At 43.4% G+C, this 71,769-nt stretch overlaps 2 protein-coding genes across 4 annotated transcripts; both read left to right on the top strand.

The window, feature by feature from the left end:
* The first annotated feature begins 2,415 nt into the window (after positions 1–2,415).
* On the top strand, positions 2,416–4,978 carry LOC118514650 (cytochrome P450 4C1-like). The gene is made up of 8 exons (XM_036061680.1): positions 2,416–2,831; positions 2,901–3,098; positions 3,167–3,358; positions 3,453–3,525; positions 3,601–3,727; positions 3,817–4,002; positions 4,171–4,475; positions 4,539–4,978. Exons 1-8 carry the CDS (start codon positions 2,651–2,653, stop codon positions 4,834–4,836), a joined length of 1,560 nt encoding a protein of 519 aa, XP_035917573.1. The 5' UTR covers positions 2,416–2,650; the 3' UTR covers positions 4,837–4,978.
* Positions 4,979–21,636: 16,658 nt separating this feature from the next.
* LOC118514649 (zwei Ig domain protein zig-8-like) lies at positions 21,637–44,812 on the top strand. Of its 3 annotated transcripts, none has more exons than XM_036061677.1 (9): positions 21,637–21,776; positions 23,165–23,511; positions 34,604–34,678; positions 35,324–35,556; positions 35,630–35,746; positions 37,673–37,766; positions 39,376–39,503; positions 41,347–41,515; positions 41,798–44,812. In XM_036061677.1, exons 3-9 carry the CDS (start codon positions 34,624–34,626, stop codon positions 41,908–41,910), a joined length of 909 nt encoding a protein of 302 aa, XP_035917570.1. In that variant the 5' UTR covers positions 21,637–21,776; positions 23,165–23,511; positions 34,604–34,623; the 3' UTR covers positions 41,911–44,812. The 3 variants fall into 3 exon arrangements, with proteins under 3 accessions (XP_035917570.1, XP_035917571.1, XP_035917572.1); XM_036061678.1 differs by having other exon boundaries at positions 21,645–21,940; XM_036061679.1 differs by having other exon boundaries at positions 21,660–21,727.
* Positions 44,813–71,769: the final 26,957 nt, after the last annotated feature.

Here is a 71,769-nt window from a genome sequence, read left to right as displayed (position 1 = left end):
TGTTTACGCTAACGGATAGTTCTAATTAGGTACCATCAGAATTTCATTCCCAGTAGATAAATCATTTCGCAACGAGGTGCTGCTTAATATTTGGGGCCAGCATCCGCCACTGGCTGGGCCGTTATTTACAGGCACCCTTCAGTGTTAATTCGTCATCACATAAACAACCTTGGCCCTCTTCATCAAGCTACTTAGAAGAAAGGCGGCCCGGTCCTTTTCGAGGACACACGAGGGCTTCGAAACATGGAATTAATCTTGATCTTTCGAACCGACAGCAGTAGCAGCAGCAGCAGTAGCTAGCAGCTGGTAAGCTTTCTTCCGGAAACATCTGTCACAATCAGACCATCCGTCTTGGCCGGTTCGGGAAGAAGCCTTTACCGTGAGATATACAATTTAACCCAAGCTCTCTCGTCTGCTTCCCGAGGTTGGAGCTGCCTGGGTGTCGGCGTTCTTGAGAGCCCCCTCCCGGTTAGTGAAAGTGGCGTAAACTTTGCCACTTCAAGCGTACCGGCACACGGTACGGTTCCGCAGGGGCTTTTACTGTGCCGACGCCTTCTTCAACGCGTTTGAAAGCGCGCTCGAGGATGGTCCTTGAAGATGTGTGTCGAATCCGGGCACAGCATATGGTACACTAAATTTCTTAATTATGGATCTGTACTGTGGTGCGCCCTTTATCCGGCGCACACCGGTCACCGGTTTTGCTAAATGAAGACAAACATGCTGTCGGAAACAGTAACATTTAAATTAGTGTCTGGGACAGGGAAAGCCGGCACCCAGCACGAACAGGAACGTTTTGTTTGTGGTGGTGGTTCTGAGAAAGCCTGGGTCCCCGACCGGGTGAATCATTTTGCTGCAGGGAAGTCTCGCGTTCACCAGGATAGCTCAGTGTTTATGGCGCGAACAGTTCGGGTTGGGAAGCTTACAAGCAACGGAACATGAAAAAGTTGTGCCGCTGACAACGGACTCGGGAGACGCATACAGAAAGGAAGCAGGAATTGAAAAGCGACACCACCGCAAGGGATAAATTGATAAAGATGCATCAATTAGAAATGGTTTCCTGGTAGTTTAATCCATTCTACATGTGTCACGGGCAGCCACTTTTATACCCTCTTCGTCAATGTAGGGCGAGAGCCGCAAACAAACAGCTAGCTAGCCAGACTGACGTGACAGAAAGTGATGCCAAAATTTGGCCAAAAACCATTGTTCGATGCAAAACACCGACCGTTTCTAGCTTTACTGTTCGCCCGTATCTACGTAGCACGTAGACGGCGTGGACGAGCTTTGAGTCAATCTGAAAGTGGATCCCTTTTTGGTGGTGGCGGTCCGTGGAGTTGGTACGGTACGTTGCAACAAAACTGACATGACTCCATCACTATGTCGTCGATGATGGAACACGGTTTTCCATTTAACCGTGAGCGTGTACGTACGTAAGGGTGGCGGGCTAGCCGTCGTGCTGTGGGATGTGATGCGATTACCGCAAAACAAGCTGCATCATTTCACCGGGACATGCTTTCGATTATTAACGAGCTGGTCAGGCATCGTTAGAGACGGTTCGTTTTTCGGTCGAAGAGTGGGCTGAGTTGGGTGAGCGATTGGAAGAAGCATTTTAATTTAAAGACTTGGTTCGGGTGACATGCAATAGATGTTGCCGATAGTGTCCAGCCGAAGGACTACGCTCGGTTTTCCCCTGAATGCATGCAATATGTAAAACAAAAATATTTTAACATCATTATTAATCGAATTTTTATTTGTGGCAGACATATTAGCTTATTAACGAAACTCGTAAAAGTCTTAATCTATTATTTACTGAAGGAAATTGTGGTTTAAAATGCAATAAAACTCACTTTTGCCCAAATGGGAGTCATAACGATTTTTACTATCCTACAAGCTTCTTTCAGATGTGCTTCTCGTCAGCAACAGCACTCAAACCGCAATTCTACTGGTGTAAAAGCTAAAAATAGGCCCAACTTGTTTATGTTTACAGCCCCAATAAAACAAAGATTGCTACAAATTGCGGCCCCTCCATTCCATGACGCTTCATAAATCAACGCACAAGGAAAACATTGAATTATGCGTAATCATCGTAGACGAACTGGTCGTAAGCTGGTTTCGGAGATGACCGCCAACACTGACCAGCTGACGGAACCTTTGAACCTTCAGAAGAAGATGTGTCGCGTGCGCCAATCATGAGGCATCCACCAACAGCACTTTGCTCTCCGTTACGTTGCGTTATCTGTGTCAATATTTGGGGTGTCCGTGGTATAACACGTGATCCGAGATGCAGATTGAAGGTCAAAACGGAAGAACACTGAACATGAGATAAGCACGAATGATGCTCGCTAGCGATGTGTGTAAGTTATCACCTTGAGCCGGGGGGGCTTGTGAATCTGAGACTGCTTCGGCTGCTGTCAGCGTGTAGGGTTCACCATAAGACAGACAGCTAGGATAATGTTGGTGCTCAGTTGTTTCGGACTCTTCGGTCGGTGAGCATGATTGCTTGAAGGGGCCAATTCTTCCTCCAAGAGAGTGTGTAGCGTGTATGCTACTTATCTTCCATTAGCTGTGCTGTACCGGTGATAGTGATAAGTAGATAATCAATTTTATTGTACACAAAATTGGACATTACGCGTGGATTATACAGTGAATCGCAATGTTGAACGGCGAAACGATTCTTCTCGTTCAGCTGGCATTGCTAGTGATAACGCTGGTACCGTTTTTGAGATGGCTCAAGAAAAGACTTCAACTTCAGCGTGTGATGGACAAAATCCCTGGCCCCAAGTCTTATCCGGTCGTCGGTACGATGCATTCCTTCATAGGGAAAAAGTCCGAAGGTACAGGAAAGCTTCAGCTTGAAAATCCTCTGCAAATGTGCTAAACTGACCCAAAAAATGTTACTGCAGAAATATTCTACATAATTGATCAACGCACCCGAGCCTACCCGGGCATTCATCGCATCTGGAACGGTTCCACGCCGGAGGTGCGCATTAACAAGGCCGAGTACGTGGAAAAGCTCATCTCCTCCAGCCGGCACATCGAGAAGTCAACGATGTATAAGTTTCTGGCGGCCTGGCTTGGTCAGGGTTTGCTAACCTCAAAAGGTACGCGCCAGCTTCACCACTTCAAGCAGCACTTCATTCATCGCCGAATTTTCGCTCCCTCTTCCCAGATGATCGATGGTTTCAGCACCGGCGGCTCATAACGCCCACCTTCCACTTCAACATATTGGACGGGTTCTGTGAGGTGTTTGCCGAGCATGGGCAGCTGCTGGTGGAGAAGCTGTCCGAGCGCGTTGGCAGTGGCAAGCAACCGATCAACGTGTACCCGTTCATCACGAAGGCCGCGCTGGATATCATTTGTGGTGAGCTGGCGGAGAAGCGAGAATTCTTCGTTCTGATGAAGCTACTTACACGTCATGTTTTATTATTATTTTTGCTGCGGCTGATTGTGGGCAGAGACGGCAATGGGTGTGAAGGTAAACGCACAGACTAGTGGCCTGGATAATCCGTACGTGGCGGCTGTGTATGAGTGAGTGTGCATGGTGAGGTTGGCTGTGAAGGAACTAAGATTAATGTACCTGATTTACCTCTTTTCCCCCGGTAGCCTGAGCGCACTGATACAGTACCGTGTGGTAAGGCCCTGGCTTCATCCGGACTTTATCTGGAATAGGTCGCGGGCCGGCCAGCAGTACCACCGGGCCCTGGCGGAAGTGCACGGATACTCGAGCAAGGTACGCCGATGAAGCAGATACAGCATGTAACTAAAAACTCATTAAATGATGCAAATATCACTGTTACGCTTATGTGCCCCTGGTGATAGGTGATACGGGAGCGTCGGGCCGAGTTGAAGCAACGGCCGGTGGATGAGGGAAGGAAGGCGGAAGAGCTCGAGGGTGGCCGGAAGCGACGACTCGCCTTTCTGGATATGCTGCTCGAAAGCACGGACCAGGGCAACCTGCTCAGTGACGACGATGTCCGGGAGGAGGTCGACACGTTTATGTTCGAGGTGAGTGACAAACACCGCAAAGAGCAGTGCAGTCGTCAGCTGAATGTGCGGCCATTCGGCCATCCGTTTGTATGCTCATGTTTCTTTATCTGTTTACCTTCCACCAACCAAACACCCCCCCCCCCACCCACACTCGGGCTCTCGCACGCAATAAAAATCCACCCGCAGGGACACGATACGACGACCGCTGGCATATGCTGGGCGTTGTTTCTGCTCGCACTTCATCCGGAAATTCAGCATCAAGTTCAGCAGGAAATTGATTCGATCTTTGGTGACTCGGACCGGGCCCCGTCGATGCGGGACCTCAACGAGATGAAGCTGCTCGAACGGTGCCTCAAGGAGACGTTGCGGCTGTACCCGTCCGTGTCCTTTTTCGGCCGTACGCTGAGCGAAGACATCCAGCTCGGCGGTTATCACGTCCCGGCCGGTACGATTGTCGGTGTCCATGCGTACCACGTGCACCGGGACGAACGGTAGGTGGCATGGTGACGGCCGGCAGCAAGTGCAAAACTTTCATGCAAAACCCGACTGCGTAGGTTCTTTCCCGATGCGGAAAAATTCGACCCGGACCGGTTCCTGCCGGAGCAGACGGAAAACCGACACCCGTACGCGTACATCCCGTTCAGTGCCGGACCGCGGAACTGTATCGGGCAGAAGTTTGCGCTGCTCGAGGAGAAGAGCGTCGTGTCGTCGATCTTGCGCCGGTTTACGGTCCGGTCGGCGAAGACACGCACGGAACAGTTGATACAGCACGAGCTCATCACACGGCCGAAGGATGGAATTTCGTTGTACTTTGAGCCGAGGCACGGTGCGAAGGACGGCTCGCGGGCTTAGCTGTGGTACGGTAGGTACGGTTTGGTCGCTGTGTGGCACAATGGAATGCTGCTTGGTTGTTAGTAATGGCGAAGCGAATGGTTTGTGGCCGGTCGGATCAAAACGTGATTTTGACGTAGAAATAAAGGCTTGCATAAGTTAATGTGGGGTGTGTTTGGGTCGGAGATCTTGCTGGAATGTTTGACAGAGTGAGTCCATTTTTGTGTTCGGTGTGTAGGTGTGTATTGCCGTTTGAATTCGCATTGAAAGATGAAGTTTATCCTCTAAACAGATTGTGTTTCACAAAATCAAGCATCGTTGAGCGTTGAAATGATTTTTGAAATTTGGAATTGCATACTTATAGGGATATCGTTTAGTACCCTTAATACTAAAGCGTGATAAAGGTGACTTGTTCTTCTTATATTTTAATTTCGATTTTTCATCTGTCGTTGCTAGAGATGTGAAATGTGGTTTTTCAATCTCTTATTAATCGACGGATTTCCAACCAAAAAACCTTGATCATTATTTATCAATATCATTCGAATGTATCTTGCAGTTCAGAGCACTAGAATTTATCTACTTACTTATCGGACCTTGCACCTTTTTCGCGGATTTGGGCTGCTTCAACAATTCTCGTTATAGCTCACGGTCTAGCACCGTCGCTTATCATTCCAGCTCTCCAGCTGTCCGTGAGGATGACGTAAAAGGACTTTATGACCTGGGTAGTCCAATGTCATTCTCACGACATGATGAGTCTACCGGAGGCTGGAGAGTCTAATTCGCTTCACCATCGCTTCTGAGCTTCTTGCTTTTGAATGCGTCTAACAGGGTTCCGTGGATTTTGGACAGACTCCATGTCTAAGAGGCGAATTTAAGTACTGAAACTATAAAGGTTATGTTAAGTCCCACCTTCTTCCTCTGAGACAGGTTCTTTGAATGAAGAGGTTTCCTGGGGCTGTAGAATGACCGGTTGACACTAAATCTAATATCGATAAAACATTAAATTGCCCAAAATTTGGAGTTTCTGTATTCTCTCTTCAACTGTCTTAAAATAAGGAACCCCATTTCATTTCTTTTTAACAAATTCGCCTTAATGCATGCAATATGCACAACATAAATCGCTATCGCAGAGTTCACATGGCTAGATGGCATGGAGGCTGTGATTATGTTGAACTCTGAGCTTAGCTAATATTTGTTTTCCAAATAATATTCTTCATTCATTCATTTTTCCTTAAATAGTTGATTCTAAACAATTCTTTTATAAAGCATGTGCAAACCACTCGCCGAGCCATGAAACGCAAAACTTGTGCACGTTATTGACATAATTGATCGGACCGTTAAGTTAAAAGCTGACACTGTTACCAACCGACTTCGCTATTCGCTGTCCCGAGACAACTTAGTAACCTCTCGGTGCGCTGTAAAAGAGCTGTTTTGCAACATTTGAAGTCCACCACCATCTCATCCCACCCTCCACAACGGAAAGTTTCCCGCTCCGTTGTGGCACAAGAAACGGTACGCACTGCCCGTAGCCGTATCGAATGGAAGAATAATACAAAATACATAAATATTGAACTACATTTTGATTTCCACTTCCTGTTTGCACGACTCTCCGCTCAGGAAGCTCTACCGCTGTCCCTGGTATCGTAGGTATCGTTTTCCACTCGGTTCGGGCAGGAAGCTGTGGAAAGTTTGTGGCTGTCGTTCTGCACGCTGATTACGATGACAGCATCGATGAAATTGGCCTGTCGTGGGTAGGTGGAAAAGTGCATTACTGTACAGTTGTGTTTGTGTGTGTTTGTGCATTAGATGCTAGGATGTCACAGGATGCAGTAAAGTGTGACCAAATGCCACTCGAAACTTGCGCATGATTTGTTGTCCCCTTTTTGCCGGGAGTTTATTTACTACTGAAATGGCACAAGGGAAGTGATGCAGAAATCATCACCAGTGGAAATGAAAGATGTTCGCTTTTTAGTTTCCGCAATCGAACAATACGACGAATGGTGGTAGTTGCCTGTGAGCTGAAAGTTCCGGTTTCCATTCCAACCCCAGTGAGAACGCACGGTAAGTAATCTGAATGTCTGCATTGAGTAATGGTCGCTTTGGTTGGACGTCACATTCCTCTCCTCACACCAAGCGGAATCAATCTCGGCTGATTGTGGGATGAACACTTGAAGTAAGTGATAAGTCTCCATTAATTTTATTGCTATTTCCTGTCTCGTGTTTCCCCCATCAAAGCTTCCCAGGGAAACTGAGGAATTCTGCATTTTTTTTTTCTTCTTCTGTTCCTCAACGATTTAGTCCATCAATCCGAGTTTCTGGGAGACGTGCGTAACATCTTTGAGATGTTCGATGGAGGAAGAAATTGTGAGCAGAAGAAAAAAAAAATGCCACGAAAGTACACCTAAAAGCTTTGATAGGCCTGGGTAGACTTAGGGAATCTAGATCACCTTTCCTGTCCAGTGCTGCATGGCCTCCACGCGTCTGCTCCATGCTCCACATAAGCGTGTGATTGTGTGATGCGTTAGTCATGACTACGATTAGGGAAGATAAACGATTGCTCGTTGGAATAATGTTTATTCTGATCGTCTTCCCCCACCATGCTGGGGTATCGAGGGATGAGCTGAGGCCGAGAAGAACCCGGGTGGGGAAGATGATTAAGGTTGGCCGGGTGGATGCAGTACCTCCCGGTTGTGACGAACCGAAATGGATTGGGATGGTTCACCGTAACCGGCTTCGAACAATCGGACCAGATAATGCTTTGCCCATCCTGCTTTGAGCCATTTTTGCACAAAATCCATCGAAATGGACGGTATCATTCGTCATTGGATAATTAATGATGCGTGACGCCATGTGCTTGAGCGATGAGGGTGCTACCCTTTTGTGTGTTGTTGTGTTCCAGTTGTGTGATGGTGGAGGTTGAAGCTCCGACGGCATTAATCGAGGCCCGAGCGTTCTATTATTTGCAAGTAATAAGAAACTTGATTTGTGGCAACCACTGGAAAAGGATGGATGGATTGGGGGGGCGTTGTTTGTCGATCCGGTGAGAAAGTACGTGCATGTTTGCCTGTGTTTTAAGAGGGCTATTGCGGAACTCAAACGTTAGAGAAATGTTCTTCCCAGTGTCCAAATGTTGATGCTGGGGCTCAATAGTTTAAAGCTCAAAGAGATTCAACTTTAAGGACAAACAGGCAAAATAGTTCCGCACGCTTTGCGAACTCAGCTTCAACTTCAAAAGACTCACGTCAGTGAGAAAGGGAGAGAAAAAGAGATAAAGAGAAAGAGAGAGAGATAGGGACAGAGGAAATTATCACTATGAAACTTTGCAATCACTATGAAGCTTTAACCGCACAAAGTAACTCTTCTCATTCTTCGAGATCTTCACCCTTACGAGGTAGCTCTTTGGCCTCATGACGTATCTTTTGACGCTCTTTAAGCTCTTTGCCCCCAGAGAACTCGGAGCTTAAGAGAAACTTCAAAACTCACATGTAAGTGAGCAAATGCTATCTGAACTTTAGATATTTGATGAAATTGTGATCAATTTTAGGAAATCTGAAAAAAAAAACAATCCATCATCTTGGGCAAGTCGCACCGGTCCCTGGATGATCTTTCGTTTGAATAGACAAAATCGGTTAGAAAATTTTTCGAACGAGTTAACCAATACCACTGACAATACAATGTATAGATGATCCCCAGATAGATGGGGAATTTAGTTTTTGTTCGGTTGGCTGAATGTTTCATGAGTTAAAGGCAGCACATACACACACACACACACACACACACACACACACACACACACACATACCAATTTGAATGAGTTGGCACAAATCTCTGCCAGCGTACGAACCGGCGCGCGCTGCACTCGGAACTCGTTTCTAGATTGCATTCCCCGTTTCAAAAGGTATAAGTAAGGAACGAAAAACAAAAGCTCATTCACCATTTACAACCTTCCCGAAAGAGAATGTCAGCATCACTTCCCTGTTTTTTTGTTGTTGTTTCGTGTGTACCGCTCCCCATCCTCCAGGTCCCGGGACGTTCGATAAAAGTTCATTTCGTTGTGGGAACAATGGAAATTAAAGTTTTTCCTCGCCTCGGTGTAGTGTGTGTGTGTGTGTGTGTGGGATGGAACGAGATCTGCTTCAAAAGTCGAGCACGAGTCGTTCCGATATCACCTCACCTGGCCTGGAAACCTTGCAGGGCGGGTCGTGAATGTCATCTGCAGAAGGATGGGAACGGTCGGGAGGGTTGTGTTGCTCAAGGGCGCATACAAGGTAGGAATTAAACGCTCTCGACACTACCTCGACACAGAAAACAGTGTACGGAAAACGAAGCTTAGCATGGGGAGCCCGTATATATTGGGGAAGGATGTTTTAGAGGACCTTTTTTTTTAGTTCTTCCTCGAGCAAGTTATTCTGCTTGGAGCGGTTGTTGTTTTATGGGAAAGTTTCATCATGCTTAGCTAAGGGTAGGTTTAACTTCTGGCCCAAAGGGGGGTGGCCCAGGTAAAACATAAATATTCTGTGGTTTTTGAGTGGTAGAAATATGTTTTGGGCAATAAACATACTCGCTTTCTCGGGAGAGTATGGGTTTGTCTGTTTTTGATGATTTTGTCACCGGATCCAGCTTGTTCGGCAGCTCACTGCAGCGCACAGTATTATCTGCTTCATTACGCTGGGCCGGGTTTGGGGTCAAGATTTATTTGTGCCCTGCATGCACGTGTGTGTGTGTGTTTTAATTATATTAAAAGCTCAATCTCCCTCTCTCAGCATACTCAATGGGCTAAAGCATCTCAACCAGCTCTTCTTGCACTTCATGATATAACACTGAATAGCTGTTCCAGTGCTGTAAATACACGTTTTGCAAACACGACACATACCATGCATGTTACATACCTTACATTCCGCGTGTTCCGGAGTGGAAAACTCAACCCCCTACCACTCCCCCTCGCCATTGACCCACCCCACCCACTCTGGGTAATAAAAGGTAAAGATGGGTGGTGTTTTGCCTCCCGCGGCACGACAAAAACTAATTTCGTTTCATCTCACAATTTAGCGCAGCAATGTGCAGCAGCAGCAGCAGCATGTCGTTTCCATTAAAGGCGTTGCACCGTTTTGCAACACAAACAAGCGCACGGGCGGTGTGAGAAAGCTTCAGATGCAAGTGGAGAGTACACCACACGCGGTTTTGTGCACCTGGCGAGTGTGCGAAATTTAATAGCGTAAAATGAGGTAAGCAGCACCCATTCACCCACCCACCAGCATACAAGATTGCAACACGATTGCATACATTTGGGCGGTGGGCGATGCGCTGTGTGAATGGGGTGATGCATGATTTCGGGATTGGCGTTACATTAGATGTGCAATTTAATTCATCACCCGTTCCAGCGTTCGGTGGAATGAATAATTCAGCACACCGGAGCACCGTACAGTATTGTGGGACACCGCAGCATGTCTTCGCGCGGTGGGTTGGTTACAGTATACCTAAGGTTGTTTGTAGCCTTTTGAGTTGCCATCGTTAGTAAATTTATTTTTTGATAGGGTAATAAGATTATCGGATGAATGCTTCGTTGGAAAAGTATTAATAAATTTCAAGATTATTAAGTAGAAACTGTTTAAACACAGTTGAGAGGGAACGTGTATTGATATCGTGGACATGTGGAGAGGACCTCGTTCTACTGTGCCGAAGAGGATGATGGAAGAGCCTTTGCGTTAGCACAGGAATAGATGTGGGCACATTCTCTGAAATTCTGGTCTAACAAAACATAGATAGTGGTTGGGAGTTGTATGTGCCCAGTAATTCTTAGAAGACTAACAATAGCAGCAAATGCAAGTAGGTCGATCACGCATCACTGATGCCTGAACTGGAGACTCTTCAAAGATGACTACTGCGTATAAAACCATGGCAGATACTACGGAGACTTTTGGTAGCTTCGTTCCATTTAATTACTCCTAAAGATACGTCAGTATGCCAGCCATCACTCATATTCTTAAAGATCTGTCAAAAGCTGAAATTGATAGAGTTGCTGGTAACTGACCCAAACCCAATCTGTCTTTAGTTGAAGGAGTAAGTTGAATCGGAGAAGGACTCGCGATGTTGTAACCGAGGTAACGACCCTGGAAGAGCAAGCAAAGTAATAAGATTGTAAGAATATATTTCAGGTATTCTGGATGCGGAATGTATCTACATGATCCAGTAAAAACAGGCTGCAGTTGTCCCTCAATTTTTAAATATTCCTTGGTGTTCTCTTATCTGCCCATATCGATCATATAGGATTCTTTATATTAACTTGCGATAACGTGAGCCATGGCTCAGTTCTTATTCTATGATTTGAGATTTTTTCTTAATTTATTTGTTATTTTTAATACGTAAATTTAGTTCACTAAAGATTTGGTAAATTTAGTTCACCAAAGAGTGAAAACTCAACGAAAAATCAGCTACATGCTTCATGAAGCCTAAAGGTATGCAATAGTTTAAAACGACGTTGAAACAACAGCTTTTATTAAAGCACAAAATACCTTTTTACAAAAGATAAAAAACTGAACAAACATTAAATATGAAAGAACGGATTGCTCACTAACTCGCTTATCCTGGTGCCCACGCAAAGAGCATCCTTTACCCCGTGAATAGGCTTATACAAATATTGTAATTATCTTTCACCGATTCTTAATCTGCTCGATGGTACTACAATTTAGTTCCGATTCTATTCAAATCGCAATCAATTTGCATAGGCAAACATTTCCTGGTGGGTTGCGTGGAATACGCGGAAATTCTATCCCAACCTATCATCCCGCCGCCATGCCCCGTTTTTCCCTGTTTTCCGGCGCAGCTTATATTTTAATCCTTCGCTCTCGTTCACTCGTTCCGTAGGTTCACGGTTCAACGGTTGGAAGCGGTTCAATGAATGAAAATTGATTGATAAGCGGCCCGAACCGTTTCCGTTTGTGCTTCCTTCGTCCGTGCGAGACACAGACACGCTGGATGCAACAAATCCTTCCACAGCCGGTCATCACCGGGCTCGTCAGTATTGGTGCGAGCAGCTTACAAAGCTCCGGGATTTACATACATTTGTAAAATTTGAATAAATCACACCGAGGTCACGGCGCATGAATGGATGGATGGATGGATGGCTGTGTCCATAAAAGGTTGCTCTACAGTCACTTTCTAAGCTGAAAGCGAACTGCGAGTGGCACTGAATCGTGGAAAGAAAAACCCAGTCACTCTACCGTATCAACAGCAATTGAAGGAAAGACACCACAAAAGCTCGGAAAGCCAACACGCGAGATGAGACCGTGAGAACGAAAGAAACCCGAAAAACTTGACCGACAGCTCTAGACCGGTCGTCATAACGCGTCAAGATCTTGGGGCATCCTTTTCGGGGATGCCAGCGACGGGGACGGACCGTGGCAAATCACCATAAAGAAGCCGAGGATTTCGAGAACCATTTCTGCCAAAGCTATAACAGATTAACGTTACCGATTCGGGGCTGTATCCGCATGCAAAATAAATGTGTACATTTTGTGGAATTCAACCCAAGCTCGTCGAGGGTTTTTTTGACTGGGGGAGGGAAAACATTTTCATTAACCATGGCCGCATTTTAATCCTCGCAAGAGGTCTTTGGCTGAAAAGAAGCTTATCGGGAACTGGAGAGTTGGGCGAGTCTGGATGATTTAACGGTAAGGTATATTGGCATTTATGGGGTTTTGCCTACGAACCCTATCTAGTAACGCAGCAACATGAATCATAAACCCAACTCGTTACGTTGCGCCGTTTGATTTCGACCTAATCGTTACGATTTTTGATTTGGGTCTGTTGGTTTAATTCGTTAAATAATCGTCCCGGAATGGGACAGGCAAACAATTAACACCTCATTTCGGTGGTCGAAGGTTAGTGTGAAAGGCGAATCGAAACCCCGGGCCCGTAAGCATTGTGGTGGCTGTGTTTTACGAGTCGTATGATCCCCTTACGCTATCGGGTAATCGGCAACCTTCCAGATCGATAGGTGACCCCATCCACGCTGCAGTGCTATGAAAGCGTTGGGGTCTTGGAATTCGAAGTGAATCGGCGTTGGTGACAATGTCGGTTGGGGATGATGATGCTGCAGTTTCACAAACGATCGAATGGAGTTTCTTTTCTCGATATCGGTCGCTTTGAGCTGAAGGTGCCGTAGAAAGCCATTTTCTGGAGCGACCCGGTGACAGTGCTGCGGTGCCAGTGAATTACGGTCATTATCGATGGTGTTTAATTAAAGCGGCAAAGCAGCAAAGTCCTAGAAATGGTATCGAATGGAGGGTGGAACGAATCGTTGCGGTACGAATCCGTAACTGTTAGCTAGTAAAACGCTTAATGAAACATTGAACTATGTTGGTTTAGTACTTACCGTTGGCGCGCTGGAATATTGAAGTTATCAACCAACCGAATCTATTCGACGAACTGCTGCTGCTGCCAGCCACAGAACGGCGTGGACGGTCGGGCTCGTTTTAAATTATCCGATGTGGGAAAATTAAAGCCTTGGCAGGGGTGTAAATGGAAATTAATTCCAATAATTAAATTAAGCAAGGGCTAGGGACATATTTATATCCTAAATAGTTAACCGATGGGCTTATCCCTGTGGATGGTAGCGCCTGGCGGTATGCAATGGAGTGTTGTGTTGAAACTTTGCATCACTTTATGGTCTGTAAATTTGGCTAAGTTTAGCGCTTTATGGTGCATCGCTCTTTAATTTCGCTAGAGTTTTAATCATTTTTTAACAGGTTTGTAGCGCCTTAAAGTATGCGATGAGTGATAACAAGATTGTTCAATAGCATATGATAGATAAACTTGACTTATTTATCAAATTAATTGGTGGTTAGGATTCTGGACAAGAGGCCTTTTAGACAACTCGAACTCTTGGAAGATAAGGCCCTTTTGAAAACAGATGTGTATTGGACTATCTACTGATGAATGCAGAATAAATAGGTCTCTTGGACGGTGAGACCCTTGAAAAACAATGCTCCACGGGCATGAAACCATTTGAACGATGAGTTCCTTTTAATTCCGAAATCTCTCGATTTTCATGTGTTATTTGTTAAAAATATTTTGCTCTAAGGTTAAACATCTTTAAAATATTTTGCTTCTGAGCGAGAAGTTATTCAGCATCATTTCAGCTACATTGATTCGATCAGTATGAGGGAGGTTGCTAGCAATAAAATGAAACTGTTCATGCATAGTAAATTTCTACCTGATCTAATTGAGTAAGTAATGGAATAAAATAAAAGAGGTTTCAGTTTGTGTTTTTTTTATTTGGTTTCAGTACTTATTTCTAGCATTTTCTCTAAAAGTTCAAATCAATATTTTGGATAAATCTCCCCCCAAGCATAACTCTGATTGTTGATTGCATACCTTCAGGCGCTTATGCTTCAAATTTGTTTCCGTTGAACTACGCGTGTGCCTATTTCTCCGAACTATTTATTTATTATATTCTAAACATTTCCTATGACTTCCCCATCCCCAGGGTAAACATCTCACACCTGTTTCATCAATTCGATCTAAACTAACTCCAGCAACAATTTTCCTCGCTTGTTCCAACACGGCCCTTCGCATCATCGGTTCCAAAACAAATTGCAATCCTTTATCACCGGGTGCGAATTCAATTCCAGGCGCGTTTTCAGGGTCCATTTGTGTCGTTTGTGCACCCGTACGCCACCACAACAATTGACAAAATCGAACACGTAGCCATCGATACCGGGGAACACGCGAGCCCTAGTGTTGGCCGGAGCATGGTTTGCAAACTCAATTATCCTTCGGGCACGCGTGTAAGTCATCCGCGTGTTTCGACCAACCGGAAGCGAGCAAAGAATGTGATGAGAAAAACACAAAATGAAAGAATACTAACCCTCATCCCAGCATCACTTTCTTTTACCCTGCATTGTGTGGAAATGCGGACGAATTTTATTCGTGTCATGTTGATGGTTTCCTCCCGGTTGTTTGTGGCTGATGTCGGTTATGTCGCTACATTTGCTACGGATTCTTCTACGGCTGATCGTCGTCGCACGAAGATTTGCTGCCCCGATACGACCTTTTCCTATACATTTTTCCCGGGGCTATGCGATGGCTTATGAGGAAAGAGCGCAGGGGGACAAAGTGCTATACCTTTGTGCTATAATATTTCTTGTTTCGTCACCACGCTCAACTACGCCGGACCCGTCGGACCGGCATTGATAAGTGGGTTCAACGATAAGATATATTTCTTCTCCCTTTTTCGTTCCAGCAGCACCAAAGGTTGTCCGGAAAAATGTTATCCTTTTCTTAAATGGAAACGCTCTCCGTGTTGTGTTGGGAAAATTCGTGAAAGAAAAGGGGTGGAAAAAGCCCGACACAATCAACCATCCGGCAATGAGTCAAAACACCGGCTCGGCAAGTTCCGGCTAGTGTCCGAATCCGTAAACCGGGCGAAGCGAAAGCGAAGCGCAGTCCCGGTTCCGGTGCTTCGAACAGCCCCAAAAAATCGACATCAGTGGGTTGTCATTCCAGTCATTTGCTCGTGGTGGTGGTCCTGTTTCTCGGTGGTTTCCATTCCAAAGATCCGGCCGAAGTTTTGCTGAAGCGGTTTTGGCAAAAAGGAAAAGGTAACGAATCGCATAAAGTAGGTGGCTGCAGCCGTCTGGCAGCAGATAAGTATTAGCCGGGGCGCCTTGCCATGGCCATGACCGGGGCCATTGGCGAATTGGCCTGCTCATTGAGCGCAGCATGCTCGGTGCGTCGTGTTTCGCTTTTTGCCGCCTGATTATTTGTTTGTTTGTTCTATCCAGAAGCGTCCGGGAGATTGTGGCCAGGGCGGATTTTGCGGATTGCCTTTTATGCTGTTTTTGCGACGGTGGTTTCTGTGTGTGTGTGTTGACACACTCCCGGAACCACACAAGAGCTCAGTGAGTTTTTGGCGTCGGTCAGCAATATTTCCGTAAATGATCATTGTGGATGGTTATCGCGCGAGGAGGTCTAGGCAGCGGCTGTCCTGTGGTGGTCGGTGGCAAATGTAGCACAGGTCACAGCAGGGCCAAAGCAACTTGCATCAAACCCCGACTCGCGATTCGTTGCTCACAATCTAGCCCTCGTTTGGGGAAACAGAGATAAAAGTCTTAATTTGTTGATTTATGCCAATGATTATCATAACGATGGTTTCATAAGAGAGCGAGCGCTGTATGGAAGGATTGTTTTTTCGGGATACATGTACCGGGCTGGGCAGGTTACTGGGGGGCTCGTTGCAAGCCTTGTTGAAAAGGGAACGCAGCGGGCAGCATTGAAGCGGAAAGAGTTGAGCCTAATTTTGCGCGATTGATTCTATGCCAGACATATTTTGTCTGCAGTTACGCCAGTCATAAAGCGCTCATGAACTTCGTCGAGAGATGGGTTTGGGTTTTAAGATTGCGCATGAAAATGCAGAGCACATGTTTAATTTATAAGGTCTGGTTGATGGGAGCGGCTCGTGCCTTTTTTCCACAGATGTTTCAGCTAAATGTTTCCATCGCAATTTAATGGAATGCATGGCTGAGTTCATAAAAAAAATTTGTTGATTTTGAGTAGAATGTTCAATATTTTAGAGTCATAATTTTAGAAGGTATACGTCAAGAACAGACTCTATTTTCGTCTGTAAGTATGCAAGGATTAACATTTCACCAATGCAACCTCATCATCAATATACATCTTTCTTGTATGTAAAGGCTCGCTAAGGTTTGAACGGCTGAACGTATGCAAGGAAGCATTTTGATCGTATTGTTAGTGCATATGATTTTCAACAGGTTTTGTTTATTTGTTTGTAGGCTTTCAAAGACTTACAAGACTGTTAGAAATGCATTTGAACCTTTGAGGCAATCTTTCCTTTTCACACAATAAGTTAACGAACAACGATGGATTCATTGCAGGATATATTTTAGCACTGTCAGAACTATTTGAAGTTTAAGAATACTGTCAAAATTATCTAGTTTTTTAAGTAAAATGAGAGAAAAAAATCATTTTCACAATGGATAAATGCTGCTGGCCTGTAAAAGATAATTTCTTAATAAATTATGAGCTCAACGGCAATTGTATTTGAATGCATTTAAAAATTAGTCTGTACAGATTGTTTCCTCAGCTTTAAATTACAAATTTTTAACTTCAGATAGCAAATTTTCAACCACTCTATCGAAAGCGTAACAATTGCCATGAATTTGCTTTGAATTGCTCATAAAATACATCCTACAAGTGAAAAGCTTATTTAACGTATAAGTAATTGCATACATTCAGGCGTAACTTGCGAAATCTTTTGCGAAACTAGCAAAATATAATATTTTTTTTAGTTTAAACCAATCTTTCCGTTTGGCTTTATCCAACCCAAAACACTCCTCCATATCGATATAATTAAGAATTTAAATCCCGACCAACTTTCGAACCACAAATCGAACCAAATTTCAAGACTTCACCCACCAAAAAAAGCCCGCAAGCAATAGAAAGGTTGCACAAAGCGAACGTGTTTTGCCTGGTTCTGGTCCTGGTGGTTCTGCTGCTGCTGCTGCTGTCAACTGATAAAATGGACCCTTATTTTCTCGCGTGTGTTTTTATCCATCTTTTTTCTGGTTGGTTGTCCTGGGTAAATTTTTATCGTATCCATTCGGTGAATGGTTGGTTAGCTCGCTGTTTTTGGGCGTTCTTCTGCACACACTTCTTCGTTATTCTAGCGGATAGCTGATTGTGTGTGTCTCTCTCTCACTCTCTCGCTCAAAGCTAGCATTTTTCATACATTCTTTCGGTTGCCCTTTTAATGCAATTATCGGTTGGATTATTGGAATTAGTGTCCGGGAGATCCCGGTTGATGCGTCCGATTTTGTTGCTGCGGGTTCGGTTGCCCGCTCAATGAGTTGAGCCCAGTGAAACGTGTTCTTTTCCTCATCCCGAGGGCGCGCGTTTCCACCGGAGGAAAATGGGTTTGAGCGTAATTAGACGTCAGTGGGATATTAATTCGACCGTATCCTCCAGCGTTCCGGACTGTGCTCGACTGCCCTCGATCGAGATGAAGGATGGCGTTTTCCGAGGTGGGAAACCTTTGGTTTTTTGTGCTCCAAAAAAGGAAAACGACTTTCCGTGTGTTTTTGTGGCGATATACTAGAAGCTTTGCAAGCACTTTAGAACAAAAATACATTGAATCTAGCATTCGAAAGCCAGGGCCAAAAAAAGGCTAATGAGGTGTTGACCAACGCCAACTCTCTAAGCTACTGTTAGCGAAGGACCCTCGAAGGACCCTCGGAGTGACTTGGTTTTCGCGTGTCGTATCCTCACACAAACACTCAAGAACAGCGCATTAAAAGCAATTTCCCATGGATTTTGCTCTAATTGCATAAACATAAATTAGCATTCACTCGTCATGCAGCAGGGTGCTAATTAGTGAGCAGGTTTCAAGGGTAGCGCATTGGACCGGGGTGTCCTGTAAACAGTCAGAAGTCCGCGATAGGTGTTGGAACAGAGCTGAAGAGTGTTTTGAACAAGCAAAAAAAAAAAAAATTACTTCCGGTGCTAGAGCGTCAGAATGGTAGTACCGGATGATAGTCACACTCGAGTACGATTAAATTGATATTATTGGACGTGCTGTTACACTAATTGGTTCTACGTTACAACCGTGAGTAGGGCAAGCTGAAGTTGTTTTTCCGACTTTTTTTCCAAGGAAAAAGCTGAATGCTTAAGCTTGTTTGCGAACAGAGCTTCATTTATTGGATGCAGATATGTTCTTCGAAATATTATCGGTTTACTTCATCCGGCAGGTCATAGTTTTTATATTTTAATGTAAATTGCTGCGCATATTTTTAATCAAAGCAGAAGGAGCTGAAAATGAGTACTTGAAAATGTTTAGCTTTTCCAGCAAAGTGCCCAGAACAGTACCGAACGGTTCCTAGTATTTGTTAGCATTCATTATTCATGAGCTTGGGCAGACCGAAGAGCTCTCGGCGAAAGGTTTTTGCCTCTTTCTGTGTGCGTAATATGTGTGTGTGTGGGATTACATACATCACAAACGTCAGACAGGGTTGGTGCGATATTAATTAGCCCCGTCAGGCACACCCTGCACAGACCTTTTGATGTGCGGTGCTGCTTGATTGCAGCAAACAATAAAGAAAGAAAAAACTTCAGACGCTGTAACGTTTACACACGAGCAGCTTAGCTTAAGAAGTGTTTGGGAGTGCCAAGAAAGAAAGCTTGCGCCAGGCTACCGAAAATAATCAACAAAATTTATGCATATGGCCGTAAACTGCCTGCTAATGGTGATGCATGTAATTATTGTAAGTAGAAAGCCACGGAAAAAATCCGGCCTCGGCAATGAAAATGGGATCTCATAAAATAAGAAACGCTTTAGAGTTTCTTCGCTCGATTTGCAATTCAAAGTGGGTCTGGCCTTTAATGGCCGGCGCACTTTAATGTGGATGCTATGCTACACGCTCGCTGCTAACCATGAGACGTCGATGAGTTTCGATCGGCGCTAGCGGGCCCCAGTCAATCTCAATCCGCTAATGGGTTAGCTAATGTCCAACATGATCCCAGCACGCGCTACGCATATGCAATCCTCCGCAATTAATGTCAACAAACGCGAAAACAACCGCAATCAATGGCAACACACACCGGGCGTCATCATCATCAGCGTCTGCCTGACAAACTACCTGTCCCGAAAAGGAAACCGGCCGTTGAATGGAGTTTTCGGTTTTGTGGTTTGCTCCTCTGGCTCCACTGCCCCCCCACCCCCCGTATAACATTCTTCGCCACCCTAACGACCCTAATCAGAAATACCGCCCGTGTTTGTTCGCGGGTTCTCGCTTTGTTCGCCCCGGTCCGAGTTGGCGGTTGCTGTTCTGTATAATTGGATCAAGACCGACCTCAAATTTAATGTCGCCAGTTCATCATCATCGGTGATTATGTTCCGCCTGGCCGGGTTGCATTTGCCAAACGCTAACGCCAGGTGTTGCTGACAGGCTGTGGGATCGATCTATGATTTGTGTGTGATTTGTGCTCCAGGACGATGGGGGTTAAAGGGTGGGAGGGAAGTGGCAGACAACATGCAACATCACCACTGTGAGAGCAACGAGGCGAACTAGCAGTGATATGTCGTTAATGTCGTACGGTGGACGGAGTTCATCAAGAATCCGGTTTTACGAACGGCACAAAGACACGTACAAGAAGCCGGTGGCGACTGGAAGGAAGTTTGCTTTGAAGTGGTGCTTTAACTAACTAGTGGCGTCGTAAAATAAAACATTATGATGTTGACAGGATTCGGTCGGAGTAGTTGTCAGTTGTGACTCGTTTATTGCCGGTCTCTATCTCCGGTTCGTACGCTATTAATTGTGCGACGTGGACGAGATGTTTTATAACTCTATCGTGAATAATGCATCAGCAGTTTTAAAATTCATCCCCATTCGTTTTAGGTTTATATTAATTTAAAACTATCACAACAAATATCATTTCTGGTTAGTTTTACGGGGATTTAGAAATAAAATGTGTAAAACAGATTGCATAACTTCAGGATGTTTTGTGTTTCGTTCTGAGGAGAAAGATTTGTGTATTTTAAATTTTGGAGCAGCTTTCGATACAAAAATTTATATTAGTCTCACATAAAATAAGTGCCCACATTATCGGCTATCGGTAACAGAACATTATTATCGGTTGAATAGCAGCAAAAACTAGTCTCATTCTAAGAATTACTCATATTAGAAAAAACACAACGTTTGCGGTGGACCTTTGTGGTATTTTAATTAATAATTGTACTTACGTCGATTGGTTTATTGCGGTTCGGATTCCATTATCGGTAAGAGTTGGGTTAAAGTAGTTTTTTGTCCATATTCTTGTTAAAACGCCTGAAAGTATGCAATTAATATTGCATTAGAATTTTATTCAAATATGTTTATTTGTAGTAGTAAGCGTTCTGGTCTGGTGGCCGAGGCGACATTTGTGCCGGTCATCATACGGCAGGTCCGAGGTTCAAACCTCATCAAGACCACCTGCCCGTACGTAAGGCTGACTATTTTGCTACGGGTAAAATCAAGTGACAGAAAGTCAGTAATGGCTGGTCGAGACCTCTCGTGGTTGTAGTGCCAAGGAAGAAGAAGAAAAAGTAATTTTAAATGTGAAGAATAACAATTTCTTTCAAAATTTTTAAATTGAATTTTCAAGAGGTTTTCCTTGCAAACTTTTTGAACAATTTAATTGGTTCATGGAGACTTGTTTCAGTGTTTAAAATAAAAAAAATTTTTCCCAAGTTTCCAGACAGACTTTCTGCATTTCATTTCCTTTTTATGCAATTCTTACGACTTTGAAAATTTTAATCTAATTTGCTTTTTTTCTTCACATTGTACCAAATGTCATTGTTCAACTATTTTTCGTTCATGTCGTGTTATTATCTCTACTCTCTTCCTTTACATTACGAAAGGTGAGTTAAAAAGAATAAAAACCAATTTTAGTACCTTAGTTTCCCGTCAGAGTGCTCTACCAAAACCCAGCTCGTAAACAGCTCGTTACGAAGTGTCATCTGATTTCGGGAATGCTCACATCCACAATCCACAGCTCATGCGCACCGATTTCTCACTCACGACCGGAACTCACCATCCAACTCCACTCGCAGTGAGCGTGGTTTGGTGTTTTGATGCCGAATGCCTTCACGGAAAAGCGTCTGTTGTTTTTCGCACACAAGCCACGGATCCTACGCCACGACCGGGCACATTGAGAAAGGATGAGTTCATTCTCACCATCAAACCCCTCAGCACGCGGATGAACTTCTCACCTCGGGTCGGGGAGTGCCAATTTTCGCTCGCGTGGAAAACGTGGAAACCCCGTCCAAAACGGTAGTCCCGTCAGTCTGGTCGCATAATCAACCGAAGCTGCTACGAAACGGTGGCCACGATCCGGTCGCGTGTACTTGGACAGTACAGTAGTGCGTTCGATCGTGTTTTTTATACTGCTCTCTCTCTTCGAGGGGCTGGGTAAGAAAACTGCTGCTTCCTCTTCTTCAAAAACCCACTCCCAGCCCTTGGATTCGGTGGTTAGGAATGGATGGATGGAGAAAAATCTCCATCGACCAAGACGTGACGTTACGTGAGCCTGGGAAAATGTGTAGCGTGCAGTAGGGGCAAGCAACATTAAAGAGGTGCGTCAGAGTTTTTTTTTGTGAAGCCGGAAACAGCGGGAACCGTCCGGAAAATGCGGGATGTGAGATATGGGAAAATTCGATTTCTCAGCTGATCGAGTGATTTAGCGGAGCGCGGATTCGGCGAATTGAAGTGGTTCAGTGATTGTTCGCGAATGGTTGGTTGGGGGTTAGCAGCGGCACGGGATGGGTTGGTTGGGAAAACTCGTGAGGAAGAAAGGCAAATATCAGCATCAACGTGGTGTTTGTGTGTGTGTGTGTGTGTGTGTGTGTGTGTGTGTGTGTGTGTGTGTGTGAGCGCCTGTTCGTGTGCTACTGATTGAGTTTTCCTGTGCGTATTGTGTCCTTACGTTCGTATCAAGTGCAGTGTGTTGGTGCTTTCAGCCGAGTGATGCTTGCTTTGGGCGGTGAAATTAGTGGCTTTAAGTGATCGAATACTTTAAGATTTTCTCTGGGAAATGTCATAAAGCTTAAGTTTAAACAGTGAAAAGAGAAAGAGATCAGAGAGAGAGAGTGAAAAAAATAGAAAATCACCCCAACAAGAGGACGCCGTTGTTCGTCAGTCTTCAAGAGCTGGGATGGAGGAGAATTAAATTTTCCGCCAGATCATAATAAAGCAGCAGAAGAACAAGAAGCAGCCGCTCGAAGAAAGGAAAACAAAACCTCCAAAACAAAACCATTGTTTGCTTTTGGCAGCCCGGTTTTACTGGTCTACGGTAGTGAACGACCCCTGCAAAAGTATACATCACTGTCTCGTGTCGGCCCGTGGGTTTGTTTTTCTTTCCCGTCATTTTTCCCTCGTGCGATCCGGTGGTGGAAAAAGTGTAAAAGGTCAGGCTCGCAAAAAAAAAAGGAATCGGCAACATCGGCGCGCCACGGTGACCCTTGCCGAGTAAGGGGGGTTTTCCTTGCTTTTTCCCTCACTCGTTTCTCCCCCCAAACTGATCACTCGAGTGGAACGGAAAAAAACGCCGGCGTGAAGGCACCGCATCAAACTAATTGAGGTGGAAAAATGATGGTCGCCCTTTTTACCGGTACGGTCCATCGGATTTTCTTCACCAATCATCCACCCGCTACGCCAATGTGCCCTGGGGGTTGTTCGCGTGTTCTTCTATGCCAGCCCTATCCGGTTTTCCAGCGTGCAAAGTACTAGAAAAGCGAAAAGGAAAAGTTCAAACCAGTTAAACTCGCTTTACGGTGTCATTTTTTGTTTCGTTTTCACAGGAAGGTGTAAATTGTCATCTACTTTCGGTCGTGCGACGTTTCGAGTGAAAACAGGAAGTTGGTGAAGAGTGAAAGAATTTCCCACTAAGTGGGCAGGAAGTGGGCGTAGGAAGTTTGGGGCAAAAAGGCGGTTGTGCGTGCGTGCTTGTTGCTTGTTTTGATGTGAAAATAAAAACGAGTGAATCGCGAGCGAATCAGTCGACGACAAGTGTGAGCCAAACCAGGAAGAAAAAAGGAGGGATAATGGATGTTTCAAGGATTAACGGTACCGCTTAGGGAGGTTTTGTTGGAAGGAGTGGCTGGTGGGGCGAAGGCAGACGCGATTAACATGAACAGTTTTTAAACAGGTATGTTGCTGCTCGATCAAAAATGTGTTAGCATGGGTGGGCATTTTATGTTTTGCCTTGTTTCCCTGAATAGCTGGAGCGGGTTAAAGGCTGTTGTTTTGTCCTGAAGCATTGTAGGATAAAATTATCCACAGAATTTAATTAATCAGACCAACAGATGATGAGTGCGAGTCGTTGGTTGTTAAATCAGGGAGATTTTATGAAGAATTTGGTGGAAGCTTTTGCAATTATGTTCCAAGGGAAATTCTCGCCGGGAAAACTTTTTCATTCAATCTTTTTGTTACATTCTGCGATTAAACAATCTACCAACAGTTACTCGGTTACTTGACTCTCGACCCGCCCTGCTCAACAGCTCATCTCGTTCACCAGACCCAGACTGATGCAAAATTAATTTATAATCTTTCTTTATTACCCGAGCTTCAACATTCCAGCAGCCAAGCCGTACGGAGGTTCCCAGAAATTAGGCGTCACTTCATCGGCCAGTTTTTGCGTAGGCTGGCAGGCAGATAGTATCGATCGGACGTGACCTAGCACGTGGTTTGTGTGCCGTTTGCTATGGTTGGGAGGATTAGTCGAGCCGGTCCCGCCTGTAAGAACGCACAGGACGAAGCAAGCAATGGGGGGAAAAACTGACTACGGCCACTTTGAGCCTGTGCAAAAAAACAGGGCGCCATCGAGTGGGGTGCTATTTTTATTTGGCTCTGTTGGGGCTACCACTCGAGCTTTGGAGTGGCGGACCCGGCACCATTAATCCATTTCGGATGCGGATGGTTTCGGGAAGGTTTATGTTTATGCTAAGCTTGCTCGGTTGGTAGCGTTTCGAGATAGGCACGGTTTGAGCCTTTCTGTGTTTTTTCGGTAGATCCATTGCCACCGGTAACCGGGTAAACGTAAACATACGCAGGCATCCCAGGGTTTTTGGCTTGATGATAAATTAATGAGCTGTATGATGGGAAAAGCTAAGTTCACTTAGGGGTATGTTTGTGGGGATCTGAAACTGGATGGGAAATTAGTAGTTTATGGTGGCTATATTGGGTTAGTGTTTTACCTTTTTCAAGATAAATCATGTGTCGAGAGAAGCATCTGAATATGGTGTATAGAAAGGCTTAGCTTTGATTATCTCCAAGCATGAAACGGGAAATGAATTTGCATTTAGGAAATTACGATTTGAGAGGTTTAATGAGAAAATTAAATTTGGGTTATTTTCATTGCCTACATTTAGGTGCAGGAGGGCTTAAAAACGAATTTCTGCACTTGACTAGCATCTTTAACTTTAGAGTTTTCAGCTTCATCAAGGTCTGATCTATTCTTGATTGGTAGTCGGAGCTCGATGCTTGAAGATTGCGTACATTCAGGCTTTGCATAACTGCATACATACATTTAGTAAAATTATTGATTGGCTGAATGTATGGAGCATACAGATGTTAAAAAACGTACCATTAGTAACTGAGTTACTTACTTATCACGCGCCACAACCGCTTCGTGGTTTCGGCCTAGTGTCTTCGATACCGCTCATGGTCCTGAACTGGCATCTGTCAATCCATTATCCCAGAATCGCTGGTGGTTGTTTTAACGCCATCATTCAACATGAGTTTGGGCCTACCAGACTTCCTCTGTTCATGTGGACATTTGTTATCATTCTCATAACATACCCAGTCCACTGGAGTTTGGCGAGTCTACTTAACTGCACGATGATGAGATCACAGCTCGAAGAGCTCATCATTATAGCGGCTTTTCTATTCATACATACGGGGCAATAAAAAAAAACAGCTTACATTTGGCTTCAAAGGAAAATCTTGGAGAAGTTTTAATAGCATATTGTGGCAGGCCTCAGCTGCTACCCGAGACTACCGGCCCTTTTCCAGGTAATTGTATCAAGAAAGACAGAGCAATTTTCCAAAAGGCCTCAAGACCTGCAGTTGTAACAAGTGTCTTTAACTGATTTTTTAACGCTTAAAGACTACAGGCTATACGATTGAAAGAACTGTTGAACGTTTAGCCGTTGGTAATTGAAGCTTATAAGATTAAATATTCAAACGCTTTAAACATTTTTCCTTTGGCTTAGTAAATAGATCTCCAACAGCACACAGATTGCATACATTAAGGCTCCGTAGAAATATCTTTTTTGCTTTTGAAATAAATACAGTTTTAAGTGCTTCGAACCTGCAGCTCGGATTGTTAGGGACTGAATAGTTCATTAATTTCTGCACTAGTGGACTCTCATGAGTAACCTGTAGCTAAACGGGTATAATAAAATCTAGAATGTCTGTAATGGCAGCACAGGACTGCTTGAAGATGTAGAATCAAAGTAAAAGAAGAAGATGATAAGAAGAAGAAGAAAAAAGAAGGCGAAAAAGAGAATAAAAGCAGAATAAGTAGAAGAATAGAATATTCGTAAATTCTAATGATTAGATTCTCAAAGGTTAAAGATTGCATACATTAAGGATATATGGGACTACATGAAACCAAAAGCTTTGGTCTTAAAAGAAGTCGGTTTTTATGCTTCAAATAGCTAACTGCGTATGAAATCCTTCATCCTTGATGTACTAACGCGTAACTAGAGCTAGATGTGGTTAAGCACTATTTGAAGGAGCAATATATATTTCCATCGTCAAACACAATGCGCTTTAATTGGAAATCTATCATCATCACTTGACTTCTACCTACCGCTGAGCAAAGCAGAAATAAAACACATAATAAGCTTCAACGATCTGCCCAGCTACACCAACCCAGCCAACGAGACTTCATTAGGACCGACGCTGTCCAGCAGAACCCCGGGTTCCGATACTCTGTACCTTCACTCACTCAAAAGCTCATCAACATTCAGCTCACTGTCCACTGGCACCCATCGTCCGGGTGCCGTCTTTCCGGGCCCGTGGTCATGGATTGAATTTCCTGCCGCACCGGGTTCCCCAAGCTCCGATAGTTAAAATGTTCCATTTTAATCAGATTTCCTACAGTTCTCGGGCCAGCCAGCCCCGGAAGTATCTTGTACTTGCTCGGAAGCGGATGAGCCCAGTGAATGGAAAAGCCTTCGCGCGTTCTTCCGTTAGCGTTTCGCGTGCTGTTTTTTTTCGTTCGCGTCCGTGCTGGAAGAAATGTTGCTCGAGCATAACTTTTCGTTTCCCGATTGCCTGGGCGCTTCGTTTCGTTACCGGATGTTTGTGGGAGCGTTGAGATGCTTTGCCTTTTTTGCTACTCCCGTTCGAATCCATGACTTGATTTTCCCTTCATTTCGTTCGTTGTTTTGTTTTACTTGTTTTGCTTTAGGAAAAAGTTGAAGCGCATGTTTTTGCCGTTCTTTCGTCGCGATTATTTTTTCGACACTCGTTCATCTTACAACAATGTGCCTGTGTGTCTGGGCGCAGTAATTGCTATCGGTCGTTGAAGCTCCGGTTTGCTCTTGCGCCATTCGCGTTGGGTGGACGGCGCGTGTTGAAATTTCAAATAAGGCTCCATTTTGGTGACAGGAAGAACGCGCTCGCCGTGTTAGTATCCGGTCTGAGCCATGCTTCGTCTCCTGCTGCTGCTATTGCTGTATTGCCCAGCGGATGTTTTACTTTCTCCTCTTTCGAATAGTAATGAACTATGATTCGCTGAAGCAATGATTCAAACTTAAGTCCCTTGCAGCACTCAGAGCAAACGATGCGAATGTGTTTTTAGCGCGTAATTTACGTTTAAAGGACGATCTAGCACCGGAAGGCACCGAGCGACCAGGCTGCCTAAAGCGTTCCAAAGCGTCGAGCCACTGCATCGTTAAACGGTCGTCAGCCGGCTGGCTGTGAATGGTTTTTCGTGGGTGACGATGAAAAAGCCGGCCGTAATTACGTAGGGCAAATAAAAGAGACACTTATTTTTTTGGAGTTTGGTTGTTTTGTGTCTGTTTTGTGCTTTGAAACGAAATCGGGCACCAGTGTGTAATCTCATTTGGGCGTTGGTTTTTTTTTGTTGTTGCCTGGTTGGGAAACGCACTCTGGCGCTCGAAGGATAATGTCTTATTTTTCGCTAATAAAGAGTGACTTGTCTGAGGTTGGATGGGCTTTGCCCGCTGTTGGTTCAACAGCCATCATCACCACCCCTTGTCGGCTTCTACATTGCCGGTCGCAGTTCTATTTGTTTTAGCTGTGAGCTTTCTTTCTGTTGGTACGTAACCCCGACATAAATCCTGACGAGGGAAGTAAACTGACGCGTTTGCGTTCGGTTGTAAATCTTGTGAAGGTCAGAATTGGTACACCATTTATCATAGGGTTGTTTGGTGGTTGTGTGGGGTGTTGGTTATGGGGAATAAGGAGGCTTTAGGAGAAAGATGGCGGATTGGTAGAGGTTATGGTAAGCAGAGAAAATCGTTCACAAGTTCTATAAAGAGGAGACAATTTAGTGTTTCCTCAAAAGCATAAAAAAGGCTGCAGCAAGCAAGTGGGTGACTGGAATATGTGATAGATTGTATTTAAAAGCCTAATATATTACTTTCAACGACAGTCAAGCGAACAGAGTAACGAAACACATTTTTAGTAAGAATTTGCATACATTTAGGCTTTTGTTATTTCTTTCGAATCGTAGGTATATTCTATATAACAGATAACAAAACTGAAAAAGAGAATAAAATCTGTTCTATGAATATGATTGGCATAAAGCAATGAACAATGATACATGAGTCGCCTAAATGTAGGCGAATCACGTGTCAATGAAGAATTTTAAGGATTTATTTTTTCCGTTAGCAAGTATCAATTAACACGTAACACATATTTACTCTAAGTTACTCATAAAAAAAGAAAACAAAAAAAATTGTTTCAATACAGCTTTATGAGCGATTTTCCCCCTGAGATCACTTTAATCGAATGATACAAGCACCATGCGACGCCTGAAGGTATGCAATGCTCATGGAAAAATATCTTAAGTAAGGACTTAATCGTTTGGCCATAGTTTTTATCAGTATTACGCTGTTTAAAAATTTGTTGAAGAGCAATTATTTGCATTTTCCAGCATGACTCATTCTATTCCATGAGTATGATAAAAGCGTTGGCTTTACAATTTTTACTTGTCATAGAGGCCCATACTAGATTTAACTTACTAATGACTATCATTATATCAAAACACACTCCTGACGTCTGCAAATTAGTGTTGAAAAATTGCCAATCCAAAGCCGGCTCATAAAACCTGTCACATAATTTCGTTGTCGGTGAACCACAGCACTTGGTGCTTTTTGCGCCTAAAAGCCTGTCATTCAAGCGTCATATCATACACTGACACCAAGTGTTTTCCTAAAGGAATGGTTTTCTGTATCTCCTGTTTAAGCTTGCACAATGAATGCCGTATGATAAATGGGCTGGAATTTTTGTGCAAACCAAACAAATATTATCAAACGTCGTCCAGAACGGTTCGTTGTCGGTGTGCGTGTCACATTAAACCAATCTGTGTTCCCGTAAGGGCAAAGCGTACGGGGGGGAAAGATTACGCAAAACAGGAAGCTTGATACTACTTGATTTAAAAACAGTTTCAACCCCCTGTTCAACGCATTGTGATGTCGTGGTCGTGTGTAAGCACACGCTACAATGTACGGCAAAATAGCCTTCTTATGCACACGAAACGATAGGGTTAACTGCTAACCAGCTCGTTAGGGTGTGTAATTTTGGAGGGTCGGTTTTTACTGGATTTACATCCGGATGAGGTACTTGTTGAGTGGGGCTGGAAGGGTAGGTTTGTTGGTGAGCAATAACAGAACAAAAGATAAATAGCATTATGTTCAATAGCCCTCAAGCGAGAGGTTTTTCCCCCACGCCCCAGTATGCGCTGAATGCTGAAAAAGCAGTCAAGTGTGTGCGAGTGGGCAATTTGCACTTCCTGTACTTCACATAGCCTGCAGGCAGGGAGAGTTTGGGTGGATGGGGGTGGGGCATAATTCAACCCCCTGCGCCAGCCGTTCCCTCACAGCCAGCACTTGAACGAGGGCGTCCAAACTCGTGCACGTGTACGTATCAGCAGATAACTTACTGCCATGGATATGAGGCCGTATGTACTCTGCGGCAGACAAAGGTGTATTAAAACGTGTTACCTTCTCATCCGTGTATGTGCCCCGGCACTGTTTTCACTCGGAAAGTGAACCATTTTCTTGAAACATTATTTGTACACGGGTAACAAACAACCGGTGGCGTGAGGTGTGGGCAACAATCTCCAAACCGTAGCATCGACCAGCAGCTTGGGATGAGATTAAAAAAGCAACGCTAAACATCTTATCCGATTCTCGGGTCTCGGTAACGCTGAAAAGCTGGGCTGAAGGCTATCCCGGCTTTTCAATACCGCACCGGGGGAGGAAATCAAGAAGGATCGTCCTTTTTGGGGAAAATAAGCAGCAGGCAGCAAGAAAAAAAAACCCGAACCCCTGCGAACTGACACACCGCATGTGTGAGCGGGCGAATCTTCCCCCAGGAAAACTCCCAGCAAGCTTCAAAAGTTTTACCCCATGTTTGGCAGCGCGGGCACACACGTTCTCGGAAGGAAGGAGATGTTGTTTTTGTGTTAAACCTTGTTTGCGCGCGCACACACACACTCGTACACAAGGGTATCAATTTGATGTGAAACTTCCCACACCCCGCAAAGCTCCAACACTCAACCCCGAGCAAAGAAATCCCCCTTGTTTGGGCTATGTTTTTCCTTTTGATGTTTGCCAGCAAAATGCTTTTGTTTGGGTCCAGAAGCGTCCAGAAGGATACACGAAGGATACACGGATCGGCGTTACCGATATCCTGCGATCCTTCCCCGGTTTGTGTGTGGTAGAGCAAAACTTTGGTCCCTTAAGCTACGGGAGGACAAAAAAAAAAAACGAACCTTGGGGGCTTCTTATTACAAGCGTCCGGGCCACCGAAAAGCTTTCATAATTGAACAAATTGTTCACGCGGACGCGGTTTTGCTTGGCAGCCCAAAACATACTGCAGGGCTCGGGGCTCATAATTTAGCAATAGAACTTACCCCCGAAGTCCCTGCAGTTGCGGTTGGTTTGCTGTTCTTCTTCGCACGGAACGGACCCAACCCATGCTCTCGGCTGTCTCTCCGGTTTTGTTTGATGGCCCCCAGAGGAATTGGGGCGTGCGTTAGCTGGATACTGCTGCGAATATATGCGGCATAAGCTAGCAATTTCGTGGAGCCCTCACACTCGGTCGATGAGGCCATGACGGGAGATTGTGTCAGTTTTCTTTTTTTTTTTTGGGAGGGATTGGGAACTCTGCAACTGATACATGTCTGGCGTTGGGATTCCAGTGTATTTGAGATTTTTCCAGAGCTAATGTGAACGAGACACAGTGGTCCTGGTTAAGATCGTCGGAAGGACTTCCTGTTTTAAGATATAATTGAAATCGTTGGATGATGATCATGGATAGCATAGATGATGCATAAGAAATTTGACATCTAGATGGCGCCACAAGCAAGATAGTAGCTTGATGATTCAAATGCTAAAAGTCTACCTTTTTCAACCAAAAATTCACCTTTGGACCAGTGTGCGGGATTTGCTCTTTACGCGGAATCGGAACACATCCATTCCATGCTGCCATCTGCAGACCTCAATTTAGCTGGTTAATATGGGTTTGTTTTCCTGGTGCGCTTTTGCGCGCTAGTTCCCGTTTACTTCCTCCAGCTGGTTGGCTCCACTTTTATTTCCCCAATCAAACGCTTAAACGATGCCGTACGGGAGAGAGATTGGTACGGAAGTATTTATTTGAATATAATCCCACTTCCAAGAAGGGGGGGTATAGGAACACTAATGGTGAATTTCGCACGAAATCCTTTTTACCATGACTTAATTCACTTTTTCACACGGCACACTTACGGGGCCGGAAAAAGTATGGAATAAAAACCCGGCCACTAACACCATTCCGGGTAACCATTAATCATCGGCAACAGCAAACGAACGGCGATCGGTCATGGAAATTTGGGAGCGTGTGGCGCTTTATTTGCGCTTTGTACGGTGTGCGAAAGGGGTTAGGAAGGAACGGTTCGCCCCTTTTGGGTGGAGGTGTAAATTTGTGCGAATATGCTTGCACTGATCGATTACGTAATGGATTTTTTTTCCTTCCTTCTGTAGTCCTTATCCTTTCTCAGTTTTGCGGTTTTTTTTTCTTCGGAACGCGCTTGGCTCTCGGGGGAAATTTGAGGAGGAAAAACTTTTTACTACCGTAACCCCCGGGTTCGGCCCGGGTGTGGCTAAAAGTTAACTCATTTATTTTCCTGCATTTTTGGTGGGCGCTGCTCGACTGTGGTGTGTCGGTGTGTGAGCGTTGGTGGTTTGCTTGTACAGTGACGGTGTTGTGTCGGATGTTGTTTAAGGATTTGCAGGAAGGGAAAGAAATGGTTTAATCAGTGGCTGGGTAGGATTTTAGCTACAGAGATTTTTTTCTTTAAAGCTTATGACAATCAATGTCACCTTGTTGTGTTGGACTTTTTTTGAGTATATTATTACTTGTTTGTTTGAATTTAATCATTTACGGTTTGTAGTAGATAGTTTAAAGAAATTAATTTGATGCCTAATTCAATTTAATTCGATTCAATGTGTAATATCTAAAAGGAAGTCCTCCCAAAGCTTATCATTTGCCTTGAGCTTTTCAATATAAATGCTTCACATTGCATACAGTTAGGCGCATTTTGTTGTTGTTTTTTCTTTAAGTAGAGTGTTGTGTTCAACATGTCGGCTCCAATGTGTTTTGATTAGCTTCAACTTTAATCTTCTAATGGATATGTTTACGAGGTTTGAGTCGCAGGTAAATTACATCAATTTGGATCCATTTCAGCTAAATGGTTGATTAGTTTAAAGTGTTAAAAACAGCTGTGAATGACTTTATTTGAACGTCTTTCGATATCGCTCGTTGCTTTCTATCAGCAAATATATTTTAAATATTACTTTTATTTAAATTTAAACAATCTCGTTTTTGCCCCAACTTTGCTACCCTATTTCTAGCTCTGTGAATAATGCCACATATTTTAAAGCAATTAATTGCATTATAATATTTTCTTAGTAAAATTAAGAGTCGAATTGAATAAATAGATTTTTTGATTCAATCAAATAAAATATTTTTTTTTTTATAGAAGCATCAAACCATATCTCTTCCACCTTAAATGAAAAATAGAAAACAAAAACACACATTTCAAATACAAAACGCCTGAGTTTATGCAATTTTGTTATCCTATTTTTTCATGGATATCGCAGCTTCTGACTATTTTATATAGTGTTTCAACTATCTGTTGGCCTAGCAAAATTTATTTTTGGCTCGAAATTCATTTCTTAACCGTTCCGATACCTCACTGTTTTGGCTACATTAAGAATGCATTAAGAAGCACCGAAATTCCATTAAGAAACGTTACACTGTTTCCTAGAATGTTTGCCAATTTATTGGGGCAAAATGTACAGTGCATTTGTTTTTTTTTGCCCGTATTTTGTGTAAATTTGTTCAAAAAATAGCACCGAAAGGCCCGGCACCAGTGCTCCTTCTACAACACACAAACGAACGTTCGATGACTCGTTCTGAGAAGAAAATCCAATGAAAATTAAACTAGCATCAAGAAGAAAAGAAACGCTTCTGTTTGCGCACCGTTTTCCTTAAACTCTTATCGAACAACAAACTCCTCTAACTTCTCTTCTTTCTTGCTTTACCAAAATGGAAAAATATAAACATTCTTCAGCAACAAAACGTTCACAAAATAACAAGCACCAAACAAAAAGTTTGATCCTCGCACAACAAACTCACCGAACAAACGTCACATTCCTTTGCAGCTTGCAACGCAAATGTTTCGCCCGTCCTACGGACCGGAGCTTTGCTGTTAGTGCGCGAGCACGCGGTACGATAATTTTGGGAAGGCAGAGCATGCCTTTTGCTGCTGCTCAGAGCTGTCAGAGGTTGGCGATTGTTGAGCATTCCGGACGAGTTTCACAGCTTCGAACCCGGAATGGGAACTGCTGCGGCGGGGGGGGGGGGGGGGGGGGGGGGTGCGCTGAAGGCATGCAGAAACTGGTGGCCATTTTCGTTGGTTGGTTTGTTTTTTTTGTCTCAATGTTGAAAACAGGGTACATGAGCGAGCAGCGAAAGCGCCGTTGGAGCCGACCCCGGAATCTCTGGCAATGCGCTCTTCGTTAAGCCGGGTGATGTGGATTTGAGCTAAAATGAAAGCAAAACATCATCACCCCTTGGAACGCTGGCAGGGCGAGCCCCAACATCAACGAAAAACATCCCCCCCTCCCACGGTTTGATAGCAAAAAAATATATAAAAACGAGCACACTTTCTTGCGCGAAAAACATCCCTAACGAGACACGATCGAACGGAGGTTGCAAGAACAACACCTTGCGTCAGCTTTAGCATTACTCTATTGACGGTTACGATGTTACGGGATCGTTCCAAATGTCGCAGGTGTAAAACGGTAGGATGTCTTATAAATATTGCAAACAGCCAAGCTTCGCCACGGAAGTCTTTGAAGGCGGCCCTCAGAGAGAGAGAGAGAGAGCGGAATCCTCGTAAGTCCCGGGTGTCGATTCTGAGCGGGTGCGCCATCGTTTCTTTTGGCCCATTTTTTCCGAAAGGTTCCCGGCCCGACCGTCGTTATTTTTATTGTTGGAAATGTTTCGCTTTCTCGCCGCACGCTTACGAGTTCAACTGGATGGCGTGGCGGGAAGAAAATTTGTTTGCTTTTCCTCTGTCGCCTGTCAGGATCACCTTGACACACACACACACTCGCTCTGTGGAAAAGCAAGAAAAATGTGCTCATTTCAACCGTATTTCAATGGAATGGCAAGCGATAAATTAGCGCACAACCAACGCAGAGCCGAGACAGGGCCGTTCGCTCGGGGTTTTGTCGTTGTGTTAATGAGTTGCACGGATATCCGAAGGTTGGCCTGGTATGCATTTTAAGGCGTCTTGAAGGAATGTTTCACCGCTCCAGTTGTTTGGCGTGCCGAATAAAAGTGACAGCTTTATTTCTGTCTTCTTACCGGGGAACCGGGGGCTTCGGATTTATTTATTCTTTAGAATTGGTATTTTATTTGTTACGGATGACTGTGCCACCCAGTGGGGATTTATTTTGTTTTCTGCCTTTTTCTGTTGTTGCTCGTTTCAGAATATGGATTGGGTTAACACATGGGAACGATGAAGCAAATAGCGGTTGTGATGATTCTCCTCAACATCAGCTACGGTAAGTGGATGGAATCATGTTTGACGTTATTACAGAAGAAGGTAATTGAAACTTCTATCCACCAATAAATTCAATTTTCATTTCATTAGGAATTTGTTTTGGAGGTTTAATTATAATGTTCTATGTAAATTTAAAGGATAAGTCAGGGGTTATTAATTTGGATAATTGTTGTCTTACTAAAATTGAAAGAGGATTTTATGATTGAATTTAATATACAAGTCACTTTCCACGTTTGGTTCGCTTCGACTCCTAAATTTATGCAACCTTCGTGGTAGCACATTTTCCTCATACCATTTAAAACCATATTTGGTTCACGACGATGAAGCACATGCTTAATCCGTAAACGTAGCCGTGGTAATTTATTCACTAACAAATGAACCCCTTGTTCGATTGCCTTGTCATCGATGAACTGAACGCTAATACCTGTATAGAATAACAATCCCCAAACACGGCTTTCGCATGTCCAATGCCACACATCCAATCAATCTACGGACAAATTTCGCAAAGACACGCCCAAGCACCAGCCACCAGTTGGTAATCTCCTGTCAGCAGCAACACCAGGGACAAAACAAGTGCAACGAAGCGTTGAACCGTAGTCCCGTGGCCTCATCCCCCTCGCACTAATCCTTTTTGCCAATTTTGCAGGTCAGTTCTCACGCTCGCAGTCGGTAGACATCGACGAGCCGCACACGTACACACCACCGAAGCACTACTTCCAGACGTCCTCCTTCGACGAGGCCGAGCTGGAAGACGACGCGGCAAAAAATCCGCTCGACCGGGGGCCCTACTTTGACATCTCGGCTTCGCGCAACGTCACCGCACTGGTCGGCAACACGGCCTACCTAAATTGTCGCGTGCGCAACCTCGGCAACCGCACGGTAGGTTCCGTCCCGGAAGCAGTTGATTTAATTAAGCCCCGTTCGCTCTATCCCTGCTTTTCTTCGCCCATAGGTATCCTGGATCCGGCATCGGGATCTACATTTGCTGACGGTCGGCAAAGCGACGTACACCTCCGACCAACGCTACCAGAGCGTACACAATCCCCAGCTGGACGACTGGTCGCTCAAGGTGAGACATCTTACAAGACGGCACAGGCGATTTTTGTGGTGTGTGTCCCTTTCCCGAGAGTGTCCGTGTTTCATCGGAGTGTTCCTTCCCCGGGGGCTGCGTGCCACCACAACGCTCATTACTATTCATGATAATGAGCTTGATAAGTTATTTGACGGCGTAAAAGCTGTCCCCGGCGCCAATATGCCGCATCAAATTATGGTTCCCCAGTGTGCGCCATAAAAGGCATCGGAGCCGTTGCTTCCTCGGGTGTAGGGTCGCACGTTTCGGTTAAGATTTTCATTAACCGGTAATCTGGGCGATTATTCCGGGCGAATGGGACAGGACGGGATTGGATAGTCGTGTCAGTGTTTTATTGGCGCCGAACTACGGAGTGCTGCGTCCCCGGAAAGAACACCCGATCATCCGATGGATTAGGACGGGTTACACACATTTGGTCATTCAATGGTGGTGATAATGTGGTTAATGCTGTGCTGGCAAGGTTTCGTAAGCCCAGCACGACCTTTGTAGTGGATTCATTATACAATTTAATAGAGCAATCGCTATTGATGGTCCATAATCGAGCTTGTCAAGCGTCAAACGAAGCGATGAGCGAAGCGGGATGAGATAATTGAACGTTACAATGTATAGTGTTGGTTACGTTTTTCATCAGCATTTGATATTTGCCATTCTGTAAGATAGTTGAATGATTTTATTTCTTAGCAATAAAAGAGTCCACAGACAATAAATTTTAAAACATCATTTTCTAGTGACCTACTATTCAAAAAGATTTCAATAAAAATCAGATATCCTGAATTGTAGGACTAAGACCACTTGAGATTCTACTGCCAACGTAGAAAAAACGCAGAAAAAAGAAGACAGAGATGAAAAAGCATTGTTTGAGAGCTATTATCACACAATCCTCCTAAAATTATGCAATTTGCTCTACTTGCCAGATCTTTGTATTCTGCGAGATGCGTTTAAAGAGGAATTATTTCTGTTCAGAACTCCGAGCAATAAATCCATTTTCATATTATTCAAAATCATTTATAAAAATCACTTGGAAAAGCTTAAGCCTTTGTGCAAACCAACGCTATCGATTTCGTACGTGCCGTGCAAATATTTGTTTTGACTCCAGAGGGTTTTCGCACGTTTTGCGGGGCATTGAAAACATAGTTTACCGCAAACAATCAGTAACAGCCCGTTATTCCCATAACATCTACACGGCACGCCAGGACCGTATCAATAGCTTAACAAAGTTTCCGAATCATCCTTCCGGTGGTGTGGCGTGTGTGCGTGTGTGTGGTTCTTGGAGATGTGACGTGAAACCTGCATGTATACTACATCCCCGATACACATCGCAAACTCATCGCTTCTCACACACACACCAACACAGACAATTCCTCAAGGAAAGCAAAATCGGCTAAAGTTTCCGAAATATACTTTAGAGCGAAACAAAACCTTCAAACCAGCAACTCAATTATCCGTCCAGCATTCATCCCTGCCTGCCGAAAAATCCCCATTCGATTGGGCTGTGTTGTTTGGGCATCAGGGACGGGAGGGGAGGAAAAACCACAGTCCCAAACTTCCAATCCGATGAAATCCGATCGTATCGTATCGTGTTTCCAAAACCCTCGCCAAGCTCCCAAGAACCCAACAAAACGCAATCTTGATGGCTTATCGTTCGATTGGGCTTTTGGGGGGGGGTGGGTGATGCGCGTTCGATTCGGTTTACCGAATGGATGTATGTTGGCGAGCGAAAGTGAATGTTTTGTGTGTTTTCGGCTGCATGCGTCAAGGTTTTTTCTTCCTCCTCTTCTACTTTCAGGTTGTCAGGCTCAAAACCGCACGCTCCCGCACACAAACCGCACCAAAACACATTTTGACACTTTCTTTCTTTTTCCTCTTCTTTTTCCTGCACTGTTCCTCCAACTCTACGCGTGATAGGTCCTGTACCCGCAGCAGCGTGATTCCGGTGTGTACGAGTGTCAAATCTCCACCACGCCACCGGTCGGCTACTCCATGATGCTGTCGGTTGTTGGTAAGTTGTTTATTGGGTTTCTCGGGATAGGCGAGTAGCACTCCCCAGGGCGCGGATGCTTCAGTCGGTGCGGGTCCGGTCCGGTGGTCGCATTTCCTTTCCCTCACGGCCCCCAAGAAAAAAGGTCAGGGACTTTCCTCGGTAAAACTGCACTGTCCATGAGAAGGACATGTTGGGAATGGGGGTTTTGTTTGGGTCATCGGAAAAATGGAACAAGGAGCCTGAAATCGAGAACCAATTTCACACGAACATTTGCTGATTAGATTTTTTTTTGTGTGTTTGTGATGCTTTCTTTTCTTCTGCCGAGTCTGTTAACATTATTCCAAGAAGTGTTTGCCCTTATTTCTTGGAAGACTCAGCGGAAGATGTTGCTACAACCGGCAGCAGCAGCAGCAGAAGCAGCAGCAACGACCCAAAGAAACGTCTTCGTTGCCGAACGAGCCGTAATGTCCCAACGGCAAATTCTTACCCAATAAGAGATTGACAGACTAATTAAGTTTGATCCTGCCGCGTGGTACGAGTGCTTCGTCCACGCAGTCTACGGCCCGCAAAACTTACCGCAGATTACACGCAGCACGCAGGTCGTTTAACGAGCAATTAAGCGTTTATATGGTTCTGACTGCTACCACCAGGCATGCGGGTTGGGTGCATTAAAGTGAGCCAGTGTCGCTTAAAGTACGCCCCGTCAAAGCTGCAACTCGTTGTAACGAATCGCGAGAATCCAACCGTTTAGTGGCTTAATAAAAAGCGATAAGCGATTTCCCGGTGGAAATCATTGCCATTATCATCCATCATGTGCGCATCGTTGGCAAAAACCGTGTGGAGAAGGGCGTCAAAGTTCCCTGGGCCTACTTTTCCTCTCGCAGCACGTTGGATGTAATCTGGCTGCTGCTGATGTGGAATTTCATTACATCAACAATTCCCAGGCGCATCGCTGGGTGCGTAGTACGCACATTTCACCGAGCAAAAGGCTATTATGTGCGCGTCAACAGTTTTGAAGACCGGGCGCCCGTCGGCAATCCTTGGTAAGCTCCGATGCTTCCGGGACGCCCCGGGAGCTTACGTTGGAGGTGGTATTGTAGGCGGAGTGTGGGTACGTTTTGGCGAATAAATTATTTCATCGGACGGCAGCTTGGTGCGGGAGGATTCGGTTGCAAGATTGAGCCCCGGATGCGGTGGCGTTATTATCGTACTGGGACTTGGGTGCGTCCTCGCGATGCAGCAAGCAGCACGAAGGAGAATCTGCATCGTTCAGCTAATAAATTGCGGCATACTGTGCGGGGAGACTGGAACCTTGAGAAATTAATAAACACCTCTCAGCTGGATGTAATCTATAGCCTGCGTTTGGGTCGTGATGGTGAGATTGATAAATTATGCACTTTGAGCAAACAATTCCTCAATCTTGGTGCTAGGGTTGGTAGGGTTTATTGACGTATGCTGTCTTGCGAGATGCAGACAACCGGCTCAATCCACTCTCTGAGGCGAATCTTCTGAGGCCCAAAATGGAAAATAATTAGCTGTAAACGTTTGCTAATGAAGTTCATTGGTGCGGTTTGTAATAAGAAGCGATTGAAAGTGTTTCCCTTGAATGTTTTTGCAAACTTTACAGAACCCATAACGACCATTATCGGAGGACCGGATCTGTACATCGATACCGGGTCGACGGTGAACCTTACCTGCATTGTTAGACACCTGCCCGAACCACCGCCATTGATACAGTGGACCCACAACGGAGAGGTAAGCAATTCCGAGCTTAATTGAATGTTGCTTAAAGTAGTTTGCTTTGCGGGTTGCATACTTTCAGGCGAAATATTTTTTCCATTTTAAAGAACTCAATTTTAAAATTCAAATTTTATAAAAACACCAAAAAGACACGATTTTCCTTTTTGCTTTTCGCATCTTGACATATTTCCCCAATAAAGTATAGGTTAAATCTCTCCAGCTTGATTTAATGCGTTCCCATCGTTTGCATAATTCGGGTCAATTTGTTAGGGTAATGTATTCTCTGTTTGCTATCCAGGGCTATCCCCCGATCGAAGTGCTATTTCGTGTTGTTCCTCGTGAAACAGCGAACGAAACAAACCGTCCAGGTTTATATTGATGTTTGCTTTTAAGGGTTCAACGCTTAAATGAACCAACTTTGCTCCACTGCAATGTTCCACTGTTGCGTAAATTCGATAGTGGTGCTTAAGCACCACCACCAGCATCAGCAATCGGGGGTCAGGGGCTACAAGTTCTTAATTATGGGTTGATAGCACTGCACACTGTTGCAACACGAATGGCGAAAGGGTTTGCATTTTATTTTAAATGGTTGAGTTTACTGGTGCTTTTTGTTTGTTCTTTGCTGTTACCCTTTACACTGAACGGTGATTTAACAACAGACAATTAGTGGCAAATCGGGGCCAATTATCGTGCCCTAGCTCGGAGCGTAATAGCCCGTTAATTGATTCGATTGAAACAACGGTTTAGACACTTGGATTTGCTTATGTTTTCAGGAACAATGTCGAAGAGGTAAAATGAAAGAGCTATTTATGATTTGAAACACATTGCGAGCGAGCAGAAATCATTGACTTATTTCGAGGAAAAACAACAATTTGCGCTTAATTGTTATGTTGATTTAATACATACGAAATTCGAGATATCAAATTTTATTCGCCTTAAACTATGCAATCTGCAAAGCAAATCATCATGAATTTTATTAAATGTGCTTTTAGAACGTATGATTTGGTGTAAATTAGAAATTGGCTGTTTAGGAATCAAAATTTTCTCATCAGATTTAATATTTGAATAAATAATCCCAAGCTTCAGCAAGTAATGTGCAGCAAGCAAGTATTGTGAAAAATTCTTCTCTCATAAATCCTCAGTAATCTCATTTCCCCTTTATGCTATAATAATTTGATTCTCATTTAAATAAGCTGCCCGAGTACCGTGTTGAACCAAAATAGCACCGAAAAGGTTCTTGAAGGATGATCCATCCTTACGCTATCTCTCTGTACGCCCGAACTGTCATTAAAATTTCATATCGACGCCTACTCACTCACCCGAAAGTGGTCGTCGTTGTACGTAAACATTCCAGATGAGTTTAACTTTCGGACAAGAGGCCTAAGAGTGGTTTTGCTTCTTCGTCAGTCAGCCAGTCAGTTACTCTACATTATGGGCGCACTGAAGAAGCTCAGGTGGCTCAGAGTCCCTTCGGTAGCACAGCAGATACAATATCAAAGTCATCATTGGTTCTATTTTAAGGACAGCAAAAAGGCTCCAGTGGAATCGTTCGTTTCCGTTTGCGCTGTCCTGCTGCAGCTCGAAATAGAAACGTAATTTAGTGTCTGTGGCTGTGGCATGTTGTGCTGATGACGCATAAGCCAATTTCAAGGTTGACTGCGAGCAGGGTTGGTTTTGTTTTCTGTTTCGCGATATTGTTTGAATTGCCGGTTACGTTGGGTAGTATTTTTATAAATTGAGTCTTTGGAGAGAAATTTAAGAAATTGAAGGACATCATCTCCAATTTAACAAACCACCCTTTGCGTAAGACAATAATCCGCTTAATCCTTCATCATTGCGCTCGATCAATACGTTGCAGGAAATCAACTACGATTCGGCACGTGGTGGTGTGTCGGTGATTACGGAAAAGGGCGACATCACGACCTCCTACCTGCTGATCCAGCGCGCCAAGTCCACCGATTCCGGCAAGTACACGTGCCTGCCGTCGACGGCCAACCCGATGACGGTACACGTCCATGTGCTTAATGGTAAGTGGCAATTTGCAATGTGCTTCGCGATGGTGAGGCGGTTAAAAACACCCAACTCCAACCGTCGAGATTTACTTGATTGAAATTACTATCCTCGAACTGCATGAATGTGGCACAAAAACCTCCACTAATACAGAAACCTCGCTGCATGTGTGTGTGTGTGCCCTTTTCTTCTCTCTTTTTCTTCCCCAAATGGGTGGATTTTCCTTTCGTCGTATCCTGACTTCACCTGCACACCACTGTCTCCCACGGAACAATTGGACGACCCGCGGCAAAATGCAGGCGAACATCCTGCAGCGATACAGGGCAGCAAAGGATTGCGAAGCAGCAGCGTAATAACAGCGATGCTGCTGATACTGCTGATGGTGGTGGTACGGGCGTTCCCGGTGCGATAAGATTTGTCCCACAGCAATTCATTTGCATGTCAATCGATGCCATTTTGCTTCTTCTTTTTTTTCGAGCACTGAGAGGTTTATGTCGGAATCGGTTTGCTTCCGTTCGGCAATGTCGACAATCCATACTTTAACTCACGGGAAAAAGAAAAGGTTTTGAAGGGTTTACCTTGAGTATCAGTAAGGGTTTTTTTTTTACATTGAGGTTGTTTATTGCCGCGTACATTGTTGAGCTTCATTTATTCTTCTTGAATGTTCCTGAGAGATTTAAGAATTGAGCTCAATTGGAAGAGTAACATTAATTTAAATTTCTCTAGTCCAATACGAACACTGAAGTTCTATTTTCTACTAAAATTGCTGTCTGTGTTAAGATGGGGATTTCAATTGATTTAACAAGAGTAGCAACATTTAATGCAAAAGTAGCACAGGAAAGGACAAGACCCTTAAATGTGATGTAAACCTTGCAATAATCGCTTTAAGGGGCAAAATTGTGCTGTTGAAGCCCAAGATGTAACTACTCTTGTTAGTTTCTGAACTTAAGGCTGTTGAGCTAGCTTTATAAACTAATTTTGTTTATATTTTAAATCTCCATTTTTTACTCATCCACTGCTCAAACATTCTGAGATCAAACAAACATACCGAGGCTCTTGAAATTAGATTTATTAATAGGTTAACGATAAAAATTTTTAATAAATTTTATGTTACTTAAGTTCATTACACTTGGTTTCGAAAAGCATCGATAAAATGGCTGAGACACTGCTGTTATTTGAAGGAGATATTGCAGGCAAACGACATTTCAAGACAAAGACAAAATTGCAAACTAACTGTAGGTAAGGAATTTTGTAAATAATTTAATTAAGTTATCAAGTGCACTCATTTTCGTTGTTAAGTGTTACAAAAAGGAAAGAAACAGAAATGAAGGAAACAATTCCCGTCTCTTACGAGTCTGATTATTTGTTTGAAGTAAATTTCCAAAAAAAAAAAAACAATACAGTGACTGTGTTTTTGAGAGTCGCGAGCATTCGCTGGTGAATTACAAATCCCCTTGATTCATGACAGTCCGCGTATACACACACACGATTGGTTCGGTTCGCTCAGTAACATTTCAACTTCCATGCGCCGAGTACACGAGTGCCAGCATGCGTATCTGTAAATATACATTCATCATGGCTGCAAAATGGCTACAAGTTGTGCCAGTACGCTGATACGAACACACCGACACACACTTTTTCACCATTTTGTTTCCCCCCTTTGTGGTGCAAGACAGATGAGGTCCGTTCATCTTTGACAGGATAAGAGGCCAAAAACCGGGTGGAAATGTTGGCACGGTTGAAGCGCATTTCACTGCCAACCTGTCCTTGTAGGTTGTCGTTGGTGAAAGGTTCGCCAAAGAAAAGTCCCTTTTAAAGGGACAACTGGACTCGGATCCTTTGTTCCTGGAAAGGGGTCTTTCGGTTTTTTGTTACTTTTTTCCTTCAGCACAAGAAAACCTTTTATTGTGGACTGGTAAGAAGGTATACGGAATAATATAATATATCAACGAGCGAGACACAGCAGGATGTTCGATGTGCGTGGAGCACGCAAACACATGCACGCCGAGCTAGATAAAAACAAATCTCGTGAAGATAAATTATTCCGGCAATGAATGTTTCGTAGTTTTTGGCGCGTTTGAAGCCTCTACTGCTCTGGTACACCTTTACAGAAGTTCCTGTGTCACTGGGTGTGTGTGTGTGGTTGCATGGAAGGACACGTTTTGTTGTTTGAAGAAGTGTGTCTTTGTTGCTTTTAAGCTGGGAACAAACAAAAAGCAAACAAGAATGGATGACTTTAGCTAAATTTTCTGGCAACCATGACTGCAAGATTTTCACAACAGATAGAGCGTGACAGATAGAAAAGTCAAGTAGAAGAAATGATGAGTATGGCTTTGTGCAAAGGAAGGAAGGTTTTTTCCATCAAGAGTAGGATTTGAGTGGAATCCTGGATTTGTTGGATAACAATGGTCAAAATGGAGAGAAAATTTCTTAAATTATTTATTTTTTGATTAAATAAAGTAAATTTAATTAATTTTTTTTATAATAAAGCAAAACTTTATTTACTACTGCACTCATGCCAAATAACGAACAAAGGACAAGAAGACGACGAAAAATCCACTTGTAAATAGTATAAACGGCTCTCTCGATAGGATAAATAATGTTACAAGCGGGAAAGTATAATAATTCCTTCCTTTTTTTTCTTTTCTTCGGTCCACAACACACTAACTGTGGGAAAAAAGTGAAGATGAAAGTGACAAAAATTGTTCCAAAAACACCCCGGCAAAAGATAAGCAAAACTTCATAGTGTCAGGTAGCGAAATACAGAGCAGATTGATAAATGATTGATTGATATTCATTTTCGCCCTGTGCACACTCAGCGGGACTCAAAATAAGAAGAAAGAAAAAAAAACTCGATCGAATCGAACCATGGTAGAGAAAAAAAAACCCACGAGACAACAAACTGTTTTTGGCAAGCGAAGCGAAACGATTCGTGTAGAATAGGTCAAAGCCACACAAATCAAGACGAAAAAGAAAAAAAGAGGAGGAGAAAACTAGAAAGAATAATCTTCCTGGTGGTTTGTGGGTGAACAAGTAGGACTATATAGCTATTTTACATTGAATTTCATTCCATAAAAGAGCAGAAAAGAATAAAAACGGGGAGAAAAAGCGGGAAGAAAAAAACGACACAAAAGAAAACAAAAGTTTAAGAGGTAAAAAACATAGAAAACACACAAAACAAATGATTGCTAGTAAATAAACTGCTGAAGGAAAACAAAAAGAGACAAAATGGAACAAAACAAATAGGAATGGAAGCAATGTAACGAAACATAAAAAGAGTGGAAAATAAAATGAAAAGAATGAAATCTGGTAAATTTGAAGTTGATTTTCCTCTGAGTATCGTGATGTTAGGAGAAAACAATTGATGAGAGAATTGATAATGGTTTACAATATGGTAAGTAGATATTACAGGAACGATCGGCTTTGATTTACGAAAAGCGAAATAACTACCAGCTAGCATACACACACACACACACACACACACACACACACACACACACACACACACACATGCAAACCATGATTGCTTCTTATTTGTTCCTTCTATCAATCAACCCGAAGGCCACAAGCACGTCGTACGTTTGCTGTAAGCCGTTCGTTTGGCCTGGTCCTTTTTGTCTTGCTTTTCCACCAGCCGGGCAAGAAGGAAACCCCATCCAAGTTTTTGGTCCATGGCATCCAAGTGAAGGGAAGAAATACCTGAATCATCTTCCTACGCTACCAAGATCGGGTTACGTAGTCTTGCAGCCCGTTGTAGGCTACACACTACTGCAATGGAATGGAAAGCTGCCAGTTTCAGCTCGGGATCTTCGCTCGTTTGAGGTTCGTAATCCTTTTCCTCCGGTTCCCGGCGCTTTTCTGCATGATACTTTTCTGCATTCTTTTCACGCTAACACAAGAGCATTATCCTCGGGTCCCGTCTGGCTTGAACGCTAGCTCTTTGTAGCGGCATTATGTTTCACTGTTGAAATATTTTTCGTGTGCTATCTTCCCAAGCCCTTTTTAGTCGCTCGTTTTTTTTTGTTGTTCTGCCATGTTGGATTGTTGCCTTGGTGTACCTGCCAGCAATTAATGTTTGTGGGATGAGGTTGTGCAGTGAATGGGTGAAGTGGCAATGGTAAGCAACATTGTTCGGTTGATTTTACTTTGATGGGCTACATTTATCATCGCTCTTGTTGTTCAGTTCCTTTCATGTTTTGGCGATAGCCTGCGAGCGGCAAAAACCAAAGGAAAAAAGGGTAAGAAACTCATAAAGGAAATCAAAAACTGCTTAAAAAATCATCAAACAGATATATTTATAGCTGGTTTGTATGTTTGAAAGCGGTATGCCGTTGGAGAATGTGTTGCCGATTGCATACTTTTAGGCGCGATTTTGGAATAAGTTATGTGTTCACTGTTATGTGTGCAAAAGAGCACTCGGTTTGCAGATTGTTTCACCCAAATCTTTAGCAACACTTCGCTGCCCACACACAGACGTAGTTTGCTCAGCTTATCCAACGCCTTTTCGTGACCTTTTCCGGGGAAAATTTTCGAAATGCCCTAACTAGACGGGCTATAATAAAGGCTTTAATCCGCTTGTTGGCTTGGCAGATGGGATTACCAAGGGGATGACAACGGCTTTGTCTGGGCAAAACAACATTATACTATTAGAGATGGGAAGTTCTTGAACGTTCCAGAAAAAAAAAGTTTTCGTTGTAGAATTTATTCCCTTTCTGCTGAATAATTGTTCGTGCTGCGTGCAGGTTCATGGAACGAAATTAAGTTACGAATTGGAGGAAGAAAAAACCTGCTTGCACGAAAATTACTAGACATCGAGGCTGTTAATTGAATATCAAAGGAAACATGAAGGCTGCTGATACGCTGGACTCTGCGAGGTGCCCCCCTTTGAGAAAAGGGTTTCTTTCGCCGCTGGATCCAATAAGCAAACCGAAGCGATTAAACTGCTCCAGTGTTGCTCGGACGCACCTCATGCTCGCCTTTTCCGGCCCAGCGATGGATGTGGCTAACCAGCAGACCCGTGTGGTGTTGAAAAGGATTTTTAATTACATTCCCTAATTAACCACCTCCGAGGAAGTTGTGGCCGAACGGGGTGGCCAGCGCGCAATCATGCTCAAAAAAGGGGTTTATTTTGGGAGTTCTTTGGAGATGGTATGGAAAATTCAATTTATAACAGTTTCTTCTACTGTTCCCTTTCCGAGCGTTTGAAATTGGATTTGAACCGCTGCGAAAGGGATGCAAAGGAGTTGGAAATGCTTTCATGTTTTGGGTCCGCTCTGTTAAGGGATATTTGAGGGAAAGAAGTTCATTTTGACCTTAAATTTGTGCCAAAATCTTATTATTTCGTTATAAACTCTGTACTGATAGCAACTTTAAATCTAAATCTCCTTAGGCGTTTTATATAATTTATCTCCAAAACAGCTGTCCCACGGAAAAGAATCCCTTAAAATTCCTCAAAACTACAATGCTTCGGCAATGGCAAATTGATTGGATACCTTGGTTTTATGTTGCTCTGCCGGCCTGCAACCGGGCTACGAAGCCCAATCAATTGTGAGCCCTGTCTGCACTAAATGACTGTCAGCAGTTGTTGAATGATTCATCAGGTGAATTTCATGCTGCCCCGATAACCGCTGTTTGCAATATTCGCCCGCAAGACAAGATCTGTCAGCACGGCCGCCCGCTTTCACTTCCGAGCTCAGGCCGTTATCGTTTTTCCGTGCTGTGTCGATTCTGCCACTGCCACTGGTGCGGAAGTGATTGTTTACAGGCACTTTTTTTTCTATCGCTCAAGAGCAATAAGCAAGATGGTGAAGAAGTGGCGTGCCATACACCGTGGTTAGCTTTATCGATTCTCTTTCCCGGTCCATTCTGCGCCTCGGGGTGGTGGTGATGGTGTTTGGGAAAACGGTTTGCCCGCCGGTTGCATGCAAGATTTACGAGCATTTTTCTTCGCTTTCCGCTCTCTGAGCTCATCATTTATTGATGTGCCCGTTCGGCGGTAGCATTGATCGGCTTCGTTTAAAAGCTCAAATGGATGAGCCAATCGTGATGTGATTTAATTTCCTTTCCCGTTCACGTTTCACTTGAGCTGCCATGTGATGCATGATGCCATGACAACTGTTTCGGCGGTGGAGTGAAAGCAAAACATGGTTAAATTTGATCAGGATAGAGCAATGCCTCCGGGTGGGCGGATATTATTTTCAATTAAACAAATAGACGTTCACATTGGATTTTGTCGAGTACAAACATTTGTGTCTAAAACAAGAGAGGTAATGGTAGAATGTTAAATAATAGAAAAGCTTTTTGAAAATTTACTTTAAAGTAAAAATGATAAAAATCAACTAAATTTATGCAAATTTATTTAAACAAAATCATATAACAAGGTATATGCTTCATGATAAACTGTAGCAGGAGGGTTTAAGAATAAAAGGCTTTATCTGAACAAGAAGACCAATTTACTATTCTTATATCAAGTTTGAACATATAATTAAATATTTATTCAGACAATTTTTTTAACAATTTCAAAGTTTTCCAATCATAAATAAACTGTTATCAAATTATGAATAAACATAATTGCTATAAACTGTTTTGCTGCCAACCATTGGATTTTTTCCTTTTGGTATTAAAAAATCTCTCCGGCCGAGGCAATAACGACGCCGGTCATTACACAGCAGGACAAGGGTTCAAAACCCATCCAGACCGCCTCTCCGTACGCAGGGCTTTGTAAAATTCAGTCACAGTAAACCAGCAATGGCAGGCCCCGAGACCTTCAGAGATGGTAGTGCCAAGGAAGAAGAATTGATAAATCTGATCGTAAGCCTGAAAGTATGCAATGCTAAAATGTTAAAATATCTTTTGCAGTAATTTTGTCTATAGAAACAGTCGATTAAAAAAATAATTAAATACAATCACGAACTTAGGACCCCTAAATTATGCGATTTGCTTGATTAAAAGAGCTCTTGGTTTGAATTTCCAAGCAACACATGTAATCAAATCGCACTAAATAAGCTTGCTGCTTGTGACGGTAAACTGCAAAATGTCAAACATCATCTACAATACCAAAGGAACGAAATTGTCACTTTTTTTCTCCCTGATGTGTCCTGCTACTGTGAAAACCCCCGAAGGACGACCATCCTTGCTCGATGCAACATTTACATGCCACAGCTGGGTGAAGTAGTTGAAGTGTGCAATTGTGCCCGGACGGAATCGGAACCAGCATCCTCCGAACGGAAACATAAAATCACTCGCCAATCATGGACGGAAGTGATCAACGTAATTTTCTCCTAGTGAGCTACTCTCGCTGCTGCTGCTACTTCGCCCGGCAAACGCTCAAGATTCATGCAGTGGAAACTTATCGATCGTAAGTGCATTCGAGGATGTGATGTACATGGTGAGGTTTGATTTTTTTACTGTGTCTTACTTTTGATGGGAAAGTACTAGTTTTCTTGTTTGGAGAGTGAAGAAGCTTGTCATGTAAACGTGACCATGTTGCAGTTCAGGGTCGAGCATCAGCCATGTTGCAAGAATAATTACACAAAAGCTCAACTCAACTGTCGCTCGTAACTCATTGAAATAATTGGAATGTTTCTGCAGCCTAGCTCGTAGAATGTATAATTGTTTAGCATTCGGGGAAGCTGCACTAACTTTGCACCGAAAAGAAATTTAATATATTTCGCTAGTAAATACACTCCCAATTACAGGTAATTGTGCGTTGTAATGTAAGCCCAAAAGCAAGCACGAAGTAGCAGCGCTTATAGAATATGCTCTTGCTGGGCCAGCCCCATCCATGGGTACGGGAAACACAACATGAACCCATGTAACGTGCTTCACGGCCTTACAGATACCGTTTAAATGTGTGCGGACCTTAATAAACTGTTGAACGAACGGGTGAAACTGTGTAAAAATTCATTACCGGAGCTTGTACGCCCGAATGCATTTACATAGCGAGGTAGATTTATTCATAGCGTCTCGGGCTGTTTAGCTTGGTCAAATAAACTACTACTGTCCGGATCTACTCGCAGGATTGAGCAGGAGCTGGGGCACCCTCAAATAAAGAGCGAATGGTTGTGGACGTTGGCGGTGAAAAAAATATTACAACACCAAACAGCCAACTCTAACAAATCATGCTCGTGGCATCGTTTTAGTGCGCTGCTATCGCTGTGTGTATAGTTTCCTGCTCATTGCGGCAGTCTCTTGTGATGCTGCTGTGCATCACATTCCAAGAGGTTGAGTTACGTCGGACACGGTCATCGTTAGAAAATTCTGCTCAGTTGATGTCCCAAAGCATCTGGTTTAAAGCTTTGAGCATTATTGCTATGTAAAAAGCTTCTCAGCAGACAAGATCAACCACTTAAGGCAAAGAAAAATATGGTTTCATTTTGCATCTTCTGAAGCTCCACACAGCCACACACTTCAAGAAATGAAGAGTTCTTATCTTGAAGTGGAAGATTTCCTGTGGAAGGAAAACTGACGTTAAAACACACTCCCGACTCCCGATGTACAGGATGGCATGAATATTTGCATCCATTATCGGATCATTCAGGCTCATGGAGTGTTTTTTTCTTGCTACCGGCCGGCGCAGTGCATCGCCATGCTTAAAGGCGCAAAGCGTCAATCTGCATGCCAGCACACGTTCGGCCAATGTTTAATTGGTGTAAACAGTGTTCCCCGGGTGGGTACACGGAAGCTGCACCCGGGATGCACGGGACGCAAAATTTATTCCAGCGTCGTTCGTGGCGCCCGTGGTAAATGGGTGATCTATGGCATGAAATCCACGCCGGGGCTTATCCTTGATTAGGGCGACGTTAAGTAGAATTTTTCCCACCAAACACCAAACAGCGAACCGATTCCGAAACCGACCCGGTGCGAGCTGCCAACGTGTGCAGCGCATTTTAGTGCCGTTTTTATGTTACCTTCCGTGTCCGATACGAAGCACCAGGCACCATGCATTGTACTGTACCGGGCCAGGTATTCCGGTCTGGCAAGTGTGTGATCATGCCACCGCACATCGCTTCTCCCCCCCCCCCCCCCTCCCAACAGTCGAGGTTGGGTCGGTTTGTTGTGGCTGGCCGGGCAGCGTTGTGTTGGTCATTAATATTAATTGCTGGCATGAAGAGCTGCTGGATGCAGTGCAACCGCAGGAAATGCTTCAGCTGAGTGCAATTTCTCATGTTTCGCACAAGATGAAGCATGGGCCCACCACTTAGCTACCCGAAGAATTTACCGCGAGTGGATGGATTTGGCAACAATGGAGTGAAGGTGGAGGATGGCGGAACTCGCCCCAGAGAAGATGCCACTTAAAGATGCCACCGGTACAATGTAGTATGCCGTTTAAGGGGTTTCGCTAGGGATAGTGCACTTGCACAGGACAGTAACATTATTTTAATTATGATCTGTGGCTTATAGATGTGGCTCTTTTGCTGTCTGGATGTTGTATTTTTAATGCTAGGCTAAGAAAACAGTCGAATTTTCTGTGGTCATATAAGGTAGAGATCATTTTTATATAGATTTGTTGTTCTGCTTGCATAACTTTAGGCGCAAGGATGATGCTTTGAGCATTCTAAAATTTGGTATGGTTGTAGGATTTTCGTGATGATTTATTGCATGAATAATGTGAACTTTCATGGAAGAATATGATATTTTTGTCTTAGAAGATGAGCACTACATGGTTGATTTCAATTGTAGAAAAGTTCGTGTTGCATAATATCAGGTGTTTCTTGTATTAAAAAAGCAGTCTTCTGCGCGTAGGAAAATATATGATGCAACAGAAAAACTTCATAGAATAACGTAAATAAGCCAGTTTAAAGCAACTCAATAAATTAAAAAAATGTCGGTCATGTAATGAGTTTAATAGAATCTCCTGAAGGTATGAAATTTTGATTATCAGATGGTTACAAATTAAGGTTTATAAATAATCTATTGTATTTATTTATCGATAAAAAACGATATAAAATTTTGGAAGCAACATTGGCCGCCTAAATCTATGCAATTTCTATACATAAAAGTGAATTCTCTGCATGTGAATAACATTGCTTGTGGACGCAGCTGAAGCATACAAAATTGCACAAATAATGCATGTGTTCCATGCCACTCGTATCTTGCAGTACTTCAAGATTGTGTTTAGAAAGAAGCACCCTTCACCATACGTCCGGTGATAAATTTCCTGCACGATTGCTGTAAACCACACCCAGCAACACACGTACTACACTACTTTATTACTCCCTTCGGCAGGGCTACTCGTTTGCGGGTTATCTGTCACCCATCAGAAAGCGTTTTGGCATTTGACAGCAATTCCGATTGCCAGGTTTTCATACCTACCGGAACCACCCAAAACATTGTTGCATATGTGACACTCACCTCCGAGAAAAAAAGGTCAATCTTAGAGCAAGCACACTTTTATGATTCGAACGCTTACCTGCTTTCAGCGTACGGTGTTTGATGTTCAACCAGGGCATCCGGAGAGCGGATCGGTGTGGCAACCTTTTGCCTACCTTTGCACCGGCACGTTCCAAGGTGCTGAAAGCGAAGAAAAACACATCTCCCAGCGCACGTGAGAAGGTTCCTTAGAGCTTTGCAGTCGTGTAAATGATGGGCGCCTCTTCGGATTCGAGCCAGTAAAACAAGATGCGTTCGAACACACACACAGATAGCAAAAAAGCGTTGATATTACGTGCGTACGGCTTCAAATCTTGCTTCCTACCACATCCGAAATGGGAAGATGTGTTCCTGGAAGAAGGAAAAAGCAGTGGAAGAAAAATGCATGAATTTAGCTCATCCTCACAGCGGGTGACCAGAAGGCCAGGAATACGAGGGCAAAAGCTTTGTTGATAGGGACAACCAATGGCAGGAAGTTATCAAACAGACATCTTACACAAGCGGATACGCTGGGAGTGCTTTTGCTGGGGCTAAGCGAATTTTCGAAGGGGATCGCCGAAGGTTCTCCGAGCCCCGGGCTGGAAGGGTGGTAGTTGATTGACACTTTTATTTTTGCTGATCATCACAGTTTTTCTCCCCAATGCCCGGGAACAGTTTGTGCTTCGATAGCAGTTGGTCTGTCTGGCTGGCACTGTGACGTCGTCCGGGTGGGTTGTTCCAATATGATGTGCTCTGTTTGAACTTTGGGGCTGCCTTCAACGTGCTGTGCCAGAACGCTATACTCTAGCACCAGTAAAAAAAAGGGGAGAACATTCATTTTCGTTAGCAGTTGTGAGCAGCAACATTTTTTTGTTCGGCAGGAGTGTTGCTCTGTTGTTGCTGTGTGTGTTCCCTCGATTTGTTGTAGCACAAAACTGTCTTCCCGAATGGGGCGACACGTTGGCAAAACATACTGATTTTGTTTTTCAACAGGCAGGCTGAAGGAAGCGTTTGCTCGTTAACACCAGCCAGCAAAACGACTGATGGCGCCTGTGTGTCTCTCTCTCTCTCTCTCTCTCTCACTCTCTCACTCTAAACCGAAAGCTCTCGACACAGTCACAGTACTTGATGTAGCTCCGTATTCCGGTTCCTTTTACCTCTTTTACTTTGACACCACTGGGTGAATGGTGCCATCAGGAAGAAAAGTTTTTTTTTGCACTCTTTCCTATACGTTTCGTGAGTTATCTGGAACCTCGGGTAGAATAGGGAAAGCAAGGCAAAAATGTTGCTTCCACGAAATGATTGCTTTCAATTTCAGGTTACGCATATGTTGCTTTCTTGCAGCTCTTTTGAGGCAACTGTGGGGAGGGAGAATGGGGGGGGGGGGGGAGCAGAAGTTTTCAGCGTGCTGAAGACTGAGGGGTGCTTCAAGAGCCTTTGCCGGTAATGATGATTTAAGTGCCGTTCAATTCGCATGCTGATGTTGCTGCTGCTGCACGTGCCTTAATTTGAGGCACGGCGTGACACGAAATTGGGTACAAATCCGGTACAAATTATTTTCGCATTACTTCCTAACAACCTTGAGGAAAAAAAGGGACCCGCGTGGAGATGGCGTGCCTGAGGAGTTGTAGAAATAATTAGAAGCTGAATAAATTGGACGCTTTTGTTGTATGGTTGGTTCGTAGATTTTGAGTGTATTTTTCATCGTAGAACGTCATTGAATGTTGCGTGGAAGCCTAAATGTATGCAATTTCATCGAGAAGCGGTTTTTATTTCAATCATTTTTAATGTGTTTTTATTGAATACTTGCATGCGATTTGAATTAGGTATTTTGATGAAATTTTTGCTTGAAAATCTATGGAAGTCCCTTATAAATAGTAAATGAGATTGAATATTTTTTCGTTCATGTATAGAATGGCCAAACTGAGCCTAAATGTAGGTAAAATAAGCAAAGACTGCCTTTTTTATTTCTGATATATATTGCTGAGTAAAACAAATGCATACTTTTAGGCGTATTTTTAAGTTATGTAATTTTAATTATTTTATCATTATAATTTATTTTTGTATCTTATTCTACGTCTCTTTTTGTAACCCAATTTTATTTGCGATTAAAACCCATTATTTCATACGATTCGAATGCATTACAAGCTTAACAGAAAATTAAATCTGCAAGCAGGAGGAAAACTTTCTTCCAAGAAGCAAACTTCCCTGCTGCTGCCCTTGAAACAGCACTCATTACAAGCAAGCAGAAGTGCTGCTTCAACTCACAGCAGCATACAATTACTCTTGAAAATTACTCCAGAAATCTTCAACGCTTCAAGTTTGTTTAATAAAATTTGAGAGACCAGATATCCCGGTCTGCACTCGGTCCTCTTCTGATGGTCGTTGTTTCTTCGTCCTGAACCGGAGCTTTACGGAAAATCATCCTCCAACGCACGTACAGGTGGCAAACAAGCTAAACCCCAGCAGTAATACTTTTAAGTGACAGGCGGCCACGCAAACTGTAATAATGCAAACGTGCTTCATTCGTCCAATACGCATCAAAACGTACATATGGATTCCTGTTTGAAAAGGGCGCCGTTATGTTTTACATATATCATATCGTTGTAGGATTGAGAAACCGAAAAGTGAAGAAGGGGAACGAGAATCATCTCAACTGTCGCATTTCGTTTCCGCAAAAGAATCATTGAAGCTTGCCATCCTGTCCACGGTTTGGCGCGCTCGTTTGTGTCTTCTACGTTCAGATCAAGAAACAAGCAAATCAAAGATAAATCCGCACATTTCTGACACATACACACATTCACCTGTGTGTGTGTGCGGTTGCGATATGGATGCGCATCACGTGGAGGACGTTGGTTACGCAAGTGGATGTTGGTGGTATTCATTTGCATAAAATTGAAATTCTTTCCGCACTCATATGCCGTGTGCCGTATCGAGCGTGCCAGTCCAGCGCACCAGGTTGTGGCTGACAATATTATAAAGTGAAGTGATATTGTCACCGAACAACCGGGCAACATCACTTGACTCCCCGGATGTCAAAAGGAAAGGCCGCTCGCTCGGGTTGAATACCGGGATACCTGCGTATTGTGTATTTGGAGATTGCTTTTCTTCATTTGCAAAACGTATCCATCACACGGAATTCATTCAATTGCCAAATTTCCCACCGGAGTTGGCATCAGCTCAGTCGACCTCTGGATCCATTCGCTCTGCCCCTGTTTGTATGCTAAACCGAAGCGTTTGAGCAGCAGGGGAAAGTTTGCCAGAAGAGCCGAGTTGTTTGATCTGGCACCAGAGCGGATATAGACTTTTGTAGAAATGCATATTTTCCGCTTCAATTTAGCCAGGTTCAATCGAGGCTTGATAGTTGTGTGTTCATAAAAAACCCCTTTCGAGTTCGAGCAGTTACAGTCCGGAATCCCTATTCAGGTTGGTTTCAAACATCCATTAGCTAATGCTTGCCGGGCCTCATGATAGATAGATGCCCGAAACGGAATATAACCATTCAATAGTTTTACACGTAATGAACAGTTCTTTCCGCTGGATCGTTACATCAAACGTTTTTTTCTCCAGTTCTCCGGTCTGCTGATCATTAAAGCATTTTTGCAATGTCAATAGAAAATCCAATTCAATCAGTTTAGAGACCGATGAAGCGCTGGGCAAATCGGCTGCGCCTTAATGTATGCAAAACAGTGACATAATCAAATTAAGGGCCGGCTCTCGCCGCTGTTAGCTCGATTACATGGTTGATGTGTTTGTAAACTGTTTAACTTAATTAGAAATTAATAGCGTTTACGTGCACTGTTTCATTACTACAGCGTAAACACCCTGATAACGGACAGTAATGGCTATTTGCAGTTTGTTGTGGAGTGAAATTGGTTCGGAAAAATGATACGTATTTATTATTTAAATTGAGCTGTCCGCTGTGAATAAATTAGAGGAGGAGTTTTATGAAGCTATTTTGTGACGGACATACTCAACTTGAAGGACGATTGAAGGCTTGTGAATATCACAAAAATAAAACTATGCATGGCGGATAAAGAATGCTATGTAAAAGTGGAACTCATCATCATCTTCAAAGTACCATAATTGAGATAGACTTCAAGCATAAGGCTTAAAGAATTGTGGGTTAGAAATTTTATAGAAATGGTCTATCGAACTTACTATGAAAGCCGTTGCTGATGCAATGTGTTCCTTGGAAGAATATAATCATCACACTGACAATTACAGACGAATGCTCACATTACTTGATTCCCAGAGATGTAAACTTCTAACGAATGTGCTAAGCGTGGTTTCAGGTAACGGTGAACATTAATGTTCATCTAGCTAGAAAATGAGTTCACAGAATTTCAATTGATTCGGAAAATACTTTTCATTGATAGAGTGTGCAGCTTAACTGCAGTCGGATTTGAAATTCACTAGAGCACATTCAAGTGGATTTAAGTTTAAAATAGGACACTGCGTAATATTATTTTTCCCGTGAAATACGCCGTAAAATATGCAATTTGGTAAACATTTGTTCTTTTCATTTTAATTATAGAGGAAGAAGAAATAAGAAAAGTTTTGAGCGTTATTTACATAACAAAAATCTAGTTCTCGTCAAAGCAACATGTTTTTCACTAAAATAAATTTATAACGCCTTAAAGTATGCAATTGTACTTATAATCTTTTTTTTGATCTTCTGTTGAGCATGGGAAGGTCAATTAATTTTGTTTCGTAGTCCTCTTTGAGCCAGCGACAATCAATAAATCAGGAAGGCTTTTGTTGGGAATAAGATAAATTGAATTTTGCATTGCATACTCACGGGCGCAAACCAGCAAAACACCATTCGTAATGGAGAAAATAATGCACTTTATAAGAACATAATGGTACAATTTTTATTACCGTGTAATGAAATAGCTACAGAACAATATTCTATCCACAGCTGATGGTAACAAAAACTAGTTAAGTTCCCTCAAGCGTATAAAAAAGAGCGCTGCAAATACGTTAACACACATTCTGTTTAGGTCCTCGCTTTTCATTCCAACCGTGCGGTTAGGCGCAGCTAACTACAACCAGACTGTCGCTTATAAAATTCACGCGGTTTTGCGGCACTGTAGAGGTGAGAATTGATCGGTGCAAAATCTATGCGCCAGCACACGCCAGTGGGGATAAATATTTGCAAAATGTGATCTCATAAACATGTGCACTAATCGAACATTGGTGAGGTGCCTGGTTTAATCGCGATGGCGACCAAGTTGAGAGGGGGGGGGGGGGGGGGGGACAGCGACGTAATTCGGCCGATAGATGGTATGACATATTAATTTGATTAAATGTTCTCGGTTATCCAACAGGGGAGGAGAACGGTTTACCCCTCCGTCCCGTTTGCTGGTTTCTCGCTGATGTCCGAGCAGCGTGAGCATTGTCGTCGGCTCAGCTATGCGGTTAGCGTATTAGTGAGGCGCGTAACTTTGGCTACGGTTTAGTTTACGGTTAATTTATTGCATTTTTCCGCGGTAGTACAACGCATGACCACACAGGATGGGACGGTTTTGTCGGTAAGGTCGAAAGGCCGGACCGTTTTGTTTTGTTGCTTCTCGTTGGTTGATTCAGAAGGGTTGCATTTTGGAAGGCTGGAATTTGATTTATTCCCGAAAGCCATAATATCACCATTAGCGGTTGGTGCAACTGAGTGGAGCGAGTTGAATTCTCTCAGCAAGCGGGCTGTAGTAAATTAAACACAGAATTTGGTAAAGCGAAAATATTGCTGATGGGTTAATTTGCATAGTTTATGGTGTGAATGAGCATTTGACTGAAACGGATCTACGAAGCTTTTCATACATATACATTTAAGAATTTAAACAATAATGTCGGTAAAACACACATAAGACTAAATACCAAGCACCAATATTGCTATTCCGTCTCAGAATATTTCCACTACTCTCCAGGAGCTTCCAGTAAAGAGGCCTCCCCGACAATAAAGAGCCTTCATCTGATTAAGTAAGTTTATATTATCTTTGCCGCTGAGCACTCGATGTTAGTTTTGTTTATTCTCATCAAAACTATCGCATCAATAAAAAGAACTTCCTATCCATCCAATCCGTTTTCATGGTTATCCTGCTGCCGTCGAATATACGCGCTGATAAGACCGGTCCAACCATCATCTGTCGAACGTTCCCAGCGTTGTCCCACTCGCGTACAATGTTTGGTTGTTTTGACTGCCAAATCCATAACACCCACTTTGCCTCCGGCCTCGCCCATTCCTCCCTCCAAGCTTTGTACCATTTGTGTCACAAATATTTGCTCACGCTAGAACACAGCACAGCACTGTACGTCATGTGCCGTGCTTTGTCTTTTGGGCCATCCGTGGGCCGACCGACATTCGCTGCCGGTTCGCCATTTCGCGGCGTCTTTGCTGCTGGCACAAGCTGCTACACGAGGCGAACGTCGGTTGGCGGGAGGTTTCTTGATCGAATGAAGCAATGAGCGGGCCCGGTTCGTTCGAGGATGCCACTTGACGGGAAAGCTTCCGCGTGTAAAGCCAAAGTGACTAGCGTGCCGAGCGTGACTCGGTAAGTAAATTGGCATCATTTTCTTCGTCACGAGGAAATGCACCCATCCCGGATGACAACGGGCGCACACGATGATGTGTGAGTGTAGGAGGTGGCGGACGCGTGCGGGCTTTGTTGTAATGCCGGTGGCGATAGGGATTCATCGATGCGTGGCACGAAACGGTGTTTGGTGCGTACATGTTCGTGAAGATTTTTGGTAAAATAGTCCCGCGATTCACGCGCCGTCGTTGTTGTGTCATATATTATTGAAGGTTACGTGGCGTTGGGTGTTTTTGGTTGGCGTTCGGTGTGTGTTTTGATTCTCGGCCTTGTTTTGAAGTTGTTTTTGAATAATATTTTCAGAAGATGAATTTTGAGAAATTCGCACTACATGTTTGGTGAGTTTCAAGTGAATGTGTGAGTAGTAAATGATTTATGTAGTATTATAAGATTTGGTAAAAGACTCGAGAAGGCCCCCCCCTGACAAAACATGTTAGGCGCTGTAGGATTTACGCCTAAAGATATGCAATCCGCAGTACACGTTGCGGAAGCTTCACAGTGAGCTTTCAGTGTGCTTTCAGTGTGGTCAAAATTGGTTGAAGAAAGTCGAATAAAATATTGTTATTATTTGATTAAAATCCCCTCTCCGCTAACCCTACCATTCATTTTGGCTTATAGGGGCTTCGTACTAATTTTCGGTCGCACTAGGGGTGAACAATCGGGCCTAAAACATGCACGGCGTTCTCGGACGGTAACGGAACAGTAATTCGATGAATACTTGTTACTTTGCATTGATATTCAGCAAAAGAGGAAACTTAAGAACATCATAATCTCAAACCACTTGTTACAATGTATTGTATCAAGTTCTACTCGCTGTCTATTAACAGTATTAAGGAACAATGCACAATGTTTACATCAAATGGGTTTTGACCATACAGAAATCCCACTGTACAACAAACATGACAGGCCACAGTGCTGCACACAAAAGATTCTAGGGGGGGCCTTCTCGAGTCTTTTACCTAAGATTTTGTTACATTTATGTTACCAATAAGATACTTTAAACGCCTTAATGTAGGCAATTAGTTAGATATTTTTCCTTTTTTATCAAAGAGAAACGGTCTGGCCGCATTGCTTACTAAATTAATTTCTCTTCGTGATATCAATATCAAGGATAACTTAAGCAAGGATTCTAAAAAACTATTTCAACTGTTTGAAGCAGAGGAAAACAATTTAAAAATGTGCTTTTTTAGTTTTTTTTATTTTTACATAAATTTGAATATTTGAAAAGTGTGTACAAATGACGTTCGAATGAGAATTAAGATATTTTTTAATTGTTGTTATTAAATTGTTTTTTTCCTTCTCTCCATAGCCCCTCATCTCCGTCGGGCCCTTTTATCCACCCATTGCCTACTTTTAGGCGTAACAATTATCTTTGCCGAACGCGATTTTTTTTTACAAATTTCTAAGGTTTTCACTTAAGACAGTCCAAGTCTCAATATTTTCCAAACAAAACCTTATTTCTTCGTGAGCATCTACTTCATAAAGTGAAATCATAGCGCCTGAAGGTAGGCAATTTTTTTTTTATTTTCAATGTGGGGCTCATAGAGAGTTTCAAAATTGTAATTATAAGTGATAAAATTATTAAAAAATAATGAAAATGAAAATTTAACAGCATTAACAATCTTCTTTTTTTCACATAAATTGCACAATTGTGAAATGAAAAACAAAGCAATAGTCGCAAAAGTGCCACCTCCGTCAACTTACTTCAAGCGCTTCCGTGCTGGTGGTGAGCGCTTTCACAAACTAATGTGTGTCTTCATCCGACTGCAAGCAACACTCACTCTAAGCCATTCGGCCCCGAAGCAGCAATTATCGTTACGGAATCAAGTGGCATGGTTTGTTTACCCATTCCTGAACATTTTCCTCACGTGTTGGAAGCGTAACGGTGAGCTTCTTCTGTTGCAACTTCAAAGGCAGAGCAAGCGACCTGCTTAGGGTGGCTGGTAACCCGCGACCATACACACAACAGAGAACACCCTTCGTGAAGTTCCTTTATATCCGTGAGAACGCTAGACGGTACGGTACAAATCAACTCTAGTTTCCTTGGCGTTGAAATTGGGCGTTCAAAAAATTGGAATAGCTCACAGCTTTGCGCCAGATAGAACTCTACCCCTCCTGGGTTTTCTTTTTGACGAGCAAATCGGGCGCCCTGAATCACATAACGCGCTGTTTAGCTTTTGGCTGATGAAACGCGCAAACTTGGACCGATGTTTCGCGGCCGTTTCACATTTTGGGGAGCACACACACACACACATATAAGCATCTCCCGCGAGGACAGAACAAGGTTGGGAGATTGCGTCCATGCTTTCCCGGTGATGATGAATGACGGGCTTTAGGTGGGCTCGGAGCTTCGCAGCGTTGAAGATGACGACTGCTCGTTAGCATTAAGGACAATGCTGCATTCGAGTGGCGTAAGGATTGCCGTTAAGTGTTCTGTCCCAACTCCGGGTTGCCATCGTCACCGGGAGCGGCACTGTAAGCTGATATGCTTGCTAGGGCCCCGGTGCTAATTCCCTATCCAACCGGGTCATATAAGGGTTTTTCATCTATCGCTGGAGCCACCCGTTTTCGCACAACCAAAGGACATCCGTTTGCTGGCTGCGTGAAGGATCTCCGGAAGTGAGCAAATAGAAATATGTTTCGGTGGGGACTTTGCTGCGCCGCGAACGAAATAAACGTCATGTTGAGCAGCACCATTTTTAGGGCAATCGTGGGGTGGAAGATTAAAGTGGGATGGGGTTTGGAACGGGGTGTGGTCCATATGTTGCCTTCTAGCATGGGTGCTCACTACGCATAATAATGATGGCAGCGCGCTGGGCTCGGTTGGTCGGTTGGTTGGCCACCAGGCGACCGGGGGGCTGACCGGAGACTTTACATTTTCGCCGTGATTTATGATTTAATTACTGCGATTAAATCGCTACGATCTCATGCTGGCACACGAGCTAGGCTTTAATGGGTGCACTTGGGAGGGTTTGTGTGTGTGTGTGTGTGCTTGGGCATGTTTGAATGTTTGCGAAAAAGCCGCGGCCCAGGGAAAATGTGCATAAAATATGAGCTCCATTGTTTTGGAGTTACGAACACGCACACGCAAAAGTGATATTTTAGAATGGAAAAGGCTCTTGAAAGAGTTAATATTGTCGAAAAGTTGTTGAGGATATGTTTGAGATTTGTTTTTAATAAAACAAAGGCAGCTCTTAAATTATTTTTATTTAGATATTCATTCTAAAATTAAAACGACAAAAGGTTATGTCGAAATGTGCCCCACATTATGCGAATCGGTTTTAATTAACCCAATGAATCTTCTACATCGCATTGATTAATTTTGCAAAATCTCATCCAGGAGCAACTGCAGCCAAAAGTCGCTGAGAGACCATTCATTGGTAGCCACTTTGAACACACCTTTCCACCGGAACATTACACGAACGAACGCCATAAATCAGCGCACGACTAAATCATCGGTCGGCCCAAACGTGTCCTTAATAAACAGGACATCGGAAGCCCTCCGGTGAGTCACCCGGCATGGATGAGTATCCTTAACAAGTGCTGCTAACTTCAGGCCCACGCTCCTTCCCGTTTTGAGCAGTGACTTCTACAGCCACGATTTTTCCCGTTGTCTCGTGCCGTAGAGTAAATATTCGCTTTCACGCGTTCAACGACACTGGGAACACCTGTTTGGTGGAGGCGTTTTTCCGTTCTTCCCGTTTTTTGCTGTCGCTGTTGTTGATACAAGACAAGCGCTCCGATGGCGACCAAGCGGACCAAGGTCGAAGTGTTTACATATTTATGAAATAAATCGACACCATAAATTCTTCCGCCTGTCAGCCGCCAGATTGCGACCTATCGGGAAAGCGCTAACGATGGGAACGATGGGCGAAAAACGAGGACATATTGTTTGGTGTGATGTTTTTTTTATTGTTAGCTTTTGAACGTTGGTCAGCTGTATGTTTTTTGTTCCTTGGTGGATGTCCTTTCGTTCTAGACAAAGAGGAAAGAAGCTAATTTTAATGATGTTTACTTTTACGAAGTGTGCGAGAAAGCGTTCATCTTCAACACTCAACGTTGGCACTTATAAATTAATGATTGCTGAAATGGATAATTATTAGCTCGGATAGGAGTGAGCCAATACGGGGACCGCTTGGAGTCTCATCGTCGAGAGAGCCTCGTTGACCAATGAGATTAGCCATCTAAGTGACCTTATCGTCCAAAACGTTGAATAATTGGAGATGTCTTGTCTTCTTAATTCATAGGGAGTTCGTCACTGAAAAGGCTTAGTCTTCACAGATAGCTCTTTATGTGTGCGTGTCCAGAGAACTCGTAGTCTAAAGAGGCATCATCTGCTACCAGAGCAGATCAGATCGCTCAATCAGATATCTTTATGTGATCAGAGCCTTCAAGCATGATTCATCTACCATGAGTCCAGGTTATATAAGAGGGCTCAGCCTTTCAATTTTTTTGCTCTGCAGAGAGTTTTTGTTGCAGAACTATTCCCACCACAAGCCACCAGAAATCTATATCCATCACTGTCTCCAACACAAACCGATGCTCACTTTCAACTACCAAATGCTCGTCAAATTAACAATATTTGCTCGATAAAAGAAATTGATTTGACCATAACTCTCGTTCCAAGAAATACGGCGTAGTGCTCCCATTTTCTTCGCAAACATCGTTCATGCCACTCATCCCACAGACTCGAACAAACCACAAACCACCTTATCAAACCTTTTCCAGCCGATCGCTTAGCAACTGCGCCACCCCATCTTAACGCACATATCGGGCACAATTGATTGCTCTCCATAAGCGTATGGACAAGCCTTCGCCCAACAAAACGCAAGAGCAAATCTAACCCGCAACGCATTTATGAATTATTTCAAATCACAAAAACCCCAGCTCATAATTCCACTGTCAAAAGCCCCGTACGCGTTTTAGTTTCGGGTGGGCACAGTAGCGATGGAAACAAGGCTTGTGCACATCAAAATATGCACATTTATTCTCCACCTTTTGCTAGAAGGTCCCGTCCCATCGAGAACAATAACGCTCACACAAAATAAGAGCGCTTTTGAACAAACAACTCCGATGCGAATGGGGTGTCCTGTACTTTTTTTCTTCTCCGTGTTCGGTTCGTTTGTGCTACCTTACAAAGTGAACCCTTTTTTTGGTTTGGTTGAGACCGGCGATGCCATAATGCACAAACGCCAGTAATGGTGTACTGCAGTGTCAGTTTCTCGGAAGGGTGATTTTGGTAGGAAAATAGAAGGCACCATCAAAAAGGCGTACACGGACCAGCATCAGGTTGTTGTTTAGGATTCGCTTCGAAGGGAATTGATGTTGCGGAACACAGGTTTTTTTGTCGTTACTTCGGAGTGGAGGTCTCATAACCGTATGAAAGATTCAGTGTGGAGTGAGTGAGTGGTTTTTTGTTTTTCTTTTTGATACCAAAAGATAGGCTTTTATGAGTGTTTATTTTGGTTGTTTTGAGTAGAGCGACCTTTATTGAGAAACCCCTTCCTGGAATGCTGATATCAATCATGGAGATGGAATCAGATATCTTACGAGTGCCAAAGTCACTACTGGTACGATTTCGTCTAATTGTGGTAAATGGTCTCCAAATGTAATTATTTGTAACTGGTAGTGAATCGTATTGCAAATGATTGGATGATTGGTTGAAGGATAGAGAGAGAGCGAGAAGAGACTAGCAAACATTGGACTCCACACGAGCCACTGTGATTGGGAGGGTCTTTTCGATCGGCCTGCTTCTTCTTGAGTAACACGACACATGATGACGCTAGGCTGAAAGCAATCTTTTTCCAATTTATCATCAAACTAACCGCACAGTAGCCCGCCGTCGTCCACTTCCAAGAGTTCCGATCGAGCAAGGTTACTAAAAGGTGGACTATCGAGCGGCAAAATAGCAGCAACCTCACTAGCCTAACTAAGTAACTTACGTTTGATGGACCTCAATCGTGTGAGTGTGCGTCCCCCAATAGGAAAGGATATGACTGGCATTGATTTGCATGAAATACTGACAAAAATCATGCAAATCGAAGGAAATCAGTCTGCCGTACTCTCCTCAGTACTTGAGTGCTTGTTCGTTTGACTCGGCCCTGGCGCACAGTTGAAGAAGAAGGACTCAACTCGTTCTACTCCCTAGGAAAAAAAAACTTATGATAGAACCTGCTGGCTGAACTCCAGTCGGAACTTTCCTGTCCAATTCATCAACCCTTCAACCACAATCATGCCTAAATTACCATTTCCTCCAGGTTCCCCCATTGGACTACCCGCTCCGACGCTCAACGAATGCTTCCACGAATCGAATATGAACCGCTCACAAAATCCGTGCACTTCCGGTCGTGTTGTGTTTGCGTGTCTGTGTGGTGTGGCGTGTGGGACGTTGATGTATTAGGGGTTGGAAAAATGGGAACCTGTAGAGACCACCGCTTGAGGCTTGAGGGCTGCTCTATTCCTGGAACACACACACACAGCTGCGGTTGCATGATTGGTGCCCGTGCTTTGGGGTTTTAGTTGTGGCTAATAAAGTGAACCACTCGAATGACTTAATTTATTTTTGACACGAACCACTCCCCTTCCTGACACACACACACACAAAATGGTGGAAAATAGGAAAAAATAGGGAGAATGCACAGCTAGTTGCTCGCGGTTTGAACAAATCGGTTTGAAATTATGCACGATATGGTGTTGTTTTTTTTCGGCTGCGCAGGTGGGAAAATAGGGGCCGTGCGTGTGTGTGTGTGTGTGAGATAGGATTTTCTCCCACGAGAAAAAAGAAAACCCCAAACACCTACCCTAACTGTTTCGTTTAGGATTGTACGCTTGTGTTAGCCATTTTTTTGCTCTTTCTCGTGTGACAATTTCAAATGCCAATCCGCCCGGAATGGCTGCATCTGATGATGATGATGATGATTCGCTGTTTTTGGAATGGAAGAGTGCTTTTATTCCACTTATGTCGTTAGCATACTCACGCAGGCACACACACATACATGTGCCAATTCAGGCGTACGTAAAGATCAACTTTTGATTTCCACTTCCGGGTGCAGTTTTAGTGGGCCGGCTAGCAGTTCGTTCGAATCCAATTTTCTGTGTGCGTGTGTGTGTGTGTGGTTCGCTGCAAGTCATCATGACAGTCGGGGTGAAAAGTCAGCTACTAATGCTCCCGCTGATGGCCGACGATGTGCACTAACGAGTTTCGTTGTGTTCCGCGGGGGGTTTTGTTGTGCTGGCGGAGATTTGAGCCACCCGTTCAATCGATGTATGGTAATGGAACGGAAGGAAGTGAACTGATTTGTCTGTCATCAGGGTTTAAAGGTGTACGTGCTGTATGGGGAGGTTTTTTTTTGGCGGATGGTGATGTGATTGATAGTAGAATTACTTGCTGTTTATAGGTTTTTTGTAAGGTCAACAGGATTTGAAATAGATAAGCAAGAATTTGTCAATGAAGTTTAGATAATGAAATACTCACAAAGAAACAATTTGTAATTGATATGACATAGGTTGCTATTATGGAAGATAATATGCGCCTAACAGTATGTAATTATGTGCTTCTAACCTATAGTCAGTGCTTTCTTAGGTATGATCGTTCGAGAATCCTTTGTGGGTGACGTATACGAAGCTCATCTGTGAATATTTTGGTGTTATAACCTTAGAAACATTTCGAGCATCGTTTGTGCGTAAAGTTTGAAATAATTCAATTTTGTGTTCTAATAATTTGCAAAAAAAATCATTTTAAAATACTTTCAATCTTTAGGAAAAAAATTTTGCCCAAATAATGCCTTCATTTTATTGTGAAAAGAAGAATTTATATTATATTATATAAATATATTATAAATTATAAAGGATAAGCAGTAATTTTAAAGATTTTTATTTCTTTAACGCCTGCCTGTATGCATTGTTATGATTTATTTTTGTGGTTTCAATAAAATGAAAAATTCCGTAAAATATTTTCATTGCATACCTTCAGGGGTTTAGCATCAAAACCCCTACCAAACATACGATTTTCCTTGTTTCGTTTGGTATAATTATTTTTATTTTATTACTATCACTATGAAAAAAAAGAACGAAGAAACTCATTCTTCCCACATGCATTGTCAACCCAAATTTCTTATACGGATCCCCTTGACACAGTTGAGCGGTGTTGTCGTTCGATGATTCGTCACGATTTATTAGTTTAGTATTTGACAATTTCCAAATTGCACCATACATCATCCCACTCCAACGGTCAACATTGTCTTCCCGCTCATTTTGTTCTGTCCAGTTGTCCCTGAAGGACGGCACGCCGCGGAGAACTGACGGTCGTTGCGCTGCGAGTAGTCACAAAACCAAGGCATCATCCTCGGTACGCAAGACGATTTGCCGCATGATTGCTGGCGTGACCGTAATAAATCTCGACCATCGTAAGCCTTTTCCATGACCGTAAGATTGTTCCAGGGAACTAAAAAGATCCCACTTTTCCTTTCATTTTCTACACGTTTCACCGTTTCCACCGAGATGCTTCGATTTTCCAGCAAATCTATCTTCGTTGATGAGTACCGATCGGCGTACGAAACAATCGTTCAATGCGAAGAGGACAAACTATCGAATCTAGCTACGACGAATCGGCCTAATATTGAGCTGGCACGAGCCTGAATAACTGAGAAAGGAGCTGATTGATTTTTGTTTCGTTTTTGGTTTCTATACTTTATTTCCGGATTCTCAATAACATTTGCATCTTGCAAAATCGGCTCAAAACCGGGTGTTACGTCTGCCAGTCGCATTGCATTGACGCGAGATGCTAGGAATTCGATTCCATTCAAAATTGTTTTCCTATCATCTGGCACCCGTAAATATCCTGTTTTTCCGACGAAAACACTTACCCGTGCCGTTATGGCAACAAAATGGTTTCGCAAATGAATTGCTTTTGAAACAAAAGAAGCCGAAATATCCCATTTGACGTCAGCGATGGGTAATTGGGGGAGGGCGAATGGGCTGCTACACGCACAATACCGACCACACTGACAGATGCCATCAAAGACACGGAACGGGCCACCAGACTCTCGTTAACGATTACGTATTACTTTTGGAAATATTGACTTCGTCAGCACGTGCAAGCGTTAGTGTCCACCGCACCGATAGGAGGCAGTGCCCGAAAAGAAGGCAGAAAACAAATCGTTCGCCAAACTAGCGTTGCGTTTAGCGTGCTGCAAACGGTGAACCATCAAAATCGTAATCGGATTACGTTCAATTGTGTGATCAAAGGCAGTGTACGTCAGGCAGCAAACACCGACATTCGGCTGGCGGACTGGCCCAACCGTTTGGTCTGTTTAAGTCGCTTGATTTTCGGTGGATTGCAGGTTGGATTGGGGGTGCAAAATTGGCTTACGTATTAGGTTTTGCTGCTGGTCGTTACGGTCTCTGGTGTTGTTTAAGCAGGCGGCAGCTTTTCAGGTGGAGTGTCGTTTAGTAGTTTGTTTCCGGTGAAATTAAGCTAAAGCTGGTAGCCGTTTCGAGGAAAATTGAATGCGACATTAAAGGATTGTTTGGATGGGGATAAGCAGTTTAAAATTGCTGTGAGAAAAAAAAACTGCACAAAAAATTGATTTGAACAGTTTTCCACACAACATTGAACAGTTAAAAAATTGTGTTTCCAATTGCATACTTGTAGGCGTTTCACTGCTCCGTAAAGGATTGAGTAGAATAGGAAGTATATTTTGAAAATCTATTCCTTCAGGAAACGAAATAATTGTGACGAACTACTGTTTAAACGATAGCGAATTCATTGCTTTATATAGTTAAAGTGTGTTTATTTTCCAATAATTTAAGCACTCCTGAAGGACTCTACTAAAGTTCTCCGAAAGAATTTGCTACAATATTTAAGTAAATTTCGAGCCTGCTATGAACTTTTTGGATGTTGATCAAGATCCAGTCTTTCAAAGCAGTATTATGTTTGTGCATTGCATACCTTCGGGCGAGAAATTCGACACAAGATTTAGGGAGCATTATTTGACCGACCTACCAATGCCTACTTTGACAATAATTTATAATGATTAATTCCTGAGACTATTCCTGCTATTGCATGCCAACAAAAGTTTCGTCATTGCATACTTTTGGGCGTAAAATTCGTTTCAATAATAATTTTCATTAGCAGTTTACAACCCAATTAATTGATTGGAGTTACAAATAAAAAAATATTGACATCCTTCACACTATCGACATGTTTTCGATCAATTAAAATGTGAACGGTGTGCTCCGTCCGCTATTTCAATCCGTTCCATCAGTTACAAGGAGGCAATTTAATTCTCCGTTCGTTCGTTTTTTCTCCTATCCATCATCAACCTGTAACATGCCGTTCTTAAACGACGCGTTCGTTACCCACGTTGGCTGTCACCTATGTTCATCAATCATGCATTAAGAGAAAGTAATTTAATTACGTTTGAACATTTGTTGACCCCCGGATCGAACTTTTCAACTCGCTCGCCCATACCTTGGCGTGCCCATACTTTACAATTAAATGGTCCTGTTGTCCGGTATGTTTTTTGCTACATCAATAATTTTTTATCGGTCTCGTGAGGGCGAGGCGTGTAAATGGGGGTTTGAGTACCGATTGTGATCGGTGCTGTCTGGCTGGCTGACGTTTTAAGGCGCATTGAACGGGGCTACATTAACGCGTTGGATTAAGCTAATTAAAATGATAACAGACAAACGGGAATGGTGCTTTTATGAAACTTTTTGTCGCTTGTAATGTGTCCCCGTTGGATTATTGTTTTGGGCTTTTTGCACAGCGAGATCAAACGGTCTTTGGAAAGATGTCTCTTGGAATGCTATCCGCTGAGTGCTGTTGTAAGCTGATAGGAATTGGCAAGTGTTAATATCAAGTTCATATCATCAAAAATAGTCGACAGTCTTGAGGCATTACTTTCTGTGGATATTTGAATCAAACTCCTTATCTTGCTGCTCAGCAGCACATAAAGATGTTCTCTTGAAGATATGGACCAAATATCCGGACTTTTAGTACACTGAGACAAGCTTTCGCAAACAAAGTCTTCCTTACAACCGTGTAAGGTCGAGGCTGTGCTACAGCTCTCTTTATCACAGTAAATGGCACCCAAAGGGTTCAACAAACATCCACACGCACACACACACGCTCCCACAAATAAGCTACGCTGACTTTACAATAAATTAAAGTTTATTATGGTAATTTTAATTTTCTTGTCACCGCCCGGGTATACTATCGCCCCGGGGACATACTGGCGGAATGACCTACGACTGAACGAGGCCCCGGCTTTCGGCTCTGGGATTGAAGATTTACTTTAGCTCAATAAAGTGGCCGCAAGGTGCCCGCAACACTTTGGAACGATGTCGACCAAACCGCCCACCGGCCTCTCCCCCCCCCCCCCACCTCGTCCTTCTCCCCGGGCAAGGGTTGATTTATTTTCCCTGCCGAGCACTCCGCTCCGTTTTAGTGGGCTCTGTCTTCACTAACGCAATGTTTGCGTTCGAATGTCTGCGAACCGGTCGGAGAAGAAGCTGTGTGTTTGTGTGTATGCGGGTTGGGTGCACTTAAAAGTTGCCGTTTTGCAACTCGGGCCACCACACACACAGATTGGTGAGTGTGTGGAGAAATTTATGGCCCCAGGCTTACATGCGGCTGGCAAAAGGGCTTAGCCACAGTTGGACACAATTCCAGCTACTGCGCTCCGTAGGGCTACTGCGCTGTTGCTGAGTCGGTTGAATTAAATCCTTTGGACCGTTGGCATTACAGGGTTGCCACGATAAGTGGAACCGATGATCAAGGACCACCCCAATCCCGCATAACCCGCGCCGGTGGTCGCGTGAACACGCATAAAAGCAATGAAGCGATGGACGAAAGCAAAAAAAAATAGCAAAAACCTCCCAAAAAACGCCATCAATATTCTTAAGTACCTTTTTTTGTTTCCTCGTATTTTATGCGTCACCCAAAGTTTGGGTTGTGGTAAGGATTTTTTTTTATGTGTTCGAAATGAAAAATTGTCCCCAAATTGGTCCTAACTGAATTGAACACCAATATGTGTGGGTAAAAGCGGAGAGGTCGATAGTTTGTAGTAAAGGACGAAAATTGGACGACGGATGGTAAATCGATATGTTTTTTGGGTGGATAGAATAACGGAACGGCAGAACACAGCCGGGCACGAGATGATCAAACGAAAGAGGTTGGTTCGGATGCTTAAGAATGTATATTTTATTTGGGTGCGGTTCAACGGAGACAAAACAGTAAATCTTGCATCGATTTCGAGAGGACCCTGAGCATGTCACGTAAGTGGCTTGTGAGTTATGGTGCTACCTAATACGCCTACAGATGAGTTAAGAAAAAAAGGGTTGTGATCAAAGCGTAGTAAAATGCACAACGGAGCCAGCCTTTACTTTGAAACATATCCCTGAACTTATTTATTTAGATGGCTGGGTGTTTGACGTTCTAATCGGAAAAATAATTTTATAAAAAAATATTTGTGTATGTTATATTTAATGTTCAATTTATTGTAGAAAGGAAAAGTTGTGGAGTTCCCCCCTATGATAATCTTCATTGATTGTTATGTTATCTTAAATATTTAATATTGGAAAAGACTTAAATTATTTGTAAATGTAAATAACAAGAGAATAAAGTTTCTCTCGTGTTCATAAGACATAGTTTAGTACATGAAAGTTACGTATCAGAAGATCAAGACTATCAATAGCTTGAGGAAAATATTTCTTCCATGTAAGCATAAGTGTATTCTACAGTCCATCGTTTTTTTCTAAGACGGTACGATCCATAGGAAATATGGGATGGCGCTGGGGGTTTTCGTATCCTATTGCCCCAATTGAGCCTCTCACGCAGTCGAGGTGGATTCAGTCCTCACATTTCCGCCATCACCACTGCAGCGCTCCAGGAGAATCGTTATGTTGCTGAGTCAGGGCTCAACACATTGCTTGTGCTAGGATCCACCGAATGTAGGCGATAGGTCTTAAAATACGTCTCTTAGGAGGACTTGTCGGCAAGCAAATGAGCCACACTGAACCTGTTGGCGCACAACACGAATCACTTATACAAGGGATGAAATGCGCTAACTTAGCCTGCTCAGTCCGCTTCCAATTGAAGACTCTGGAGCACGAGTGTACCTCTGATCAAGGGTATCTAGGACGTGAAACATACTGATCCATGCTAAAAAGGCCACCGTCCCGAAACATACATCCCATCCCATACATCCTGTGTTACTTTTTTTAAACAAAAAAGCAACAACTTAAGCAGAATTAAGAAGCAGAAAACATTGAGTCAACTAAACCATTCACAGTTCCGAAGTTATGGAGCAAATAGATTTTTTGACTAGAAC

The sequence above is a fragment of the Anopheles stephensi genome, chromosome 3, assembly GCF_013141755.1.
Source record: "Anopheles stephensi strain Indian chromosome 3, UCI_ANSTEP_V1.0, whole genome shotgun sequence".
Classification (NCBI taxonomy): Eukaryota; Metazoa; Arthropoda; class Insecta; order Diptera; family Culicidae; genus Anopheles; species Anopheles stephensi.
Note: the sequence above shows the minus strand (reverse complement) of the source record. Positions and strands in the feature narration are given on the sequence as shown.

Bases quoted from the DNA above. Each gene is read 5' to 3' on its own strand.
- LOC118514650 (XM_036061680.1), top strand. From the start codon at position 2,651: ATGTTGAACGGCGAAACGATTCTTCTCGTTCAGCTGGCATTGCTAGTG. The intron at 3,099-3,166 runs GTACGCGCCAGC...CCCTCTTCCCAG, and splicing joins GGGTTTGCTAACCTCAAAAG to ATGATCGATGGTTTCAGCAC. The intron at 3,728-3,816 runs GTACGCCGATGA...CCCTGGTGATAG, and splicing joins TGCACGGATACTCGAGCAAG to GTGATACGGGAGCGTCGGGC.
- LOC118514649 (XM_036061677.1), top strand. From the start codon at position 34,624: ATGGGAACGATGAAGCAAATAGCGGTTGTGATGATTCTCCTCAACATC. The intron at 35,557-35,629 runs GTAGGTTCCGTC...CTTCGCCCATAG, and splicing joins GCAACCTCGGCAACCGCACG to GTATCCTGGATCCGGCATCG. The intron at 39,504-41,346 runs GTAAGCAATTCC...AATACGTTGCAG, and splicing joins AGTGGACCCACAACGGAGAG to GAAATCAACTACGATTCGGC.